Source organism: Malus sylvestris, chromosome 5 (genome assembly GCF_916048215.2).
Source record: "Malus sylvestris chromosome 5, drMalSylv7.2, whole genome shotgun sequence".
Lineage (NCBI taxonomy): Eukaryota > Viridiplantae > Streptophyta > Magnoliopsida > Rosales > Rosaceae > Malus > Malus sylvestris.
In genome coordinates this window covers 33747032-33808384 of record NC_062264.1, presented here as the reverse complement: position 1 = coordinate 33808384, position 61353 = coordinate 33747032, and the positions used below count along the sequence as shown (strand labels likewise).

Genomic DNA, 61353 nt, shown 5'->3' with positions numbered 1-61353 from the left:
TAGATATAGGAAACTGTGGAAACTTTTGGTTCCATTAATATGAATCAATGAAGAAACGATGGAAACTTCTGGTTCCATGAATATGATTCAATGAGCTTTTAAGCAAAGATGTTTTCTAATATCATATTCTTCCACATGAATTCTCGGGCATTATGAATTCATGAAATTATCTCTTGTATAAAATGTCCATGGTAACAACATCGAGTTTTGCTAAGTTCACCATATTCTTACTCCCGAAAGAAAGAAATTCAGTTATGACAAAACTTGCTTAATTCATACCATATAAACACGTCCACACAAAAGTGTTAGAACTTCAAGTTATTAACATTATTTATATTTTGAACTTCAGGCCAAAACATTATTCATATGTACTAGAAATTTATTCTCGATATCGACACCATTAGAACCTTTAGGTTCACATTTTGGAATTCATGCTCATACTTAATCTGTACATGGATTAAGGAGTTTATGGTTCTCATTTACATGAATCAAGGAACTTCTGGTTCTCATTTAATAGTCTGTGGATTGAGGTGCTTATGACCGTGATTTCAATTAAGTTGAGGAACTGTTGTTCTCTCAATTGATTCAAAACTTTAGGTTTTATTTTGATCAAGGAACTTCAGGTCCGATCTATGATGAGGATCAAGGAACTTCAGGTTCGATCTTTTTATATGGTGGAACTTCAGGTCCAATCTTTTTATATGATAAAGATCAAGGAACTTCAGGTCCTATATATACTCATCATAAAAATTAAGTACACATAAATTGCTTTAGATAAGTAATGATTGTGACACGGATTTTATTCAGCACTATTCACATAAATATCAAAACTTAAAGACAATAATTGTTAGAGAAATTTTATTTGAACCCATATAACCTCACTCTACACCTAACTTAAATTTAAAATGTGAATGGTCAGTTTTACCCTATTGTATAATTACCAAATACAAGATGAAACCAGAAATCAAACTAAAATTTATCAATAAACCCACTAATCAATATACCCACCTCCGGTTCCAATGACAACTGAGGGCCTAAGTTAATTATTATTACTAGTGTATGTGTATGTATAAAATGATTTTGAGTCCTATAATTCATGCAGATTTGAATTACTGTGGCTAAAACCCAAGTGATGCCTAAGAATATGGATTACAACTCCACCACCCAATACACCTAATCTTAAAACCAAGGTAAAAACTTGAGATTAAAGCATTTGAAAAACACTACTGCATTTGTTTATGAAGCGGCGATGGGATAAAAACAACGGGAATGCAATTCAGATAAAGCACACAAGGATTAAAACCAACTCGATTTCTGTTGTAAGAGAAATAAGCATATTGGTTTAACATTTCAATCTCAAATAAGCACAAAAACATCGTAACATATGAGTTAATTACTTCATCTAATCTTGTCTACTCACATAACTTCCCGATTCCAGATTGCTTGTTTGACCAATTCATCAAACACGACTCCATATATGTATGGACATTACACTCTCAATCAACGAGTTGTGGAAAACAAGTTGTAGAACACTGATTCTGGATTTTTATTTTAAAATGGGTGTAAAGATAAATTTGCATATTATATTAGGTTTGTGAGGGTAGTTTAGGTAGTAAAATTGGATTTAAAGAGATATTGATAATTTAATTAAAAACTATATGGGTGTAAAGAATAAGTTGGGTGTAGAAAGATGTTATATGGGTTCAAATAAAATTTCCCTAATTGTTATTGTAAGAAGGGTGATAGTGTCGCACCATTCACAAATATATATAACATAAGTAAGGGTGAGGGTGATCAATCCGTACCATTCATACTACAATATATATGGTGTATGATGGTCGATTATACCGCACCAGTCACATTAATAACAAGATTAATAATGATAAGGAAAAAGTAAATATTAACTTACTACACTTCCCTTTTTCTTTCTAATCATGGTCATGTATCAACAGTAGTGTTTGACAATTATAGGAAGATCAAATTGTTGGATCTGACTGAAATTTTAGTATGATGTGGATGAGAGGATAACGAATAACTTTTGTGAAAATATCATTTCTATATGAATGCTAAAATGGGGTTTTGGCACTCATAAGATGACTGTCCAGATTTTTGCAGAATTGAAAACTGGGTTGGTGTTTCAAACATCTGCTATTGATGATCGCATTGTTGAATTTTTCTGAAATTTGAACATGTTATAGGTACTGAGTGGACGAATGATAGGTGCATTATTTATCACATTTTCAGGTTAATTCTCCCTAAGTTTTGTTAAGGAATTGGTCTTAAAAGAACCTTATTACTTTCATTTTCTCTGTTTCAGCCAATCTGCGCATGCAAGACGTTTTTGATGATAATTCGACTTTCCGGTGGATTTTTGATGCAAGGCCAATTGTAGAAGGAAGCTAAGAGGTGGAAGATCATTGTGTCCAAATTTCGTAATTTTTCATGGAGTCAAACGTTCCAATTTTACAAATCAATCCCGCATAAGTAACTTTCCCGTCAGAGCTGCGCAGCTGTGGGATAATGAAGATTTGAAGGCTTTCCCGATTTTTCCTAGTGGCGTGAGACATATGCTTGAAAAGATAAGAGATCAAGCTACATTTCCCATATTTTTACAGAATTTTCCAGGAGATAAATCGACCCCAAATCTGGCGTGCAAGACAGATGCCGTGTTTCCCAAGTCAAGAAGGACTCTTTCCTAGTTTGTTTCATTAATTACTTTGGAGTTTGTTTTCCTTTAGGATAGTTTTTATCAGACTTTTTAGGATTTTATTGGAATAAATAGAGTACCAAAGGCTATCTTGAGAGGGGAACGAAATACACACAAGAAAATTCGTCCAAAGTGAAGGAGGGCCGTTTAGCGTGTTCTTACCATTTTTTCCGGGGTTTTATCTTTTTCCATGATTTCTTTTGTGATTTTTATTATGACTATGTGTAACTAAACTATTTTTCTAAGGTTTATGATGAAGCCATGACATGATTATTTCCGAAGTATCTTGTTGATTATTGTCTGATTACATGCCATTGTTATTGGTGGATTCATGACCTTAGGCTTTCATCACATTAATTTCTTTTAAACTTTCATTTGTTGCGTGTTTTCGTTATTCGTATTCTTAGTCTAATTTGAAGTTGAAGTTTTAATTATTTTTTCATAATCAATTAATCAATCATTCGTTTCCTAGTTAAGTTAAGTTTCACGTAATCAATTGGTTGAATTGGTATTAAAAGCAATCTATGTGGGATCGACCTCGTATTTGCGTTTATTTCTACAATTGATTCGTGCGCTTACGAGTTTAATTTGGTTTAGATTAATCTATTATTTAGGTTAGTTTAAATATACATCAAGTTTTTGGCGCTGTTGCCGGGGATTGCCCCTTAATCCCAACTCGGCTTGTTGATTACACTTTACTTAATTATTTTTTTTAAATTTTTTTCTTTTAGTTTATTTTTACCTCTGTTTCTGTTCGTTATCTTGTTTTTGTTTTCATATTCCGAAAAATAAAATAAAAAATAAAAATCTCTGATTGCATAAATTTTTAATTGTCATTAGATTTTTCCTTGTTTGACTATTAGTGTTTGGTTATCATTGTCCAGTAGATACTTTCTTCTTTTGGCTTTTAGTTTTCCTATACCCCCGAGTCTTTTAGTCTTCCAATTGGAATTCTGTTTCTACAATTACCCATCATCAGATTCTTTGAGACACCTCTGCAAGCATATTACTGAAATCAGTCCTTGGTACTTTGTAGGTGAATGATCGATACTCATTCCTCAGAAGGGTAGCTTGTAAGATTCGAACCAGAGATTGAATGAAAGCTTAGGCAAATTCGCAAGGAACAAAGAGAAGAGAAGGCAAAGGAGGAGCAAGAACAAGAAGAGATGGTTGCGAACGGCAATAACGATGGTGCACCTCGAACCATTCAAGATTTCTCTATTCCGCAATTTTCTTCACGACAATCATGCATAGTTTATCCTGAACTTGATGCTACTTCTTCTTATGAGATCAAAGATTATTTTATTAACATGTTGCCCAAGTTTTCTGGGGATGAGAATCAAGATGCTAGTGAACATGTAGATAATTTTCTGGATATCTGTGGGACACATAATATTAAAGGCGTCTCCGATGAGTTCATTCGCCTAAAGCTTTTCCCGTTTTCTCTCATGGGAGATGCTAGAACCTGGTTCAAAACTCTGCCAGCGAGATCAATTACCTCTTGGACTCAACTTTCTAGTAAGTTCATTCAAAAGTTTTACACTCAATTTAGGACTCAGAGGTTGAGGGATCACATATTTCACTTTAGGCAGAACAAGGGAGAACCACTTTTTCAAGCCTGGTAGAGATTTAAAGCTTTGATAATTAGTTGTCCACACCGTCAGTTTTTACCATGACAACTAATTTTATACTTCTACCAACACTTGAGTGATGAATGCCGACATAGATTGGATGCTGCAGTTGCTGGCAATATATTGGGAAAAGAACCAGAGCAAGCTACTACTATCATTGAGAATGTTGTTGCAAATTCATCTCAATGGGATAGTAGAGAGTTAACTCGAAATTCGGCATATGAAGTAAGTTCATCTAATGAGGTGGCTGCATTATCAAGGAAATTGGATGCTGTGGTGAATATGTTTTCAAGGAATGCAGAACCGTGTGGGATTTGCGCTACTCAGACCCATCCTACTCATCTTTGTCCTCAAAGTGGTACTTGTCCAGAAGTTGAAGCGGCTAATCAAGTCAATATGTTTAACCATCAACGAAATGACCCCTTCTCAAATACTTATAATCCTGGGAGGAGAGATCATCCTAATTTAGCTTGGAAGAATAATTTTCACCAAGGATCCAAGCCATGTCAACAAGGAGCAGCGCCTATAGAACCCAAGAAACCTTCTTGGGAAGAAGCTTTAACTTAGATACCTTTACAATCAAGGCATTTATCTCTTTCGAGTATTTGCGTCCATATAGTCTAGTACCAGTTATATTCTCACAAATATAATTACTGAGGCTAAACCCGACGCCGATGATTCGTGAACTTCAAAGAGACTAGCAACCTTGTCTTCAGGCTCTAGAACCCAAAAGGCTGAGACGAGTTCATTCCTCGGCCACAATTGCTAGACGCAAAAGTTAGTAGCGCCCCCAATGCCACACCAAAACATATTTTACTCTTCGGCTAAACTAGACCGACGAGTTGGCATGCTCCATATTCAATCAAATGACATAGTTAGCTTATTAATTACTTGGTCTACGCCCCACATAGGCTAGATAGTTTTTAAAGTCAACACATATGTTGGCACATGCAATTGCCACATGGCCCTACTAATTGGCACTTAATTTTTTTCTAGTAAAACTAAATCCAATATGTAAACGCCCAAAGAATCCTGGACCTACATGGCTACACCCCAGTGGTGCCATTTTGTTGGTCAGAGTTCTAGGTTGAAGGATACCTTAACCTTTTCACAAAAAACAAATACAAAAACACATAAAAGAAAGAAATTTATTTCGCTCTCGCTGATTTTCTCTTCTTATGCATGCTTGTTTAATTTTGAATTTTGAATTGAATAAATCAAATATGAATATAAGAAGATAAATAAAAAATGCACGTATAAGAAAAAAGCTTTTTAGTTAAAATGGTTCATGAGATTGACATAACTCTTTATTTTAGTTCATGGCATTTAAATTCAATAGAAGTGGTTCATGAGTTTGCCCACTATCAATCATTTGGTCCTTTCACACAAACTCTCTATCAAATAAGACAAAATGACAAAAATACCATCAAGTTTTATCAAATCATTTTGAATCATTGTTTATTAAATTGAGTGTATTTTTGTCCATTTGGTCCTTATTTAAAAGAGATTTTTCACGGAATGAACAAAATGATTGATGATAGGCAAACTCAAGGACCACTTTTTATCGATTTCCAATCCCAAGGACCAAAGTGTGGAGTTATGCCAATTTAAGAGACTATTTTGTCTTAAGATGCCTAAGAAAAATGATTTTACCAATACAAGAAAAATATATTTCTCAATGTAAATAACTAAGCTACCACTTAACCATTGATCCCCCATAAGCTACCACTTAACCATTGATCCCCCATTTTGTTGCGGAATTAACTTTTAATGATATTTATGGCAGAAAATGCTCTCTCTCCTGAAGCAATTGCAACTGGTAAAACCAAACCCAAATCGATAAGTAAATATACATATTGAAATACTAGATGGAATCCTTTTTCACCGTTTTTAAGCAAAATCATTAATCCTTTGCAACTGAGAAGAATTACTTTTCAAACACATAGAACGAATATAAATGTCAAGTTGATCTACAAGTGTTGATAGGTCTTGCTCTGTAAAATCTTGGGAATACAATTGAGCAAAACAAAATAACTTTTCTTTGTAAAATGAAACAAAAGAATAATTTAGATTTAAATTAGCTAAACAAATGAGCAATTCTGTAACCACTCATTTGATTTCGTAAAAGAATGAATATAAAATGTGTGGTTACAGAGAGCTTTCTCTCATTTTATCTTATTGTTTTCGTAAAAAAATAAATATAAAATATCAACGTGACTTCAAGTAAGAGAAGAGAAAATGAGAGAAAGCTTAAGAGGGAAGATAATCCTCCTCTCATCACGTGGGGCCACTTCCATTGCTTCCCATTGACCATATATATATGTTTTTTTTTTTTTTTTTTTCAGAGAAACCTTTATACATATGTTTGGTACGTACTTTGCCTATAAAAAAAGACATTAGTTAATCTATAGCAAGTGGACTGCGACTCTCTAATAAACAAAAAAATGTGTGAAGTCTTAGGTTCGATGCTTTGAACTGGTGAGTCTGCTTTGATTATGGCCACGGGTATGGTGAAATTCCCCATAACCTCTCCGGATTCGAAAAAAGTGAATAACCGTGACTTGCCACCAGTTGTTTCCTTTTAATCGTAAAAAAAGTATCAAGTGATTTGTTTGTACCATACTTGACCAATCCCGAAACTACTGAGCACCGGTCAATGTTATACCATCAAGGATCCACAAGAGTTTCCCTCCAACCAGGAGGCTAATCACAGCGCGACACATGTCGACATCAGAGGCCAATTATAGCGCGACACATGTCAACATCAGAGGTCAATCACAACACGACACGTGTCAATGTCAGAACAAAGCTAGAAACTCTCTTTTATTAAAGGAAATCATTTTCCCACAATATTTCCTAATGTCATTTGTACTAAATCATTCACTAGTACTCACTAAAGGAGAGATTGAACCTATGTACTTGTGTAAACTCTTCACAATTAATGAGAACTCCTCTACTCCGTAGACGTAGCCAATTTAGGTGAACCACGTACATCTTGTATTTGTTTTCCTGTCTCTATCCATTTACATATTTATCAACACTAGTGACCGGAGCAATATAGCGAAGGTCACAAACTTGACACTTTCTGTTATACCAAAGTTCTTATTGATTTTGTGTATCAACATGATTAATTAATTAATTTTAGATTAGCAGAGATGAGAAGGTTCCAGCATCCAGTTATATTATCGTTATTTTACTCACAAAGCCAAAAGTGGAGTATACACGTTGAAATTTAACTTTAATTCTAAAAATTTCACATGAGCAAACAAAACCAGCTCTTTATTTTTTTAATTTCAGAGCAAATTGCAGTGCAATGTTAAGATCCAAACTTCTGGGATATATCCACTTAAGTAGGTAACAACTAATTTCATACAATTTAGGAATTTTAAATTCGTGGCTTTTTCTATTAAAAAAATTAACTTAACTAATTCGTTATTATCACTAAAAATGAGATAACTTTTTATTTTTGTTATTATATTTAATTAGTCTCTCCTTCATCAAAAAATCATTAATACTTGTTTTAGAAAACTTCATTTATTTGTTAACATTTTGCGTATATTTATATAAAAAAAATGTATTTAAAACTTATGGTACATTAGAAAATAAACGTATCGACATTTGGTATGTTTAGATTATAAATGTGCAAAGACACAAAATGTACTAGCAATCCAAATGTACCTGTTTGGACCCCAAATGTTATTTTGGGCCGAGCTCATAAATATCCTCAGCCCAAAGGTGTTTGTTTAGAATCTTGTCATGGGCCGGCCTTATCAAGGTTGGCCGAATCCTGTTATGAAGAGGTTTGTTTCGGATAAAGGTGAAGTAGTCGAGACCTGGTATGATAAGGATTCCTAGAGACACTGGGACTCGGGAAGTGAATTTGGCTCGTTTAAAAGGTGGGTTCAAAGTCCCAGTTGAATTAGAATTGGCCAAGTCCTAGTTAGATTAGGTTGAGGAATCCTAATCTAAGAGTGGTTCTAGCTCGGCTATGAGAGATTGCTATAAATAGGAAATGGTGTGAATCATTCCAGCTTTTTCCAATTCAACACACAAACTACCCTGTGCAAACTTTCGCTCTACGCGAAACCGACGAGTTGGCACGCCCCACACACAACGAAGGATGTAATTAGCTTATTGATTACTCGGCATGCATGCCATGTAGGTTTGGTAGTTTTTAGGGTGAACATTTTGGCACTCTCGATGGGACCCAGTGCTAAAAGTACGAAGTTCATGACTATTGAGACACGATCGGCTAAAAGGACAACAGTCATGGGAAAGTCCATGACTAACATTCCACCGATGGTCCAAACCTAGATCATGATGGTTTGTCACAGACACATAATCCTCCTGTTGCCATCACACCTGAAGCCACAAGTGCGACACGCCGAGAAAAAGAAGTCAGTCTCAGCAGACAGGCTCATGATGCGGAGATCACCGCCAGAGTGACAAAAGGAATTTTTGTCGAATGAATAGTAAAGGATTGTGACGAGGACGGTGGTGAAGCATCTGATCCACCAACTAGGTCGTTTTTCTGAAGACATCTTAATGAGAAATCTCGGCAGTTTGAGCAAATGTTTAGCCAATAAATAAAAGGGATACTCGAAGAAGTTTGTGGTTATAGCGCCATGCACACTAGATTGCTCAAGGTCCTGGGTAGTAATACCCAGAATATTGGACATACTGATTAATCTAGACAAGCTATTCCAAAGAACAATCCAATACTGGCATTACCGGCCTAGACAGGATCTGCTCGGCTCAAAATGATTGATATGGAAAAAAGAAGTGGATCAAGCAGCAAGGAGGATGAATTTGACCGAGGAGCAGAAACGGCATCCGTCGATATGGTTGAGGTCCAAAGAATGATCGATTCGGCCCTGAAAAAGGGGTCGAAGTTCCCAAAATTCATCAATCCATACCCAGCTTATGTAGAAAAAATCGAATATCATAAAGGCTTTAAAATCCCAGACTTCAGCCTTTTTGCTGGAGAATCGTCCATGTCTTAATTAGAACATGTAGCTCGGTTCACTGCGCAATGCAAAGATGTTAATAGCGACTTCCATAAACTATGACTATTCAACTTCTCATTGACAGGCTCAGTATTCGCATGGTACATCAACCTTCTACCTAACTCCATCTAGAGTTGGGAGGAACTAGTCGAAAAATTCCATGAGCAATTCTATCGATCGGGAATAGAAATGTCAGTTTCTTCATTGGCCAAGATGGCTCAAGCATCTGATGAGTCACCAATGGATTATCTTACAAGGATTAAATCGGCCAGAAACCAGTGCCGAGTACTTATCCCTTAAGTCAAATTTGTCAAGCTCGCCTTGAATGGGCTAGACATGGAATACAAAAAGAAATTCCTGAGGGAAAACTTTCTAGATATGTATGAGTTGGCTCAACACGTTGAACAATATGATTATCTACTTCGAGAAGAAAAGATCTTGAAGCCCTCATCTCGATGGACGATCTATAAGAACCCTGCAGTCAGTTATGCATCAGTCGAAGTTGAAGAACCTCAATGTGTCAACATAGATGCGGCCAAGATAGTGTTTAATAAGCCTTATGTATGCAAGGCATTGGCACATGCCAACTCCAAAGATGTCAAGACCTGCTCAACTAGTGTAGAAGCAGTCGTTAAAACATCGAAGGTTTATACCTTCGACATAACGAAGGTCGATGCCATCTTTAACCAATTACTGAGTTCGAAAATTGACAAGCTTCCGCCGGGACATAATATTCCCAAGGTCGACAACTTAAAAGGGAAAATTTATTGCAAATACCACAACTCGACAATCATACAACGAACAACTGCGTCGTGTTTCGAGATGCCATCCAAAGCTGGATCGACAACGGTAAACTCAAGTTCCCTGAAAAGAAAATGGGCGTCGACACCGACCCATTCCCAACAGCAACAATAAACATGGTAGACGCTTGTCTGCTTGGGGATAAAGGAAGGGGAAAGGCCGAGTTCGTCCCAATACGGTTTGTCCTAAAACAGAACTCTCGGCCACGAGTGAAAATTGATTTATTCTCAAACGAGCCACCTAAGATTTAACTGGGCCAGCTGCTGTTGAATCAATGTCAAGTTCCAGTACCAAGGAAATTAAAGAACCGATGATCCTATGTAGTCGGTGTAAAGCGAATGTCGAGCTGAAAGAAAAACTATGTCATGTAGGAATACCACAACAAGTGCTCACAGCTGCAATGAAGCCTCAACATGTGCTTGGAATAGGCCAATGTCATAAGGTCTTTGATAGGCTTGGTCCTCAGGTCCAAGATACTAAGCTATCTTCTGCAAGATGACGCCTTGATTTCGACGCGTCATTTTATAACGAAGATTATTATACGCGCAGCTCTGGTAGTTCAAGTTCACCCGTAAACCAGCCCACCTTTAGACCTCCTGAGCCATATGATTAGTGTTGGTATACCTATAATTCCCCTAAAGGTGTATACAATGCACTAACCAAATCATAGAAACGTCGATGGCAAAGAATAGACTATATGGCTTGCCGATGAGTAGCCCAAGATACCTCAGCCCCCAAATGGCAGCTGAAGGAAATAGACAACAATGAAGAAGAACGATAGCCTCCGACGATTATGACCGAATTGCTCCAAGGAAAACAGGTAGTCGATTGTAACTTTGAAACCATGATTGAAGAGCCCGAAAAGTGGATCAAACTCCTTCTTCGGCTCGGAGAAATAAAAGTTATCCTCGAGTACTTTCGAAAGGAAGCCAAGAGCAAACTTCCTCTATTACCCACAAAGGAACCATTGATCAAAGTCAGACGAAATTTACATCCACCGTTCCTCAGGGACGCTTTAAAGTACAAGCAGGAGTTTCATAAAAAACATTCAGCTAATGACTTATACGGTTTTCTGAAAGCATGCCAAGATACTATTGACCTCATTCTAGCATGCCCAGATACTGAACGAATCATCCAAAAAACTTCAGACCCGGGTTTGAAAGCTAGGTTCCAGCATATACGTGAGGCTTGAGTCCTCAGCTTTGATGTAGATCCATACACTAATATTGACGTGGTTGAACTTCCATTCTTTCTCGAGGACCTCCAATATTTATGGTGCCATTTCTAAGTCTTTTTCGTCCTCTTCCTTTTTGACCTTTCGATCGATGAAACATAACGCGTTGTACAATTAGAAGCTTACCTCGACACCAAAAATGCCCGAATCACATATCAAGAGCAAGCTCGTACCACGACACAAGTCACAGACCCAATTCCACCTTTCAACGATCCCAAGGCCAATGAACAAATCGAGAAGGCTCCTGTAGACATATCGCAGGAACATACTCCAGCGCCAGCCAAGAAAGACCAAGCCAACATTATACACACGTCGCCAGAAGATTTGGAAGTAGATCACGACTCGATGGGTCATTCGGTCTTCAACAACATAGAAATCAGCATGGTTCATGTCTTACCCGTTGAGTTTCAGCCAACTGCATCCCAACCAATTTTCTTGGACAGGGACGTGGTGGCCGAAAAAGCCCCACAAGTCAATTTCATGGCCACTGAAGAGAATCAGCTGACCACAAAGGAAGACAAACTCAAAGCAGCTCTTGCGGAGTTGTTTCCCCGTTCTTCTTCAGCCAACCTTCATCATTTAAAGTCATTGTATGTTACAGCTTACATCGAAGGTATCCAGTTTCCAAAATCTTCGTCGACTGCGGAGTTACGGTCAATATCATACCCATCTCCATCCTGAAGGCACTACGTCGCTCTAACGACGAACTTATTCCATCAGGGATCACCATGAGTAGTTTTTTCGGTGACAAGTCCCAGACAAAGGGGGTGCTTCCGTTAGAAGTAAATATCTTAGGTCGTAATCACATGACAGCATTCTTCATAGTCGATTCAAAGACCAAATATAGCGCACTGCTCGGTCGGGACTGTATCTATCAAACAAGCTGTATTCCTTCATCTTTATATCAAGTCTTTATTTTCTAGGATGGCAAATCGGTCGTAGTTTATCTAGCCAACGATCATCTATTCAAAGCTAACATAATCTAAGCACGTTATTATGACAACCACGTCGGCTACATCACCTTGCACGGTTTTAACGATGAAGGACGGTCGACTTGGATTTTAGTTCAGAAAGCCATCGAGGTTGGCGTCGAGACTGTTCACCAGGATTCAACGAGACTCGGCTTGGCTAACCTCATTACTGATGCTGATGTCTAACACCAAATAGGTCGAACGACGGGTCGCGGTTTCATCTACCATGGAACGACTGCTGGTCCACTGGTATACTATTTCCAAACAACTGAATTCAGGCGTAAACCTCGTGGAGTTGCTCGCCGAATGAGATAATGGTCTCGTCATTTCCCTAACAAAGTCCAAGCTACCCCGACTGAGCTCGAAGACAGTCAGCCCTAAGTCAAAGACCCACTAGAGGAAATAACTGTTGGAACGGCCGATGACCCTTAGCCGTTATTTATTAATGCGTTGCTATCCCAATCTATGAAAACAGAACTTTGTAAATTACTCAACGAGTTTAAACATTATTTTTCTTGGAGTTACCATGAGATGCCTGGTTTAGATTGAACCCTTTTCGAGCATGAATTACGCATTAAAGTTGGTTGTAAGCCTTTTCGCCAACCCTCTCAGTGATTCTCGACTAAAGTACAACTCGACATAAAAGATGAACTAGTTCGACTTTTAAAAGCCGGGTTTATTCGAACCACTCGATACATCGAATGTTTGGCGAATATCATACCAGTATTTAAGAAAAGCAGTGTTCTATGCATTTACATCGATTTTCATAATTTGAATTTGGCAACGCCCAAAGATGAATATCTGATGCCAATCTCAAATTTGTTAATTGACATTGTCGCCAATCATGAAATATTGTCCTTCATGGACGGCCATGTTGGCTACAACCAGATCTTTATCGCCAAAGCCAATGTTCACAAAACTGCTTTTCGTTGCCTAGGGGCACTTAGGACCTACGAGTGGGTAGTCATGCCATTCGGCCTTAAAAATGCTGGTACCATATACCAACGCGCTATGAACACCATCTTTCATGACCTGATTGGTACGATCATATAAGTATATATTGATGATGTAGTAGTTAAATCGAAGAGCCGCTGAACGTATCTAGGTGATCTTCAGCAAGCTTTCCTTCGTATGCGCCAACATAATCTCAAAATGAACCCAGCCAAGTGCGCCCTCGGTGTATCAGCCGATAACTTCTTGGCTTGTCTTGTATACCATCGCAGTATCGAGGTGGACAGAAATAAGGCTCGCGTAATCATTGACGCTCCACCCCCAACAACCAAAAAGAAACTCCAATCTTTACTCGGCAAGATAAATTTTCTCCGCCGTTTCATAGCTAATTCAGCAGGAAAAATGAAGGCGTTCTCTACGCTTTTCAAACTCAAGGATTCGGACAAGTTCAAGTGGCGTGAAGAACATGAAGCGACTTTCACACAAATCAAGGTTTCCCTTACAACCCCACCCGTCCTTGTACCACCTCGGCGTGGTAAACCTCTTAAGTTATACATTTTGGCGGTCGAGGAGTTCATCGGTTGCCTCCTTGCACAAGACAACGATGTCGGACGTGAACAGGCCATCTTTTATTCAGTCGGAATCTTAACTCACCTGAAATCAATTATTCAGCCGTAGAAAAACTTTGCCTAGCTTTGTTTTTTGCTGCGTCTAAACTCCGGCATTACATGCTCCATTCCGTCACTCAGGTCATCACCCAGACCAATGTTATTCGGTATATGCTCACTCAACCAATGGTCAAAGGCCGAATTAGGAAATGGACAATGGCACTGTCCAAATTTAGTTTGCAATATGTGCTACAGAAAGCCGTCAAAGGGCAAGCACTAGCCGATTTCTTGGCTCAACATCCTTCTCCATATGGTTTCAGGGGCACTGACGTCGAACTCGGCATGGTGGAAACACGTGATAATTATTGGATGATGTATTTTGATGGCTCCAATACTTTAGCCTCGGTTGATATTGGGATCGTCATTCAATCCCCAGATCAACACTGCTGGTTTTTTTCTCTCAAGCTTGATTTTGATTGTACAAATAATCAGGCCGAATACGAAGCCCTTATTATCGGCCTCAACGTCCTTCACGACTTGAGGGCAGTGATAACACAATATTTATACATTTATATTGCCCATATTTCCTAAGTTTTATGCTATGTTTTCTTGTGAAATTGGTTGTTTGATGTGTTCAGTGCATATTTTGTAGATAATGGACTGTAGAGAAGACGTTGGAGTCTTTTGGTGATTTCAAGACTAAAAAGGATCAAAATTGAGAACAATTGAAGTCAAGAAGCATTCCAACAATCATGAAATGTTAAATTGTTCAATCCACAATTTAATGGCTGCTGTGTGAAAATTATAACTGGAGCTAGAAGGTGCTGCGCAGAACTGTCATTTTCGTTGGGACTTCAAAAATTCATCAGGATGAACTGGGTGTTGTGTCACATATGTATGGAAATCTCTGGATGTCTAGTTTTGGTAGAATTTTACAGATCATGATTTGGATGCTTCGAGAAGAAGTTATACCTGTTTTAGTACGAGATGGTCAGTTCAGGAATTCTACGCGGAAGTGGAGTCCAATGTGAATCAGGAAACATGTTGGGATTCTTGTTTGGGCTGGCATTCAACAATTGCGGCAAAGCAAAGCCTAACCTAAACCTAACTATATATTCCTTGGATGATTGTAAAAAGAAGAAGAAAAATGAGGAACGTGAAGAGAGGGCAGCAACGTGGAAAGGGGGAGGAATGCAGTTCATCATACGGTTTTAGCAAATTGACCTAAGGAAGACGCCAACGCCGAGGGGGTTCTCCTTTGTTTTCTTTTACATCTTTTCAGACTTGGTGATCATGATTGTGATAATTATGTCTTATTATAATTTGATGGTCGTGATGAACTAATTCTTTGTTAGGGATCCGATGTAGCCTTCATGATAATTCTATGTCTTAGTTAACTTTATTCTTTTATCAATTCAGGGTTTCTAGTTTCATTCATTGTGCTTAAATCATTATTTATGTTCATGTTATTGATTAGCTACCTTTAATATGAATTTTTAGATGTATGAGACAACATTATAGTAGACGCCATATGGTTAGCCTTGAGATAGCTCTCTTGGATGAATGAATTGTTGTTGATGCAGACCCCATGCTAAGACACTTTTTGGTTTTCTTTGTTCTTCTTGCACTTAATGGATTTTTTATTATTGACTTAGACTAGACGCCATGGTTAAGTTGATGATTAAGAATACTTGGTTACACCCAGACGCCTAATGGATAATCATAATAAAGAGAGAACGAACCCTAGAACCTGAATTCAATTGTTCTTGCTAAGTTATCTAATGACATAGAATTGGATTGATATGGTGAAGTAGGATACCTAGTGTTTCAACCATTGTTTTCAAAAATTATTTACATAAATTCTCTTTAATTTACTACACTTAAGATTACTTGATCAACTTCTCTTTGGTTAATTATTTGAATTTTGTAGTTTAGTTGTTTTCGTTATTTTAATTCTAGTGGGTACTACAAAATTGGATTTAGTTAGGTGACTTTACAAATCCCTGTGGGTACGACACTTGCTTGCTATACTATCATATCAATTCGTGCACTTGAGAGAAATATAATTTGTTCATCAGGCAGCCCGCCTACTCGTCCTCGGGGATTCGAAACTTGTGATTAACCTACTCAATGCAACTTGTCATTGCATGAGTTATACTCTGGCGCCTTATCACATGGTTTCCAGCTATTTGGCTGAGTCGTTCGACGGTATCATGTTCAAACACATATCCCGCGTTCGAAACATCGGCGCAGACGAACTGGCTCAAATAGCCTTCGGAGCACAACTCATGGGGGGCATGTTAGGCCGATTGATACCTGTAGTACGACAATCGCACCTGGCCTTGTTAATCAACAAGTTCTCTAACACGACCACGTGATCCGTACACGAGTGATGTCCTTACCTTCATTGTTAGAATGAGGAGATCCTGTAGATGTGTGTGTTGTCGAGACATTACCAAATGACTGGAGAATGTCAATCATGCGATATCTCGATAACCTCAGTGACAAACACGACCGTAGGACAAGGCTCCATGCCACAAATTATGTGTTGTATCAGAATGAGTTGTACTAGAAAGGTGAGGATGGTTTATTGTTATTATGCTTCAGCCTACAGGAGGCTGCCTAAGCAATCGCAGAAGTACACGAAGGAATTTGTGGGGCTCATCAATCTGGATGCAAGACGTGTTGGCTGCTTCGCCGACACGGCTATTTATGGCTGAGTATATTGAAGGATTGTATCGAGTACGCACAAGGATGTGTAGAATGTCAAATTCATGGGCCTATATAAAAAGTCCTGGCCGAATTACTTCTCGGTCACCAAACCTTGGCCGTTCAAAGGATGGGCCATGGATGTAATCAGTAAAGTTACGTCATTTTCTGAATCAGCAAAGCATGCATGGATACTCGTAGCAATTGATTATTTCACCAAATAGGTCGAGGCAAAGTCATAAACCAAGTTAACCTCGAGAGAGGTTTGTATTTTCATGGAGGAAAATATTGTAACAAGATTCGTTGTACCAGAATCGATCATAACTGACAACAGCACAATCTTCACAGCCGATAGGTTCAAAGAATATACGGCGAACTTGAGAATCTGACTCGAACAATCCACGTCGTATGACCCACAAGCAAATAGACAGGCCAAAGCAAGTAATAAAGTTTTGATCGGCATTCTCGAAAAAAATGATAAAAGAAAAGCCAGGCATGTGGCATTTGAAGTTAAACGAGGCTTTATGGGCATATCGAACTTCACTCCGATCAACAACGGGGACGACCTATATGCGTTGACCTACGGGCACGACGCGATGCTACTTGTCGAACTAAGTATAAACTCGTTACGAGTAGTCGAGCAAAGCAGTTTGAGTAGTGCCGAATATAATTAGGCCATGAGGCAAGATTTAGAGGATTTAGAGGAAGCTTGGCTTGATGCTTACAATTTATTGGTAGCATAGAAAAATATCGCCTAATGAGCTTATAAATGACAGGTCAAACAAAAAACATTCAGCGAAAGGGAGCTAATTTGGCAAACTATGCTACCAATAGGAATTAAGGACCTCAGATTCGAAAAATGGTCGTTGAATTGGGAAGGACCATTCATCGTCCACAAAGTTCTTGGCAAATGGGGCATACCATATGAAAAACCGAACAGATCTAATTCATAAACTACCAATCAATGGGAAATTTTTAAAGTATTATTATCCAGTCACTTGGGAGATGTGAGAATAAAAAGTTCATTTCATTAATTTTGCAAAAGGGTGTACAAGTGAAGTTACACATAATTCCAACAATTTATTACTAAAATCAAAATCTTAAGGGGTCGAGGGAAGGGAGGCTTCAAGAGTGGCCTTTAATTCCAACCACCTTACTTCACCCATTGTGATTTCGGCCTGTCTTGTTCTTTTATTAAGCTGAAGTTGATGTATCTGCTTTGCGCCAGCTGCGAAGTCTGTTAGTCGAGCCATATTCACTTCAAAATCCTTTTCGAGTTCTGAAGTAACAGTCGACCTTTGCAGTTGAAGTTTGGCAACTTCACATTGAAGTTCGGCAATTTGATGATCAAGGTCGGCTAGCCGCGTTTTCTTTTCTTTTACGACATCAACTTCCGGTCGACTGGCTTCATGAGCAACCTTTGCAACCTTTAGGTCATCCTCAGCCTAGAGAGCCCTTTCAAAAGCAGTAAAGTGTTGCCGGGTCCACTCTAGGATATCGGATAAGTGGACGACACTTTCGGTGCTTAGCAAGCCACAGGCTACAAGATCGTTTAGGCACTCTCCTACAAAGTCAAGGCCTTTACACTAAAGGACTTGAGAGGCCGAAAAGGATAGGAGTTCCTGCAACTTGGCGGAGACATTGGATTCGGTAGCAATCGCAGAAGGTTCGGTCGATGCGATAAAAGGCCCGGCTACTCTAGAAGTACTCGAGAGGAGAGCATCGAGCTCGACTTCCCATGAAGGCTGCACATGAAAAGATTTTAGAAAAAAGGAAAATCGTGAAGAAGATAGTAGAGAGAATTTGTTTTAGACCTGCTAATAGAAGACTTCGGCCATGTCCCCTGTTTCATTGCTCGAACCTAGAGAGCTTAATGGCCGAGCCCAGTGTTTAAGACTACTTTTTAATTCACGCTGCTGATTAAGGTTATCTATGTTCGACGGCTACTGAGGTGGCCATGAAATATAGATGACACCCTTCGGCGTATAGAATTTTCGATGAAACGAGTAATTGGGCACTTGACATTTAATATTTTTTTGGTTTAGAATTCTAAACCAGAAAGCTAATAAAAGGATAATGAAGGTTCTTACGAAGGCCGAAGTAACCTCCTGTAAAGAAATGCCGAGATTTTGATCTTAGGGATGAATCGGCGTTTCTACCGTCGCTTCCATTTCGACAGAAGAAACTGCTTCATGTCTTGCATTTACTTCGATAGCAAAAGGGTTGACTTGGCCAGCCATTTCGATTACCGGCTGAGGAATGGTGGGTGGCAGCTCGGCCAGTTGGGGGTTCTTCGCTCTCGTCCTCCTATACAGAAAAAGGTTGTTCATTAATTAGGACATCCAGTAAGGTAGAGGAGGAAAATTGCTAACAAACTGGTCGTACCTCTTCTTCAACAACAATTATTGGTTTCTTTTTTGGACTTGGGGAAGGGTTCTTCTCAGCCAAAGTTGCCACCTTCCTCACAATAGCAGCTACTGGGCCGACCACAAGAGTAACAACCGACCTTGGAATTGCAGGACCCTCGACCAATGGAACAACGACTGGTTCGACCACAACCGGAATAGTGGGGTGAACTTCAGTCGGTTGATCCATCGAATGATCTTGCGGTCCTTTCACCGAGACATCAACGACAGGAGGAGGGAGAAACACACTAAGAACAGTTGCCCCTGTTGTTTGACTTGAGATCACAAGAATCTCTCGCTCCCCCTTCTTTGCCTTCTTTTTATGCGTTTTTGGAGTGGGGAAAACTTACCAACCACCCCAATCTCTGGGCGAGGCCATTTATTCCGTGTTACTGACACAGTAGTGGCCGCCATTGGAGTACGAGAAGCTGCAGGAACTTGGAGAGTTGTAGCCTTCTTTGGGGGAGCAAGCTTCTTTTTTGCTACAACCGTCGAGGTCGTGTAGGCCCGCTTTAGTGGATAACCTACTAAAAATGAATTTAAGTTAGGTTGATAGTTTTGGGCAAGAAATAGAAATAAATAAAGACGTATGCCTTGGGTCATTTCTTTAGATTTTAGGGCAGGAGCTTTCCTTGGACGATTGTTGAAAAGAATTTTGACAACATCCTCGATCGGTGTGCTAAAGAATTCTTGGATGTATGTGTCCCACCAATCAGCAAAGGTGTTGGTGCTGTGAGTTTCCGGGACATTTGGCCAAAGGTGGAATTTCGTGCACCTCTCTTAAAATTCTTTCTCGGCTTCTTTACACTCTCTCTCAGACGAACTAGAGAGACGTTCTCGACTTAGAAGAGATTGGGAGGTAAGTAGAGGCACATGGTAGCCTTGGAGGAAGCCAAGTTGCCAAATGGTAAAGTGGGGGTGGTAGACTTCCCAATTCGCGCGTCGAGCGTCACAACCAAGAGGGAGGTCGCGAGTTAGCACGAACGCCCCCCAATTTTGTATAAGGATGGTGTCTTTGGTCTCATCCCATGCCGAGGATGGAAGCTTAATGGAAGATGGGTACTTTTGAAGACGACCGATCAAGAATTCATCGTTAGAAAGATCTTTTAGGCCGAAGAAGTACTTGAAGACTTCTTCGGCCGAGTGAGGAGGAACTAGTCTAAAGGCTAATTGAAGACCTAGTGCTTTAGATGACTTGAAGCTGGGGATTTCTGGCCTCAAGCTGGTGAAGTAGACCTGCAGCCAGAGCTGGAAAAACCCAGAGTTGGTCGTTTTGGTGTGGGTCAATTTTGGCGACTGTTGATTCGGCCAGGCAACGCATAAGGTTGGCAAGGATGGCCGAACTAAGAGCTAAGGTGTGACCACTGGCCAGGGCTTCAGCCACTGGCATATTTTCGATCAAACATTTATTTGACTTGGTACAAACAATAAATTTGTTATACCAGTAGAATATGAAGGCTTCATGTTCCCCTTTCTGTAGGTTTTCCTCCTTTCGGCCAGCAAAGTGGTAGATGAGAGTGTTATAGTTAAAGAAGTTCTTATGCAGCTCCTGGACTTCATCTTTTAGGGGTTCTTGGTCTGTCTTCTTTAGGGCCTCGGCGGCACGCTCGTTGAATAATGATTTAAGGTCTAAGTCGAATTGATACCCAGGAATGACGGTATCAACTGGAAGACCAGATGGAGAAGTGCCAAGGATGGCCGATATGTCGAGCATGGTGGAGCCAATAGGGTTGAGAGAGAGTATCATTGTGTTGGTGGTTAAGCACCAAAAGCTCAGGGCTACTATGAGAAGCTCCCGGTCCATGACAATTTCAACAGTTGAAAGATTGATGGCATCATAAATGCCAAGAGTTTTCCACTCCGTATTGAAGAACTTTTCCATTCGTTCGACCCAAGCCGCCTAAGATACAGGGGTCGAGGGCCAGGCTCCTTGAGGCCTGGCCAAATCCTACTTCGACCAATCATACCCTTGGAGCAAATGTTTCAAGCATTAGACCTTGAGCATGTCGATGATGGCCTTTGGGACGACATCTTTGAAAAGTGGTCCTAAGATTTGGTGGGTAGCATTTGAATCGCCTTCAAACCGTAGGGTCTTGATAGCATTTTGGTTGATGAAGTCCTTGCAGTTGGTGCACTCCTCAGAAAGGTTGGTAATAAAAGTGTTGGAAGCCATTGATGAAAACTTAAGGGATTTTCTAGTTTAAGTTTTTCTGGGTTTGAGATTTCTAGGTTGTGAGAGCAATTGGCAAGAGATTCAATAATTTTAAGAGTGTAAAATTCGAATGAAAGTGAGTTGAGTATTTATAGGCATTTTTGGAGGAAGATCAACAGTTTAGTTTTTTTTTTAAATGGGTGATAAAATCGACAGAGGATTTTGTAATCATGATGAATGTTCAAAAAATCCAAGTGAAGAGTCCGAAGAACTCGTGGAAAGGATGCACAATTGCATGTGGCGACGGGTTTAATGGTGAAAAGACGTATCGATGGTTGCACGATTCAAGAGTCATTATTAAATGCAGACGAGTAAGCTGAGGGATCATCACGTGGCAGAGCATCTGACACAATTAAGATCGTGCAATCGTGCTTCATAAATGCACCTGAGTGAACGGAATATCAAGACTTTTCGTTGTCTTTTAAAGATATACTAAGGGTTTGATTTCACTTTTTCAAGGTCGAGGCTCGACTAGGTGTTTAAGCCAAGGACCTCAGAAGCGAGGGGGCAATGTTTGGACCCAAAATGTTATTTTGGGTCAAGCTCAGAAATATCCTCGACCCAAAGGTGTTTGTTTAAAATCTTGTCATGGGTCGGCCTTATCAAGGTTGGCTGAATCCTGTTATGAGGAGTTTGTTTTGGATAAAGGTGAAGTTGTCGAGACCTGGTATGATAAGGAGTCCCAGAGATACTGTGGAACTCAGGAAGTGAATTTGGCTTGTTTAAAAGGTGGGTTCAAAGTCCTAGTTGAATTAGGATTGGCCGAGTCCTAGTTAGATTAGGTTGAGGAATCCTAATCTAGGAGTGGTTCTAGCTCAGCTATGAGAGATTGCTATAAATAGGAAAGGGTGTGAATCATTCCAGCTCTCTCCAATTCAACACACAAACTGCCCTGCGCAAAGTCTCACTCTACGCGAAACCTCTCAACAACTTTGAGATTTTTATTTTCTTTTTCTCGCCGACACATCTTCAGTTTGGATAAACAACACTGTGAAGGCAACTGGTGATATCTTCAGTTTGGATAAATAGCACTGGAGTCGTAGAATCAGCCGATCAAGGAGCACCTTCAGTTTGGATAAACAACACTACTTCTCGATCGACTGATTACCTATCCAAGTCTCGATTGACAAGGATTTTCGAATCCTTGTTGGTAGAGGTCATCTCATCAGCCTTCTCGGCGAAGTGAAGTGTTACAGATTACTGGGCTCGGCGCATTAAACACCGAGTTGTTTTATGATTAGATATTCACAAGTAAGTTTTAGAGTTCGACATTCTGACGGTCGAACTACATTCACCATCAAGACATGCATCTTTTTTTAGTACTTGTGTCCGTATAGTTTGGTGCCAGTTCGGCGTGCTTATACTCTTACGAATATAATCACCGTGACCGAACCCAGTGTCGACTATCTATGAACTTCGCAAGACTAGCAGCCTTGTTTTCAGGCTCTAGAACCCAAAGGTCAATACATGTTCCTTCCTCGACCGCAATCGCAAGATCAAGAAGTCAGCAGCGCGCCCAACGCGACATCAACAAATTTTACTCTCCGGCCGAGCTGGACCGACTAGTTGGTATGCCCCGCACACAACCGAATGACGTAGTTAGCTTATTGATTACTAGGCTAGCATGCCATGTATGTTTGGTAGTTTTTAGGGTCAACAGTACCATAAAACCATATGTACCCATATTATAGGTAATCAAACGTACCAATATAATCAAACGATCATACATTCGAACGTGCTGTAATAAAATTGTAAGAAAACTGTTTAATCAAATTCTTAAAAAAAAAACATATGTTTAATCAATGAAATTGAAAAACGAGGTGCCTATATTTAAACACCCCAAAAAAATATCAAAAAAGAAAAAAGTTGTCTTTTCTAAGAATTCTTCAATGTAACAATTCTGAAATCAAACCGATCGCGATTAGTATTAACGTGACGCATCACACGTAGGTCATTGTTAATGACGCGTTATTATTTGAAGTCTTGGTCGTTCTGTTTTCAATTTGTTTAAGCTGACTGAGTGCAGCTGCAAAGAAATGATGGAAGTTGGAGTAGTTGACGAAAAAAATGTCCGAGTTTGAATTAGCATCCCCCCATCCCCAATATAACTCGAGGCGACTTGGGAGCCTAATTAAGTATAATTTAGAGTTGATCCAGAAAAGGAACCAATTGGCAATAAATTAGCATTTCCGAATTGTTGGTATGAGGCAGCTGCAACTGGGGCAGGCAATTGGCAATAAATTAGCATTTCCGAATTGTTGGTCGCCTCCTATAAGTGAGAACCTACATGGTTCACAAATCCTCCATTGCAATTTGCATTTGTGCTCTTATTTCAGCTTTATACTTTATAGGAGATCTGAGAGAAAGGTGGAAGCATGGATCCTTCTCTGTATGAAGCAGCTGCAACTGGTGATGTTGGCTTCTTGGAATGACATCTAACAGCTGATCTCTTTCAGAAAACACCTAAAGAGAACAATATTCTTCACATTGCAGCTGAATTCAAGCAAATAAAGTTCTTCAAAAAAGTGAAAAAAAAATCCCGAATCACCCCGGTTTTGGGCCACCAACAAGAATGGCGAAACTCCTCTACATGTTGCTACGAGAGTAGGATGTGGTTGTCGGAGAACAATTCAGAAATAAATAAAAATAACAGAACTCTAAATTGTAGAATATTTATTAATCAAAATACTTGCAGTGCAGAATGAAATACAGAAATAAATACAAGAACATCAATGGTACTAACGTGATTACCGAAGGTAAAGGCTAACGTAATAGCTATGTCGTTCGAACAGTATTTACGTCCCACTCTTATGCTTGTGGTTCAACAACGTCTGTTCGATCAGGATTCAACTACCTAATTCTACAATCCACACTGGATTCTAGAATTCTAGCGAATTTGCTTTGTGTGTTTACTCTCTGGAAATTTCGTAAGAAAGAAAGGAGGAAGAAAAGATATCTGGAATGGAACTGAGGACTCCAGTTATATAGGCTCTTTCATACCTCTTCAAATACCTTTTGGATGTATCTGTCTATTAATCAAAACATTTTTAATTAATTTTAATTAAAAACTTAATTCAAAAATTAAAATTAATTGATCAGATTAATTTTAATTATTAGGCCCCAAGTGCCCAAGACCCTTGTCTTGATTTGTTGATGCACAAAATCAGTGAGGATTTTGGTACAACAGAAAGTGTTAAGTTTGTGATCTTTGCTAGATTGCTCTGATCACTAGTATGGATAAGTATGTAAATGGATAGAGACAGGGAAGCAAACACAAGATGTACGTGGTTCACCCAGATTGGCTACGTCCACAGAGTAGAGAAGTTCCCATTAATTGTGAAGGGTTTACACAAGTACATAGGTTCAAGTTCTCCTTTAGTAAGTACAAGTGAATGATTTAGTACAAATGACATTAGGAAATATTTTGAAAGAACGATCTCTATTTATAGAAGAGAGTTTCTAGTTTCATTCTGACATTGACACGTGTCGCGCTATGATTGGCTTCTGATGTCGACATGTGTCGCGCTGTGATTGGCCTCTTGGTTGGAGGGAAACTCTTCTGGGTCCTTGACGGTATAACGTTGACGGTGCTCAGTAGTTTCGAGATTGGTCAAGTATGGTACAAAAAGTGCTCCCCTAAGTTCCCGAGTGAGGGAAACTCCTCGGTTGGGGACTTGCAAGATCCAAGCCATTGAGTAATCACGAAACTTCTAAGTACCGAAGTGTGGTATCATTTTCACTTGCCTTATCTATCTCGTACGTAGATGTGGCATCTTCCCTGGAAGTACTTTTCCTTCATCTAGGGGTGGTATCTTTAACTAATGAAGATGCACAAGGTAATGTATCAATTTCACTTGAAGCTTACTTGTAGTTTCAGGCTTGGTCAAGTGTGATACAAAACCTTATAGTAGGAGTCCCTCAAGTCGCCGAGCTAGGAGATTTGCCGAAAGAGGTAACAGACAAGGTAAGCAATCAGACTTCCAAGCAAGCAACCTGGATCGGAGGTTCGACTTCAGCTTCTGGTTGATTGTTCTCCTTCCCCTTATGTCGCAAACAGCAACAAGGATAAGGAGAAGCAAATGGAGAAGAAATGATATGAGATACTTCTGCTTTTGAAGAAGTAACTTTCCACAGGCTTATTCTTGAACTGGGCTGGAGGGTTTTCTGGTTTCCTCCAGAGTATAAGGCCGACTCAAGAATTTGAGGATCAAAACAAGTCCATCAAATCAAGAGTGCGTTCGACCTTAATGATATGGGATACTTTTGCTGTTGACGAAGTAATAGATGAATCGGCACGTGTTCTTTTGCGCTTGTCTCCACATGCTTCCTTGTATCCTTCTCACTTGCCCTATCTGTTCCTTAGGAAGATATGGTATCTTTTCTGGAAGCATAAGATGTTGAAGATGAGTACTCGAGAGCATGCCATGTAAGTAATCAGGCAAGGCGTTCCAGGCAGTCAGTTCCTGATTGGAAGCTTGATTCCAAGTGCTGACTGATTACTCTCTTTCTTCTTGTCTTGCAGGTAAGAACAAGGGCAAAGGAAAAGACAGGGAAAAAGCATGATATGGGATACTCTTGCTTTTGACCCTGATGATATGAGATACTCTTGCTCTGGTGTGGCTGGTTTGCATAGGTATTATTGGGGGGGAAGAAAGCTGAGTATTTCAAAAGGCTTCGTTGGGAGTGCCCTCTCAGCTATGAGGAAGGGTTGAGCATTTTTACAAGTCTAACTGTCCGTGGAGGATGGATGACGACATATAGGAGTCTCCCTAACAACAAGTAGTAATGCTATTCCTTTACCCTTCTTAGTCGTAGCAATGTAGTGGGAGCTGCAAGCTTCACGTGTTTTAACTTTGTCAGAGCACTTTGAAAAAGTGGTATGTGGTATCTGGAAAGCTGATGTTGTGTGTGAAGATTGCAGACAAGCTTTATCCAAGGAAATCTGGCTCTCGAAGTTCAGATAGCGATGCCTTTTCAGTTTTCGAACAAGCAATCATGTCGGGGATCTGGCTCTCGAGATTCGAAGAACGGCGCCTTTTCAATTTTTGAGAAAGCAATCATGTTGGGAGTCTGACTCTTGAGATTCGGAGAGCGGTGCCTCTTCGATTTTTTATAAAGTAATCCTGTTTGGAGTCTGGCTCTCGAGATTCGGAGGGCGGTGCCTCTTCGATTTTTGAGCAAGTAATAATGCTATTCATTTACCCTTCTTGGTCATAGTAATGTAGTGGGAGCTGCAAGCTTTACATGTTTTAACTTTGTCAGAGCGCTTTGAAAAAGTGGTATGTGGTATCTGGAAAGCTGATGTTGCGTGTGAAGATTGCAGACAAGCTTTATCCAAGGAAATCTGGCTCTCGAAGTTCGGAGAGTGGTGCCTCTTCGATTTTCGAACAAGCAATCATGTTGGGGATCTGGCTCTCGAGATTCAGAGAACGGTGCCTCTTCGATTTTTAAGCAAGCAATCTTGTTGGGAGTGTTTTCTCGAATGTGAGTAAAGGTTAGGCATTTTTGCCAGTCTGCCTTGCCACGGAGCATGGAGGTTGACACACATTGGGACTTTCTAGTTATCAAACGGTGGTGTTGTTCCTTTACCCTTGTGGGTAATAGTAGGGTAGCTGGATCTTCAAAATTTATGTGTCTAAACTTTGTCAGAGATCTTTGGCAAAGTTATCTGTGGTACTCGATGAGCTGATGTTGCGTGTGGAAAGTGGTGCCTCTTTGAAATCCAGAGAGTGGTGACTCTTCGATTTTTGAACCAACAGCCTTGTTGCCCTTTCTTTTATAAGGGCACCAATTGTGTGCAAAAAGTACATTTAGAGAGTTATTGCTTGTAGGAATTTTACCCTTATTTTTTATCACCTGGTTGGTGGTAATAGCGACGGGTTGCCGGATAATTGTGGAGTACTAGCCTTACTTTTGATGACCTGGTTGGTGCTATTTCGGGCTTATGGGTCTTCGCCCTCCACAACATGCCAGCCCATTTGTTTTGGACTTTGCCTTTTTTTTTTTTTTTACCCTCTGATGGGGTTTATACAGATGTCTCCGAAAGATAAGAAGAATAAATTACATCATACAAAAACCAGACAAGTGAATCACATCATTCTAGTGGGGTGTTTATTCCTTGCTTTTGTTTTCTGCTTTTGTTGATGTCCCTACTCCTTCTCTGTCCACCCATGTTGCTTTGCAAGGTATCTTTTGCTTTTCTTGATTTCTTTCCACTGCATCTCTGTCTCTCTACCTTCACCCTCTCTGGTAGATTTGCTATTGCTTTTGCAAAATTGCTTTACTTTTGCTTTCGTTTTTTTTTTTTTTTTGACAAGTTGATGGATGGATGGCTCCACAACTGTTCTTTCTCAATTTTTTTTTCTTTTCCTGCACGTTCTAGCCTTCCCCGAGGTCTTTTTTCCAGCAGGTGGCAGACATCTTCTTTTCTCTTTTCTCTTTTTCTTTTGCTGCTGTCTGAAAACCAGTTGGTGTACGCTAGCCCCAAGAGTGCCTGGACCGGAGCAGGAAGATACTGAGTTCTTGACTCGAACACTGATCCGGGTTAATCAGATTAAACGACTCCGAATCAGCGCTCCCCACCACGTGATTGTAATTCACCTTCATGTACATCACCTCCAAATGTGACTCTGCCTTTGACCCAAGCGCGAACCTAGTAAGCGTTCGGATTCGTAGGCTGCAGCAACGGCGACAAGGAAGGTTTGTTGCTCGGTGAACCTGCTGATTTCGCCGGTCAAAGGGCTAAAGTCAGAGGTTTTGACGGCCTGCCTGTTCCTCTTCTTCGCACCAGACTTAGCAACCCTGAGGCTCCTGTGAACGATACTGAGTCTGGCGAGGGCAGCTTACTTCAGATCTGGTCTGTAGAAGTTACCCGCAACCTGATTGGTAACAGTGTTGGCGACGCGGGGAAACTCATTCCTGATGGTAGACTTATGAAGCAGACTGGCTGGATTACATGGTGGGCAGCGTTTTCAATGTAACCGTAGATGTCGTGAGCAATAGAAGCCCCAACCTTATCATCGTGATTCTCTCTCTGATCACCAAGTTTCTTGGACGTCAAAGCGAGGCGCTTCCGTCACACGAGCAAGTTGAGCAGCGGGGACTTGCCGACATTGGAACGAGTCATGACTAAGTCATGATCCAAGAGCTGACAATCGGGGAGGGCGTCGATGATGCAGATCCAAGAGCCGACAATCGGGGAGGCACACTCGACCTATTGGCGAGAGTCCTCGGTGAAGTCGAAAGTCGGGTCTTCCAATAGATGGTGAGATCTGGGTTAGAAAATACGGAGAGAGAAATAAGAGATTTGGATCTCTAAGCTTGCCATTTGTTGAAAACCTCTTGACTGCATCGAATGCTCTTGAGGTCGTTCCCGCCACGTGGCAGGGAGACGAATGTGATGAGAACTTCGGGCTCCTCCTGGGCCACCCATTCCTTGGGCTCGCGTTCTTCCAGATCCGGATACGAACGTGATGAGAACTCCGGGCTCCACCTGGGCCACCCATTCTTTGGGCTCGTGCTCTTCCAGATCCGGAGATGCTGTTGCTGCCAGGTTCGAAACCATCCTTGGCTCCATCTCCGAGCCTCGAAACTACTGCTAGGCACAGTGGATTGGTGCACCTGCAGAGACAGAGAGCTTGTTTTCTTCGGGAATTTGGATTTTGGTGATGGTTTAGGAATTTGGACGGGTTGGAGTCCGTGTGGGTCTTGAAGGCTCTACAAGACAGAGAGATGAGAGATTTGTTTCCTAGGTTTTCTTTGCAGATTCACGGTGGTGAGATGAAGAATTGAGAGAAAATCGACATAACTTTTTGTATCGTTTCCCATAGACGACGCCAAGTTGATGCACAAAACCGGAGGTCTTGGAACAACGTAAATCCGACCGTGAATCTGCAAAAAATGTAAATAACACAAGATTTATCGTGGTTCACTCCAAGGTTTGGGCTACGTCTACACTGATTGTATTTCTCTGAGAGTATTTGTGAGGGAGAGAGTGTGAAAGCTTTGCTCTAGACAGGAGAGGCTTAGGGTTTGTGAGGGTGAGGAGGCCCTTTTATAGGGCTCCTCCCCTAATTGCATATTTGCCCCTTCCTTTATTACATAATTACATTTAAGTCCCCCGAGTATTTATATGAGGTCTAAATACGAGGCCCTAAATATGGTATAAACATGATTAATTAATATTTATATTATGGTATAATCATCAAGCCTAATCCACACAATTGGTGGCCCAAGCCTTAATTCCCATTCCAAGTGGTCCAATACCTAACTAATATTGTAGAGGACAAAACATATATAAAGGTCATTGGTAATCTTGTTTTCTCGAATGTGGGACAAGAGTCTCAAAACTCTAACAATACCCCACATTTTGAGATGATTATTTGGTCCTAAAGAAACTGAGACACGAGAGTAAACAATAGATGTGACATACATCAGGAGGTGTCTTTTGGACTTGAACCTACCTTAGTATATACTTATCGGATTTACTAGATGACGCAGTGAATATAAAATCTTGAACTGTTCATCTCCGCAGTAAACCAAGACAATAAGCAAAACATATGTCACACCAACACATCGCAAATTCATACGTTTGTGTTCATTTTGGTCCTGAACAAATCCTGAATTCATGAGAGCTTTAGAGAATGTAGTCATGTAATTCTCATAAATGCGACCCCACATTTACTCTCATATAGGTGATATTGATTATGAATAGGCTGCTACTATTCCACTTGATTGACAAGTACCAATATCATTAAACTAATATATCCTACACCATCAATAGTCACCACACTTCTTCCATAATAGGAATGGGTATGTAAGTGTGTTTCTTCTTTGAAACTAACCAAACCAGTTTGCCTATTGAACCTAGACCATGGGATCTCTAATCAGCTAGGTTAGGCTTCTGTTTGGCAGTTTCATTTTACTCTATTGGCTTTAAACCCATTCCCCTCGATGAATGCTTAACTTGCTCTCTAGATAAGCCCTTAGTAAGCGAATCCGCAATATTATCTTTTGACTTGACATGGTCAATAGAAATTACACCACTAGAGAGCCATTGCTTTATTGTATTATGCCTTCGTCTAATTTGTCTAGACTTCCCATTGTATACACTATTTTTAGCTCGATATTGTGCAGCTAAACTATCACAGTGTATACATATTGCCGCTACAGGTTTAGGCCATATGGGAACATTTTCCAAAAAATCTCTTAGCCACTCAGCTTCTCCTCCAACCATATCAAGAGCTATAAATTCTGATTCCATAGTTGATCGGGCTATGCATGTTTGTTTGGAAGATTTCCAAGATTTTGCTACTCCTCCCAAAGTAAATACATATCCACTTGTGGATTTCGTATCAGTACTATCTGATATCCAATTCATATCAGTAAATCCTTCGAGCACAGGAGAATACCTCATATAATGCAATCCATAATTCATTGTATGCTTTAAGTATCTCAAAACTCGAATTAAAGCTTCCCAATGATCATGCCCAGGATTGCATGTATATCTACTCAGTCTACTCACAGAGTATGCTATATCAGGCTTTGTACATTTCATAATGTACATAAGGCTTCCAATAACTTGTGAGTATTCACATTGAGATATAGCATCACCTCTATTTTTCTTAAGTTTGCTATTGGCATTAAAAGGAGTAATTGCATCTTTACTTTCCAAATGACCATATTTCCTAAGTGTAGCTTCTATATAATGGGACTATGTAAGAATATATCCTTCTTGGTTTCTTTTTATTTTTACACCAAGAATCACATCAGGTAGTCTAAGATCTTTCCTATCGAAACTTGATTTCAATATCTTCTTGGTCCAATTTATTATCTCTTTGTTAGTTCCCATTATAAGCATATCATCTACATATAAACACAACATAACGCAAGCATTATTTTGAGTTTTTGTGTAGACACACTTATCACACTCATTTATCTTAAAATCGTGTGTGATCATAACATGGTCAAATTTTTCATGCCATTGCTTTGTAGCTTGTTTAAGCCCATATAGCGATTTCACAAGCTTACACACTTTGTGTTCTTTACCTTTAACTACAAACCCCTCGGGTTGTTCCATATATATTTCCTCATCTAAGTCTCCATTTAAGAACGTAGTCTTTACATCCATTTGATGTATTTCCATGTTAGGGAGTGCAGCTATAGCAATCAATAGTCTTATTGAAGTAATTCTCATTACATGTGAGTATGTATCAAAGAAATCCAAACCATGTTTTTTACGGTATCCTTTAGCTACCAAACGAGCCTTATATTTGTCAATTGTACCATCTGGTTTTAATTTCTTCTTAAAGATCCATTTGTACCCAATTGGCTTATTGCCAAGGGGCAAATCGACTAATTCCCATGTATGATTTTGCATAATGGAATCTATCTCATTGTTAACTGCATCCTTCCAAAATGGAGCTTCAGGAGTGGACATGGCCTCCTTGAATGATTGAGGTTCTGTCTTGGTTAAAAAGGTCACAAAATCAGGCCCAAAGTCCGTTCAAATTGTTGTCCTTTTACTCCTTCTAGGTTCAAGTTCTTCTTCTGCTTGAACTCTAGACGAGGATGAACCATCATCATGTTCTCTAGGTTCGTCAATAACCTCATATACATCATCATGTAATCTCCTTTTCAATAAATTAGACTTGCCTATTTTGTATGGAAAAATATCCTCAAAAAATATTGCATTTATAGATTCTATAATAGTATTGACATGTATATCACTTACTTCTAAATGAAAAACTAAGAATCTATAAGCTAAACTATTAGATGCAAAACCAATAAAAACACAATCTATAGTTTTAGGCCCTAATTTTGTTCTCTTTGGCAATGGAACTTGTACTTTTGCAAGGCAACCCCACACTTTAAGCAATTTAAACGTTGGAGTTCTTCCTTACCATAATTCATATGGTGACTCCTTTCTCGTTTTAGGTGGAATTCGATTCAAAATTTTATTTGCAGTAAGTAAAGCTTCACCCCACAAATTGTGTGGAAGCCCAGAACTATTCAACATAGAATTGATCATGTCTTTGAAAGTCCTATTTTTCCGTTTGGCAACACCATTTTGTTGTGGCGTATAGGGGGTTGTTGTTTGATGAATTATGCCATGTGTGGCACAAAATTCAGCAAAAGCATGAGACTCATATTCCCCTCCCCTATCAGACCTTAAGACTTTAATCTTCTTGTTAAGTTGATTTTCAACTTCTGCTTTATATGTCTTAAACATATCCAAGGTCTCATCTTTGCTATGAAGTAAATAAACATAACAATACTTACTGAAATCATCTATAAATGTTACATAATAGTTCTTTCCACCACGAGTTGGATATGATCTAAAATCACACAAGTCACTATGAATTAAATCTAACAAATCATTGGATTTTTCATGCACTGATTTAAAACTTTGACTTGCAAATTTCGATTCTATACAAGTTTCACATTTAACATTATCAAGATAATCAATTTTGGGTAGCAAACCTAAATTATGCATTCAAAAAAGAGAATGGAAATTTACATGTCCTAATTTAGAATGCCATAAATTAGAAGAATCAACAATATAAGCAGAAGCATTATTTATTTCATTCATAGCATTATCAAGTACATTGAGTTTGAATAATCCATCAGCAAGGTAACCCGTTCCCATAACATTCCCCCGTTAGTTAATACAACTTATTGGACTCAAAAACTAGTTTGAATCCTTTATTACTAAGGATAGGACCATAAACAAGATTCTTCCTTATATCGGGGACATGCAACACGTCAAGAAAGGTTAATTCCTTTCCAGAAGTGAATTTCAGAACACACTTCCCTATTCCAGCCACAACAGATGCAGATGCATTTCCCATAAACAGCTGCTGGTTTCCCTTGATTTTCTGGTACGAAGAGAACATATTTTTGTCACCACAAACATGGCGAGTCGCACCAGTATCTATCCACCAATCAGCGTGGTCAGATACAAGGTTGATTTCAGAAATCATTGCAGCTAGGGCATCCACATTGTTTTCAATCAGGTTTGCATGGTTGTTGTTGCCTTGATTTCCAGGACCTTAATCCCTTCAATGGCGACATTCTTGAGCCATATGGCCTTGCTTTCCACAAACCCAGCAACTTCCCTTGATTTTCTTAAAGTCTTTGCCTTTCGCACCAGGGATAAAGTGGTTTTCCTTCTTCTTAGTTTTCTGGAATTTCGGCCTTTGCTTTGATGAACTTCCTTCAACAACGTTCGCCTTGGCTTGCATACTCGAAACCAAGCCATTCTCATTCTTTCTGTTATCTTCCTCAATTCTCAACCTTACAATGAGATCCTCAAGGGTCATCTCCTTACGTTTGTGCTTGAGATAACTCTTGAACTCTTTCCAAGAAGGTGGCAGTTTTTCTATAATGGACGCCACTTGGAAAGACTCATTGATTACCATTTCTTCAACATGAATGTCATGGATGCTTTTCTGGAGATCTTCAGTTTGAGAGACAACAGACTTAGAATCCACCATTTTGTAGTCCAAAAATTTGCCCACGAAAAATTTCTTTGAACCAGCATCCTCGGTTTTATATTTTTTCTCAAGTGATTCCCAAAGTTCCTTGGCTATTTTGAATACCACATAGACATCATACAACGAATCATCTAATGCATTAAGAATATAGTTTCTGCAGAGGAAATCATTATGTTTCCAGGCATCAATAGTCGTTAAAGTTTCTGCAGAAAAAATATTTTCTCCATCTGCAGTAGGCTCAGTCTCGCGCAGTACATTAGCCAAGTTTAGTGTTGTCAAATAAAACAGCATCTTCTGCTGCCATCTTTTGAAATCTCTGCCTTTAAATTTCTCAGGCTTCTCAGAATGAGGTTTAGTTCCTGATTGTTCCATACTGTTCGAAGATTGTTGGAGAACAATTCAGAAATAAATAAAATTAATAGAACTCTAAATTGTAGAATATTTATTAATCAAAATGCTTGCAGTGCAGAATGAAATATAGAAATAAATACAAAAATATCAATGGTACTAACGTGATTACAAAAGGTAGAGGCTAGCGTAATAGCTATGTCCTTCGAACAGTATTTATGTCCCACTCTTGTGCTTGTGGTTCAACAACGTCTGCTCGATCAGGATTCAACTACCTAATTCTATAATCCGCATTGGATTCTAGAATTTTAGCGAATTTGCTTTGTGTGTTTATTCTCTGGAAATTTCGTACAGAAGAAAGGAGGAAGAAAAGATATATGGATTGGAACTGAGGATTCCAGTTATATAGGCTCTTTCATACCTCTTCAAATACCTTTTGGATGTATCTAAAAACATTTTTAATTAATTTTAATTAAAAACTTAATTCAAAAATTAAAACTAATTGATCAGATTAATTTTAATTATTAGGCCCCAAGTGCCCAAGGCCCTTGTCTTGATTAATTAATATTAATATTATGGTATAATCATCAAGCCTAATCCACACAATTGGTGGCTTAAGCCTCAATTCCCATTCCAAGTGGTCCAACACCTAACTAATACTATAGATGACAAAACATATATAAAGATCATTGAGAATCTTGTTTTCTCTAATGTGGGACAATAGTCTTAAAACAATTCTGAAATCAAACCGATCGCGATTAGTATTAACGTGACGCATCACACATAGGTCATTGTTAATGACGTGTTATTATTTGAAGTCTTGGTCGTTCTGTTTTCAATTTGTTTAAGCTGACTGAGTGCAGGTGCAAAGAAATTATGGAAGTTGGAGTAGTAGACGAAAAAAATGTCCGAGTTTGAATTAACATCCCTCATCCCCAATATAACTCGAGGCGACTTGGGAGCCTAATTAAGTATAATTTAGAGTTGATCCAGAAAAGGAATCAATTGGCAATAAATTAGCATTTCCGAATTGTTGGTATGAGGCAGCTGCAACTGGGGCAGGCAATTGGCAATAAATTAGCATTTCCGAATTGTTAGTCGCCTCCTATAAGTGAGAACCTACATGGTTCACATCCATTGCAATTTGCATTTGTGCTCTTATTTCAGCTTTATACTTTATAGGAAATCTGAGAGAAAGGTGGAAGCATGGATCCTTCTCTGTATGAAGCAGCTGCAACTGGTGATGTTGGCTTCTTCGAAGGACATCCAACAGCTGATCTCTTTCAGAAAACACCTAAAGAGAACAATATTCTTCACATTGCAGCTGAATTCAAGCAAATAAAGTTTTTCAAAAAAGTGAAAAAAAATCTCGAATCACCCCGGTTTTGGGCCACCAACAAGAATGGCGAAACTCCTCTACATGTTGCTGCGAGAGTAGGATGTGGTGAAGTAGTAACGTTCCTCATTGAACACACAAAATCGGAACCTATGGAAGTAGCTGATCTTGATCCAGAAAAGGAACCAACTGAAGATGAAGCTTACAAAAAGCTACTCCGAATGCCTAATTTGGAAATGGATACAGCACTGCATGTTGCTGTCCGATACAATCATGCTGGAGTAGCGAAGATTTTGCTGAATGCTGATCCTGAATTGTGTTGTTCATTTTACAGCACCAAGGAGTCACCCCTGTTCCTAGCTGTTAGAGCCGGGTCTACCAGCATTGCTGATTATATTTTAAAAAAGACTCCGGATCATAAATCTCTTTCTTTTCAGGGAACAAATGGTGTGACCGCTTTGCACGCAGCAGCCACTCGTATATTCTTTGCCAAGAAAGGTAATTAACTTCATGACATTACTTGGTACTACCGTACTAGACCCTTCTTATGCACGGAATCCCATCAACATATAGCTGGAGCATGATCCATATCGACAACTGTATAATCAACTTAGTTATTGAGTATGACATATTGACAGTCGATAATATACCCTTAATTATTGAGATATGCATCTCAGTCCAGCTACCGTTGAGCAAGATCCTTCTTAAGGGACTTGTTATTTGGTATGCCTTATTTTCATATATATAGTTGATTCCCACAACACAATTTCTAATTTTTCTATATCAACATTTTAGGAATTTTGCAATCTATGGTTACCAAAAATCCTGGGATGATCGAAGTTCGTGATGAAATAGGGTGGACTCCATTACACTATGCATCACTGAGAGGGAACCTTAAAGCAGCTCAACTACTGATTCAAAATTCGAAAACTTCCGAATTTGCTTGTTACATCGAAGATGAACTTGGCATGTCAGCTCTCCACGTCGCGGCATATGCAGGGCACACCCAAATAATTGAAGAGTTGATTCGACGTTGTCCTGATATTTGCGATTCGGTCAATCACAAGGGCCAAACAGCTCTACATGCAGCAGTTTTAGGCGAAAAAATAAATGTAGTGAAGTACGTTTTGAAGACGCCTAAGCTTGCGAGACTTATAAACGAAGCAGATAATGATGGAAACACTCCTTGGCATCTAGCTGCTATTTGCAAAAATAGTAAAATTGTTGCTATTTTAAGGAGAGACAGTAGGTTGAACAGAACTGCTATCAATAAAAAAAAATTGCAAGTTAGCGACATTTTGCTCGCCGAGAACACGGGAAGAAAGGTACGCAAATCTTTTATTTATTTCCCTTGGATTTCAACTTTGAACTCTCTATTTTCTTTTCTTATATTGGAGAGAATCAAACGCAGAACATATCTTAATCCAAATTCGTTACCTTTTTGTTTTTAAGTCCTGTATATGTTTACTAAAAGTGTAGTACTTTATTTATGTTTTAGGAAATCATAAAAAGTCGCAATGTTTTGAACTACCTGGGAAGAGACATTGTCGTTCCCGTGCCATATTTTCAACAAAAAATCAAGCAGGAGTTCGAGAAATTTGGATCCCAAGGGGAGAGCAGTACTTCTGAGACACCAGTCAATACTACAAATACGAGAGAAAACTTGCAGGCTTATTCGGATCAGACCTTCAAAAGAAATGATTCGAAACTTCTGGTAGCGACGGTCATTGCAACCGTTACATTTACGGCCGTTATGAACCCGCCTGGAGGGTATAAAGACGATGGAACACCAGTTTTAGAAAAAATAGCAGCTTACAAAGTATTTTGGTTTTTTAACACGGTATCCTTCGCTCTCTCAGTGTTGGCGATATTTAATGAAACCACTCCGATACCTGTCCTATCTACCCATCTACCCACACCTGCGAGTCTTATTAGTTATTCCATTGCTGGAATGGTGATTGCATTTAATGCAGCCCAGACGGCAGTGGAGCACAAGCGGCCCGGGCAAAGTATGGTTAAATATTATTTGTTCGGCGACGACACCGGTGTTACTACTATCCTCAATCTTATTGGTAGCGTAATTGTAGGCGCTCTAGCTGGCATCGCTTTTACGAAGTCTCTATTTCAAATAATCATGGGGAAAGGAAGGATCCACGACCTCCAGAACCACATAATTTAATGGCTCCTGGAAGTTATAAGTAATTTGTATTTATGGAAATGTTAGGGGTTGTTTGGTTTCAATTTATACTTTTCAACAATGATGAATGTAACTATTATTACTTTCCAGTTTTCTATTACATTGAATCATTGGTCATCGTTACCATTCCAAAATCAGTGGAATCAAGAATTATAATCCTAAAGAAAGTAACTAGACGACGGTGTAAAACCGTCTTCACAAAGTTGTTGTGCTCAAATGTGTCGTAGTTTAAAGTGTTGGTGTGAGTCAACCATTTAGTTTAAGAATATAATTATGTGATTGATTCCTTGTATAATTGGGATACTTATTTCCTATTATAGGACCTCTTGTACAAATATATATTTACCTCTATGGAGAAGAATAATACACAACAATCAAACCCTAAAACATCTAGGCTTTTATCTAGGGATGGGCAACGGTTATGGCGGGTGGATAACCGCGGTTATTTACCCATAACCGTTTAACCTTTTACCCGCATAACCATTTACCCGTTGGGTATTTACATAAACAGGTATTCCCATACCCATAACCGTTTATAAACGGTTAACATACTCATAACCGCATACTCATTTACCCATAACTACATACCCATTTAACCATAACCGCGTAACCGTTTACCCGTTTTTAACCCGTTTACTTTTTTTTTACTCGTCTACCTATTTTTTTAACAACTTGAAAATTAAAAAGAAATTTGTCATAATTTTCTTTTTCTAACAATTAAATACCGTTATAAGTACATTTAACATGTATTTTTGTATTAACGGCAATATTATTTATGAATATATGCGATGTCTCCCAATTATTTGACGGTCAATCTATTACAAGAATCATGCATGGTATTAGGTTATTTAATATTCTTGTGTGTGTGTGTGTGTGTGTATGTGTGTGTATGTATATATATATATGTGTGTGTGCGTGTGTGTGTGTGTGTGTGTATGTATATGTGTGTGTTATATATATGTGTGTGTGTGTGTGTGTGTGTGTGTATGTATATGTGTGTGTATGTATGTGTATATATATATATGTATGTATGTATGTATGTGTGTGTGTGTATTTGTAAGTACGCATCAGTCTGCTAATAAGCTAATTTGATAATATTTGAATTTTTATTTAGAAACATATGTTCATCGATTCAAGCCATTTAATCGATTTCTAATTTTTGGGTCAAATATTTATTGAAAACTCGAGGCTAATTAAATTAATATATATAGAGAGAGGTACGCATCAGCCGACAATAACATGTTTCTAAAAGCTCAAGGTAATTATTATCTTGAATTGGCCAAATCTCCAAAAGACTTCAAAACAAAATTGTCGAATACTCTAATGTTTTAGCACATTCAATCACATATATTAAACATTGACCCGTTCTATCAACTATATTTTTCTCTCAAGTGACGCATATATATATATATATATATATATTAATATATATTATGGCCCTTTATAACCAAATATATCTTGGGATTCTAAACTTTGTTAGAAACTAATTTTTTTTTTAGTTTTACATATATTAAAATAAACGGTTAAATGGGTACCCATTTATAACCGCAGGTAATACCTATAACCGCTCATTTAAATTTCACGAATAAATGGTTATACTCATAATCGTTTATTTATCTAAACGGTTAATCATAACTGTAACCGTCAAATTTAAAGGAGCGGATAACCGCAGTTACCCATAATCAATAGGTATTTGCCCATCCCTACTTTTATCTTAAAGTTAATCCACAATGATTTTTCACCGTCATATATATTTGCATTCGACAACCGGCTGTACCAACAACCTTTGTGTATTGCTGTCGTGTATTACATATATCCATCACTTTATAACGTTTAGTATGTTGTTATACGACGGTATTTAGCTTAAAGGTGTCATGTAAGGACTAAATTAATTAGTGTGTATAGCACATGTCGTCTATTTACATTATTCTAGTGGTAACATTACGCATTGGAGTAAAATTCAGGATTCCTTCATGAACTTGCATCTGAGTTTAGGATTCGATTTTGAACAAAAATTTCGTTAATTTACATCCTTAAATTTAACATAGCGTTTACCATTGGTCCGTTTGGTCGACGCCATCAAACTTTCGGTCTTAAAAGACAATATGCCACCCATGTGAACTATTTTCTTGGGGTATATCGGGCAACAAGAGGGAAATCACCCAACGGTGCGATCTTCTCCATCAGAAAACACCTAATAAAGACCTTCATATTAAGCTATATGACTGTAGTTAAGGAGGACATACCGTGTGACTTATGAAAGATTTTAAGCAGTAAGTTTTTTTATCTTATTTTTCCTAACGTCAATGCATGAAATTGAAGTTGAAGGTCACAAACCGTGTGAGATTTTTAATATAACCGCGGGTTTCTTGGCTACTTCTTAATTTGATTAGTTGACTTAACTGCAAGACAAGACAAGCTGAGATAGAGAGATTAAACCACCGGTCCATACTTAATATTTTGTGGTTCTTCATTTTTGTCCATTAACCGGTGTCTAATTTGATTATTAAAAGTTGAGAGAGAGAAGCGTTCATGCCATGGATCCTTCCCTCTACAAGACGGCAACATCCGGAGATGTTCGTTTCTTGAGATCAGATCCTTCCCTCTACTAATTCCAATCGTGAAAAAAGACTTTGAAAAATATGAAAGTTGTAAAATCACTAAAATGCTTCATAAAAATTTTGAAAGAAATTATGAATTTTCAGAATTAATTCATACTGTTATTTGTGAGTTTGAAGGAATTTTAACTCATGGATGAGATAGATATTTTCACTTTTATTGAAGAATTTTTTTTTCAAATATACTTAAGTTTATTTGGTAAAAAAATAAAAGTGATTCATTTAGTGAATTTGTAGAGTCCCTCTTAGAAGTTGAAATCAGCTAGGAAGAAAATTTTAAAAACTTCAAAGTAACAGGGAGAGAATATGAGTCTTCTGAGTTTAATTCCTTTGTACAATTTTTAGGAATAATACATGAAACTACACCACCATATTCTCCTGCACCTGATGGCATAGCGGAAAGGAAAAATAGAACTTTGATTGATATGACAAATGCTATGCTAATTGATTTAGGTGCTCCTTCTAATTTTTGAGGTGAAGCTCTTTGAACTGGTTATTATGCGTTGAACAGGGGGCTACACAAGAAAATAAAAAATTACACCTTTTGATGTATGGGCAAGCCGTAAACCAAATTGTATATATAGAAGTGTGAGGTTGTTTAACCTTTGTAAGTTTAATTGATCCAAAAAGGCATAAATTGGGTGATAAAGCTACTACTTGTGCTTTTCATTTGCTTTAAACAGTACAACTTGTAGATTTTTTGCTATTGAAAATAATGTGATTATGGAATCAAGTGATGCTATCTTTCATGAATAAAAATTTTCTTTTAATCTAAAAATAGTGGAGGTCAATAAAATAACCTATATGAACTTTCTTCTTCTACTCCTAATTTTTAGGATGAAAAAATATTGAGATTGAACCAAGAAGAAGTAAAAGAGCTAGAATTCAAGAAAGTTTTGGCCCAAATGATTTTATTTATAATGTTGAGGAAAATCCACTACTTTGAAAGATGTTTTTTCATCTGATGCTATTTTCAGGAAAAAAAAAACTATTAATGATGAAAGCGAATCACAAATTTCAAATAATACTTGGAAATTGGTAGAATTCACCACCAGGTTGTAAAACAATAGGTTGCAAATGTGTCCCTAGGAAGAAACTCTAACTAGATGGAATTATGGAAAAATTTAAAGCCAGACTTGTTAAAAAGGGCTTTAAACAAAAAACTGATTGATACTTTTTCTCCAGTTACTAGAGCAACATCCATTAGATTGCTTATTGCTATTACTTCTATTCATGATTTGATTATTCATCAAATGGAGCGAAACCAATTTTTTTTAAAGGAGATTTAGGTGAAGAAATCTATATGGACCAACCCGAAGGTTTTGTTGAAGTTGGCCTAGAGAATAAAGTATTTAAGTTGACTAAATCTCTCTATGATTTAAAACAAGCACCTAATTAAGCAGTGACATGAAAATTTTGATGCTTGCATGATCAATGATGTAATTGGTACAGCGGCGAGAACAGCTACTAAAAGCTGATGACGATGTATGTACTTCAGCTATGGGATGAGCATAGAGGTCATATTCCTGTAAGCTGCAGGCATGGAGAGGGAGGGAGAGAACTCATTATTTGTTTATTTACTAGTGTACAGAACTTTCGATTATGTTTGAGAATGTCAACGATACGTGTTTTGTGGTGACACCTGATTAAGGGGTGATTTGGGAGTGAGGTGCTTAAAAAAAAAAACACCCATGAAAAAAAGCTGTGAGGGTTTTAAGTGTTTGGTAAACTGAAAAAAATGGCTTATTTTGGATGCTACTGTGAGAATAAGCTAAAATCAAAGGAAAAAGCTGAAGCTGCTATTTGTAGCTTTGGAAAACTGGCTTTTTTTTCAAAGCACACGGAGCTACAGTGCTCCTTTAATGAAAAGACCCACTATCAGACTGCTTTTTTTTTCAAAGCACTTTTACAAAAAAGTTTACCAAACACTCTGCTGATTTTTTTCACAGCCGCTTATTCTCACAGCAGTTTTTTTTCAAAGCACAGCAATACCAAACCAGCCATATACGTCAAAAAGGAGAATAGTCGTTGCGTCTAAGAATTCTTCAATGTAACAATACTGAAATCAAACCAATCGCCATTAATATTAACGTGACACATAAGTCATTGTTAATGACGCATTATTATTTGAAAACTTGGTCGTTCTGTTTTCAATTTTGTGTAAGTTGACTTGAGTGCAGCTGCAAAGAAATGATGGAAGTGATCGTTGCAGTTGAAGTCGTTGACAATAAGCAAGTTGACAATAAGCAAAGTTTCTATATACACGTCGGCAACGATGGATATTTGTGTTCTCTAGCTTAGAAAGTTCATGGCACATCCCCTATAGTTGACAAAGACAAAATATATCAGGTTAGAATATACCAGATATTACACCGGCACGTTGTTGTGCAAACCAACTGTTTCAGACGTAATCGGATGGATAAAACACATTTAAGTTGAATAAACTTAAAACAATTACAAACAAACAGAGGGATACATGAGTGACTGAGGCCAGTACGATAAGCTGTTTTGCTTTTATACACATTTAAGTGAGTTGGCATATAAACATATTGCACAATGAGTGGGAAGAAGCTGTATGTGTTTGATTTGAAAGAGATGGTTTCCAAAAAAAATTTGTTACCTTAAGAAACAGAAGAAACATATAGTTCACACATATAATATGTGTCCTGCAGTGTAGGTAGCTAGTTCAACAGGTAATTTAAAACACAAAGTGTTAAGGACTTGTTCAAGTAGCTAATTTTGGAAACACAACTGTTGAAAGGCAAAAAAACAGGTGGTCTGTTTCCATACGAAACTGAAGAAATAGAACCAAGCTGCAGTTTACACATATTAAACCATGAGGGTCAAGTCTGATTGAAATACATAAGAATATTATGTTTGTATAAGGATCCCTGAACCAAACATTATATGGAAAAGTGTCCAACTTGACTAAAGGATGTTTATTATAATTTTGGCACTTGATTCCATTGGAACAACATACATAGAAATAAAACAGAATGTCAGATACCTATAACTAAAGGAAATAACAGAGTAATTAAAAAGATTGCAAGAGCACATTATAAGATTGCAGGAGCCCATTAGAAGATACTCCAACCAGTTTATTTTGCTTTACAAACAGGGAGAGCATATCGCATAATAGTGTTCAACCAAACGAAGACACCGTTAACAGCATTAAGACACTGTTTTTGCAAATTAATGTCAGTACAATATCCAGTTTGGCCAACATTTCAATTACCGAAATCACGGGACATGTTCGACAAAATCCCTGACTGACAAAGAGTATGAGCAGGCCCTTTCCATATATGCATGGAGAAGGAAATCAGCTACAGGCGTGAACCCTAATTATGTTGAGAACCTATCTTCGAATAATTTGGTTATTGCTCTCTTTCAAGCTGACTTGGCAATCACATAAAAAAAAAAAAAAAAAATCCCAAATCAGTCAAAAATATAAAAAATATCCAAATTAACCCAACCCATTCCTGTGTCATAATCTTTTGATTAGGTTTCCTATCTCTAATCCTAAATTTGTCTTCCATGCTCTCTTTCCCATTTTTCCCTCACCCTAATATCCCACCTGCAAAATGTGAACACTGTGACCTTTCCCTAGCTAGCTACAAATTTTTATCACCCTCCAATCCCATTTCATTCCAAGTCCATCACAAAAATGGGACAACAAACTCATAACAAAAATACAATGTAAAAACCATCCCAAATCAGCAGGAATAAAACGAAAAGAAAAAAAACACATCATATACCTTTAACACAGCAGCTTGAAAAAAACCCAACAAAAAATTACAAACTCTGAAAGGCACCGTTTCCTAACTGAAAGAAAAAAAAACACAACACCCATCCAAAACAACAAATCGACCAAACACAGAAAACTCAATAAAAACAGCATTTAGAAGCACTATAAACCCAAATTACAAAAAACATCATTGTGATCAATTGTTTGTTTGTGATAACTATCTATTTTTGAAGCTCTCACTAATCAGTCCTTGGTTGTAGACCAAGAAAGACACGATGGGCACACAAAATTAGAAGCTCTAGGCAAACTTGAATTCAGGAGATGGTTTCTGATATTAAATTACGCCGGAGGGTGTGCGAAAGTTGGACTGTGGCTTATTTGGTTCTACTTCCGAATTGCTTCTTGATTAAACTGTTTACTTAACTGCTTTTAGGTGTCTTTACTTATGAATCAATTTTTTTAGAATGAAGTTAGAAGATGTTCTAGCACCAAAGACCATTAGAAGTTGGAAAGATATGTCGATGCAGCGGTTTGAGAACACAGTTTGGGAAACTTTGGGTAGGAAATATACAATGCCAAGCTTTTGGATTTCGAACTTGCGAAAGATGGTCTTGAGGGTGATAAAACTCTTGTTTCGACACGAGTTATGGGAACCTATGGTTATGCAGCCCCAAAGTATGTGATGACTGGTGAGTGTGTGCGGGTGTGTTATGTAACCATCAGTTCATCATTTATAAATATAGCACACTCCAATTCAACCTATCCAATTCAAAGTAGCACATCTCTAATTCAACATATCCAATTCAAATTAGCACATATCCAAATTCCAATTCAAATTAGCACATATCCAAATTCCAATTCAATAAACCACATATCCAAATCAATTCAAACTAAATACCTAATATTCAATCACATATCCAATTCAAACTACATGGCTAATATTCAATAACATGTCCAATCTTTTAGCACATTTACAAAACAGAATTAGAACACTATAAAGTCTACTGAGCAGCAGAACCTAAACATCAAAATCCAACACAAAAACAAAGCAGCATACCAGTTCTCTATCTTGTATGCTCTTTCAGCTGGATCTTCTTAACTCGTTTGAAAACTTGCTCTATGTTCTCTGTTGCATCCTACAAATTTGTTAACTCAACTTAATAAGTAACACTAATTCTTTTTTAGCCAAAACAAAACCGAAAATTGTCAATCCCATAAAAAAGTTGCATCTTTTTCACTGTATTTTCCCGGACTTTAATCACAGAGAATCAGTCAAAGCGAGGGAAATTATGTTGATGTTTCATCTAATCGCCAAATACTGAATAAGGTTCTCAAGATTTTTCATTGAAAAATTGACACAGTTTAAAGGGATTACTCTATAGATGCTTTGCAAGTAATGAAAACCTGACCAAGTTGATATCAATCACAAATCCAAATGAATGTTAAATAATGAAGCAAACACTTAAAACGAACAGGGTTTAAGAGGTTTAAACACTGCGTGCTAAACCTAATCATGAAAGAGAGAATGATGCGAAAAAAAAATGAAATAGGTAAAAACTAAGGAGAAGCAGGAAAAAAAAACAGGTAAATACGTTTGTTTTCCAAGTAAGGTTTATGGGTCGATGGAATTTTTGTGTACAGAACAATGGGATCATTTAAATTCTGGTTCCTGTGTTTTAAGACCAATCCCACCTCAAAAAATAAGAGTAAATTTGTATTGATACCACAATGATAAAAATGGATAAGTTCTATACGTGGATGGTTACAGAGTTATGGGCTGACCTGGTTCATGAAGAAAAATAAGAAAAACTTAAATATTGACAAAAAAGATGAAGTTTTTTTATGCTATAAGTGACCGTATCAGTATATATTGAATAAAGGTTTGTTTTTTAGAAATGCAAAAGGAAAAAATGTTGAAAAAGAAATTAAAACTTGAGAGTGATCAATGTTATAGCTTGAAGACCGCGAATAGACGCATTTCTTTCAGATTGATTCCAATTTGGCTATAGGAAGCTGAAACAGATTCAAATTGAAAACATTTTGCACCAAGGATTTGGATACGGAGAGACACAAATACTGTTTCCAATGAATAAAAGTGAGTGCAAATATAATCGTTTCACATACGATAAGGTAGGGAAAACGACGGTCGACATATTGGGATCTGATGATCATATGTTATAAACAATCGATAACGGTGATTAATACAAAATTGTAGCTGCTAGTGGTTGAGATTGAAACAGAGAGGTCAAACATACTGATGCTAAATTTGATTTTAAAGGTTGGTAAGAATCATCATGGAACGATGCTGGATATGATTATAGCCCATGACAAAGTTACTTTTATAATTATTTATTGGCTAACATTGCATTCATGGTATAGTTAAAGGCTCTATACATTTTTAGCACCAACTAAGTTTGGTTCCAATAGAGGTCGCACTTGGTGCGATGGCAAGTGCCTTCGCCCATGAGCGGTAGGTTTCGGGTTCGAGACTTGGGAGCAGCCTCTCCATAAAATGGGGGTAAGGCTAGCCGACATTCACCTCTTCCAGACCCTGCGTAAAGCGGGAGCCTTGTGCACTGCGTAAAGAGGGAGTGGCTCTGATACCAAATTGTCACACCCCGCCTTGAGCTCCCACCACATCTCGTGCTCGACTAGCACGATATTGTCCACTTTGGGCCCCGACCATGCCCTTACGGTTTTGTTTCTGGGAACTCAAGAGAGCAGAACTTCCCAGTGGGTCACCCATCCTGGGAATGCTTTGTCCCATTTCTCGCTTAACTTCAGAGTTCCTACGGAATCCGAAGCCAATGAGCTCCCAAAAAGCCTCATGCTAGGTAGAGATGGGAATGTACATATAAGGCTTACATGATCTTCATCCCTAGACGATGTGGGATCTTACATCTCACTCCCATCTAAGCTTACTTGATAATGCTCCTTTGATCTTTAGATTAATGTGATATGAAAAATAGGGTAAGTATAACATTACTCAATTAATAAAAATGAATAAGTATCATAACATGTCAACTTGCTATTATTAAAAAAATGGTAATAACATATTTTTCTTTGCAAAAATACCCTCATTTTTTGTCAAATAATTTTTGGCCCATGGTTTATTATTGAGCGTATTTTTGTCATTTTAGTATACTTACTTGATACGGCTGCTTTGATCCTTAACTTAATTTATACGCAAAATATGGCTTCTAACTCCCATCTGGGCTTACTTGATACTGCTCATTTGATCGTTAGATTAATTTGTAGGCAAAGTTTGGCTTCTAAATTTCCAGGTCCCAGCTATGATTACTTGATACTGCTCATTTGATCCTTAGATTAATTTGTAGGCAACGCTGGCTTCTAAATTCCCATCTCAGCTAAGCTTACTTGATACTGTTGCTTTGATTTTTAGATTAATGTGATATGAAAAATAAAGTAAGCGTAACATTCCTCAATTAATAAAAATGAATAAGTATCATTAACATGTCAACTTGCTATTATAAAAAAAATGGTAATAACATATTTTTCTTTGCAAAAGACAGGTTTTTTTTTCTACTTTGATTAATATTGTCAAGTATTTCTAAATTTAGATTTGTTACCATGTCGATCAATAAGCGTACATCAATAAAATAAGAGAACTGTTATTAGTACTCAAAATTATCATCTTCTCACAAATGTATTTTTTTTTTTCTAATTATAGAAAGTTATCTTTTTTCCTTTGAAAAGCCACTTAATACCGTGGTATAATGATATTTCTCTTCACTTGTAAGTGAGAGGTCTTAGGTTTGATTCTCACTAAAGGCGAGTTTGACAACATTATTGCCAGCCCATTGTGAGGCTAACCCCACCCCCTTAGTGAGATAATATCGTTTGTTAAAAAAAAATTTATAGAAAGTTTGGAATGCAAAATGAGATTTTTTTTTAGTGCCAATAACAACGCCCTAAAATAAAGGACAACTTCATTAAAAATATTCTAAAAATTCTCGCTTAGCGCCTTGCCGAGCAAGGACTAAGCGGTCCTTTCACTGTACAAAGCAGGCAATACGAAAAGAATCCAAAGCTGATGACGACACTAGGATTGAAAGGATACATTCGTCATTTTGTTGTACAAACAAGAAATAAAATAACAAAACACAAAGGAATTGGAGGGTAGAACAGTCCGCACATTGTTAATGAACAATACTTTTTTGCTTGGATTTTAGTATAGGTATGATATAACAATATCCTCGGAGGAGATGAATCCCTTGTTTCAATGTTTTTGGAAGGGGTAGTGCCACTTGAGCAATTATAAAAAAAAGTTCTTTTTTGCCAAAATGGTTCCTCATGTTAGCATAACTAACTTTGATCCATAAGATTTGAAATTAATAAAAGTGGTCCTAAGTTTGTCTACCATTAATCATTTTAATCATTCCGTGAAAAATCTCCACTAAATAAGGATAAAATGACAAAAATACCCGCATTTTTTGTCAAATAATTTTTGGCCCATTGTTGATTATTGAGCGTATTTTTGTCATTTTAGTAGACTTACTTGATAATGCTGCTTTGATCCTTAAATTAATTTATACGCAAAATATGGCTTCTAACTCCTATCTGGACTTACTTGATATTGCTCATTTGATCCTTAGATTAATTTGCAGGCAAAGTCTGGCTTCTAAATTTCCAGGTCCCAACTATGATTACTTGATATTGCTCATTTGATCCTTAGATTAATTTGTAGGCAACGTCTGGCTTCTAAATTCCCATCCCAACTAAGCTTACTTGATACTACTGCTTTGATCTTTAGATTAATATGATAAGAAAAATAAGGTAAGCGTAACATTACTCAATGAATAAAAAATGAATAAGTATCATAACATGTCAACTTGCTATTATTAAAAAAATGGTAATAAAATATTTTTCTTTGCAAAAGATAGGTTTTCCTTTTTACTACTTTGATTAATATTGTCAACTATTTCTAAACTTAGATTTGTTACCATGTCAATCAATAAGTGTACATCAATAAAATAAGAGAACTGTTATTAGCACTCTAAACTATCATCTTCTCACAAATGTATATTTTTTCTTCTAATTATAGAAAGTTTTATTTTTGCTTTGAAAGCCACTTAGTACTGTAGTCTAGTAGTATTCTTCTTCACTTATAAGTGAGAGGTTTTAGGTTCGATTCTCACTAAAGGCGAGTTTGACAACATTATTGCTAGCTCATTGTGAGGCTAAGCCCACCCCCTTAGTGAGATAATATCGTTTGTTCAAAATTTTTTTTATAGAAAATATGGAATGCAAAATGAGATTTTTGGAATGCTAATGACAACGCCCTAAAATAAAAGAGAACTTCGTATTAAAAACATTCTAAAAATCCCCGCCTAATGCCTTGCCGAGCTAGGACCAAGCAGTCCTTTCGCTGTACAAAGCAGGCAATACGAAAAGAATCCAAAGTTGATGATAGACGCTAGGACTGAAAGGATAAATTTATCTTTTTGTTGTACAAACAGGAAATAAAATAACAAAACACAAAGGAATTGGAGGGCAGAACAATCCGTACACTGTTAATGAACAATGCTTTCTTGCTTGGATTTTAGTATAGGTATAATATAACAAGATCATCGGAGGAAATGAATCCCTTGTTTCGATGTTTTTGGAAGGGTAGTGCCACTTGAGCAATTATAAAAAAGTTTTTTTCCCCCAAAATGGTCCCTCAAGTTAGCATATCTAACTTTGATCCATTAGATTTGAAATTAATAAAAGTGGTCTTGAGTTTGTCTACCATCAATCATTTTGGTCATTTCGAAAAAAATCTTCACTAAATAAGGATAAAATGACAAAAATACCCTCATTTTTTGTCAAATAATTTTGGTTCATTGTATATTATTGATTGTATTTTTTGTCATTTTAGTAGACTTACTTGATACCGCTGCTTTGATCCTTAAATTAATTTGTACGCAAAGTATGGCTTCTAACTCCCTGCTAGGCTTACTTGATACTGCTCATTTGATCTTTAGATTAATTTGTAGGCAAAGTTTGGCTTGTAAATTCCCAGGTCCCAGCTAGGCTTAGTTGATACTGCTCATTTGATCCTTAGATTAATTTGTACAAAGTATGGCTTCTAAATTGCCAGGTCCCAGCTAAGCTTACTTGATACTGTTGATTTGATCCTTAAATTAATTTGTACGCCAAGTATGGGGTCTAACTCCCAACTAGGCTTACTTGATACTACTCCTTTCATCTTTAGATTAATGTGATATGAAAAATATGATAAGTGTAACATTACTCAATTAATAAAAATGAATAAGTATCATAACATGTCAACTTGCTATGATTAAAAAAAAATGATAATAACATATTTTTCTTTGCAAAAGACAAGGTTTATTTTATATTTTTTGATTAATATTATCAAGTATTTCTAAATTTAGATTTGTTACCATGTCGATCAATAAGCGTACATTAATAAAATAATAGAACTGTTATTAGCACTCCAAATTATCATCTTCTCACAAATGTATTTTTTTTTCTTCTAATTATAGAAAGTTTTTTTTTTCCTTTGAAAGCCACTTAGTATTGTGGTCTAGTGGTATTCCTCTTCACTTGTAAGTGAGAGGTCTTAGGTTCGATTCTCACTAAAAGCAAGTTTGAACAACATTATTGCTAACTCATTGTGAGGCTAAGCCCACCCTCTTATTGAGATAATATCGTTTGTTCAAAAAAAAAAATTACAAAAATTTTGGAATGCAAAATGAGATTTTTGAAGTACTAATAACAACGTCCTAAAATAAAGGACAACTTCGTATAAAAACATTCTAAAAATCCCCGCCTAGCGCCGCGGCTAGTCATTGCCTCAATTAATGCCTAGGTGTATGAAATTAAGAAAGGACGCTTAGACCGCCTAGGCACCCGTCTAGGTGTCGACTCACTTAGAGAGAAAATATATAACTTTCATTTTGCATTTTTTTCTTCAATAAATTGTAAGAGACTTGTTGAATACATAAATGAAATGAACACACATTATACACTTGTTCCCCAGGTTTTTATTATGTTCCCATACTTCATAATGTATATGTCATTCTATTTTGTTGTTTATGATAAAATTATATATATTTTAAGCATAAACACATTTGTTTACACGAAATGTAATAGATTTATTTAATTCCACCTAGCTGTCTAGGTGCTACGCCCCATCCTACCCCCCCAACTAGCACCTAGCGTCTTTTAGAATCTTAATTAAAAATCAGCAAATTATCAGTTTATCAGCATTATATGATATCTTATTGTTGACTATTAGTATATCTATATATATGCCTGCTTGTCATCCAATTGGATTTAGGAATTGCTGGTCGCCTCCTATAAGTGATCACACATTGTTCACAAATCCTCCATTGCAATTTGCGTTGTGCTTTTATTTCAACTTCGTACTTTATAGGAAATCTGAGAGAGAGAGAGAGAGAGGAGGAAGGCATGAATCCCTCTCTTTATGAAGCAGCTGCAACTGGCGATGTTAGCTTCTTGGAAAAAATTAGAGACGGTCGTCTAACAGCTGATCTCTTTCATAAAACACCTGAAGAGAACAATATTCTTCACATTGCAGCTGAATTCAAGCAAATAAACTTCATCAAAGAAGTGAAAATACATCACGAATCTCCCCGGTTTTGGGCCACCAACAAGAATGGCGAAACTCCTCTACATGTTGCTGCAAGAGTAGGATGTGATGAAGTAGTAAAGTTCCTCATTGACCACACAATATCGCTACCTATTGAAGGAGTTGATTCAGAAGAGGTACCAATTGACGGTGAGGCTTACAAAAAGCTACTCCGGATGACTAATTTGGAAATGGATACAGCTTTGCATGTTGCTGTTCGATACAATCATGCTGGAGTAGTGAAGCTTTTGATGAGAGCTGATCCTGAATTGTGCTGTTCATGTTACAGCATCAAGGAATCACCCTTGTTCCTCGCTGTTAGAGCCGGGTCTACCAGCATTGCCGATTATATTTTAAACGAGATTCCCGCTCTTTTGTCTCCTTCTTTTCAGGGAACAAATGGTGTGACAGCTTTGCACGCAGCAGCCACCCGAGAATCCTTTGCCAACAAAGGTAATTAACTTCATGACACTACTTAGTCCTAGACCCTTCTTATGCATGGAATCCCATCGACATATAACTGGAACATGATCCATAAAACTGAGATATGAATCTCAGTCCAGCTACCGCTAAGCAAGGTCCTTCTTAGGAGACTTTTTAGTTGGTATGCCTTATTTCATGTTTATACTTGATTCCACAGAAAAATTTCTAATTTTTTCTATATCAACATTTTAGGAATTGTGCAATCTATGGTTTCCAGAAATCCTGGGATAATCAAAGAAGTTGATGAAATAGGGTGGACTCCATTACACTACGCATCACTGAAAGGGAACCATAAAGCAGCTGAACTACTGATTCAAAATTCTAACTCTGCTTGTTACATCCCAGACAAAATTGGAATGTCAGCTCTCCACGTCGCGGCATATGCAGGGCATACCAAAATTATTGACGAGTTGATTCGACGTTGTCCTGATATTTGCGATTGTGTCACTCAGAAAGGCCAAACAGCTCTACATGCAGCAGTTTTAGGTGAAAAAATAGATGTTGTGAAGTACGTTTTGAAGACGCCTAAGCTTGCGAGACTTATAAACAAAGCAGATAACGATGGAAACACTCCTTGGCATCTAGCTGCTATTCACAAAAATAGTAAAATTGTTGCTATTTTAAGGAGAGACAGTAGGTTGAACAGAACTGCTATCAATAAAGAATTTTTGCAAGTTAGCGACATTTTGCTCGCCAAGAACACGGGAAGAAAGGTATGCAAATCTTTTATTTATTTCCCTTGGATTTCAACTTTGAACTCTCTATCAAAGGCAGAACATATCTTAATCCAAATTCGTTACCTTTTTGTTTTTAAGTCCTGTATATGTTTATTAAAAGTGTAGTACTTTATTTATGTTTTAGGAAATCATAGAAAGTCGCAATTTTTTCAAATACCATGGAGACATTGTCGTTCCCGTGCCACATTTTCAACAAGAAATCAAGCAGGAGTTCAAGAAATTTGAATCCCAAGAGGAGAGCAGTACGTCTGAGACGCTAGTCAATACTACAAATACGAGAGAAAACTTGCAGGCTTATTCGGGTCCGACCTTCAATAGAAATGATGCGAAACTTATGGTAGCGACCTTCATTGCAACCGTTACATTTACAGCCCTTATCAACCCGCCTGGAGGGTTTAAAGAAGATGGAACATCAGTTTTAAGATAAAAAGCAGCTTACAAAGTATTTTCGGGTTTTAACGGGCTATCCTTCGCACTCTCAGTGTCTGCGATATATATTGAATCCAATCCGATATCTGTCCTACCAACTCCCGCGTCTCTTATTAATTTTTCCATTGCTGGAATGGTGATAGCATTTATTGCAGCCCTGATGGCAGTGGAGCCCAAGCGGCCCGCGCAAAGTACGGTCAAATATGTTTTGTACGGCGACGGAACCGTTGTTTCTATTACGCTCCAGCTTATTGGTGGAATTGTAGGCGCACTAGTTGGCATCTCGGTTGCGAAGCCTCTATTTCAAATAATCATGCGGAAAAGAAGGATCCACGACTTCCGGAACCACGTAATTTAATGGCTCCTGGAAGTTACAAGTAATTGGTATTTATGGAAATGTTGGGGAGTTGTTTGGTTTCAATTTAAAAATAATTTATACTTTTCAACAATAATGAATGTAACTATATTACTTTCCAATTTTCTATTACATTGACCGTCGTTACCATTCCAAAATTAGTGGAATCAAGAATTATAATCCTAAAAAAAATAGCTAGACGAATGTGAAAAATGATCGTTCACAATATTGTTGTGCTTAAGTGTGTCATAATTTAAAGTTAATCCACAACGGTTTTTCACCATCATACATACTTGTATCCGACAACGGCTATTACCAAACAACCTTTGTGTATTATTATCGTGTATTACATATATTCATCACTTTATAACGTTTGGTATGGTGTTAGACGACGGCATTTAGCTTAAAGGTGTCCTATAAGTACTAAATTAATTAGTGCGTAGCACATTATTACTTTAGTCTAAATAAAGCATTGGAATTGGCACGGTAGAAATGAACAGTGTTTTGGGGTGAATTTCAACTTATTTACAAATTTGCCACATGCTCTCTCTGCCGCTGATTTGCACACACGTTGATGATCGCGGGAACGGAATAACAATGGTAAAGCAGGTCTTTTCCGTTTCCTTCTCAAGCCCTCCTTGGCTTCTCCGTGTCGCGCACCTCGCCTTCTCTTCGTCACACTCCTTACCAGAACTCGAATCAATGGTGAGGTGCATGTCGTTGTGTAACCCATCTTCAGCTCTGTCTCTTTCACTCTTGAGATACCTGCTGTTGGATTCCATGTGCTGTTGCCGATCTACAGGTAAAGCTTCAATTTCCATATTGGGGTTCCATCTTTCTTCATTTCTGGAATTTGGGTTTTTATTTCAGTAATTTAATTGTGACTGTCAGTTTGTGCGTGCGACTGTGAGAGAGAGAGAGCAAGGGAACCAGCGATGGAGCGAGAGAAAGAGAGAGTGAGCTTGGAGGGAGGGAGAGTGATTCTGGTGCCGTACATGAACGAACACGTTCCAAAATACCATGAGTGGATGAAAGACCCAGCTCTCCTCCAAGCCACCGGCTCCGAGCCCCTCACCCTCGACCAGGAATACTAGATGCAGCTTACCTGGACCCAAGACCCCAACAGTACTCTCTTTCTCTCTCTTACATGTGTTTGTGTGGGTTTTGGTAGATTCCTTTGCTTTTTCATAACAAAAACTGAATTGGGTTTTCTGGGTTTGACAAAAAAGTGGTAATTGTGGAATCTGATATTGAAGGTTTGATCTATCAGGAAAATTATAAAAAGGGTTCAATTTAGTTTTGACAAATGATTGAGGATTTTTTGTGTGATTGTATTAGTGGTTTGGTGAATGATTGAAGATTTGAAAATGGTTTTTGCAGAGCAGACTTTCATTGTATTGGATAAGCAATTGGTTGTGGGAGAGTTCAACCATGGAGAGCCTCATGTGGAAGGTTAGCCAAATTTACAGTCAAATTTACAGTCTTTCTTCACAAAATTACCTTATGATTGGTTGCTGAGAAAAATTATGGAGACATTCAAATGATTACTTAAGAACAGTTGGTTGGATGGTTTTGGATGAAATCATGAGAAGTGTTTAGTAAATTTTGTTCTTAATTTTACTAAGATTTTGAGTTTTTTTTTTCCTCTGCAAATTTCGATTAAATTGCTTGCAATTGAACTATTTTGTAATTTTCTATAAAACTCCCTGTATATTTATTATTTGTTTCCAATAGCAGGTAATTAGGTATTGTATTTTTTGAAAACTCCGATTAATTTTTTCATGTTCTTCTTTTCTGGTAGGAAGATTAGGGATAAGCTCTGTACCCAAACTCGAGAGAGAGAAAGGGCAATCTGTTGGCGCCAAATCCCAACACGATCTCTTGGAAAGGTTGGTTTTCTTGCATTGATCCCTTTAACCTTTACGTGGTTTTTTGTCATTTTTGCATTTTGTAATTGGAATTCGACTTGGTTTCTTTAAATTTCGTTAATTACTATGATCTTTGAGTTGGGTTTTTGTTATTTTTGGACATTGTAATTGTAATTGTAATTGTAATTGGAATGGGGTTTTTTGTTCATTAATTCTTGAAAGTTGAGGTAGGATTTTGTCAATTTTGTATATGGTGGTTGTAATTGTGATTGGGATTATTTAAATTGGATCCTGATTTGCTTTTTGTTATGCAGAAAAGTGGAACACATAGCGGAAGAGGCTCAGTCTTTGAAGGAGAGTTTGGATAGGTATGATGCGAGGAATCAGAAGAGGGTGACGAAGTGAGAGAGAGGGCAGAGTTGCTTGGAAGAGCCGTATTAAACCAGAAATCGCTTTGAACTTTCTGTTTACTGCTTCAGTATCATGTATGCCTTTTGTTTTATATATGCCTATATTATTGTGATGTAGAATGGAGATGGTGCTCATGTTATGAGAATCTTCGACAAGGAGGCGCAAGCAGGGGACTCAGTTCGTAACTCTGCTCACATGCTTGAAGAAACCAATGCTATTGGGGAAACTATTCTCAGGAAATATGCAGAACAGAGGGAATTTCTAAAGGTATCACCCTATTTGTGCTCACCGCTATGCACCTCAACTTTCATGATTATTGAAAAAAAAAAAACCAATGGTGAAACCGTGGCTCTGTCTATATCATTTTTGTTGAATATAAAACGTTCATTGGAGTACTTACTCAGGTTTTATAGCAAATTTTAACTACTAAAGGACAGTTGTATACTTAAGAAAATTGGTAGCTCTTCTTTGATATTAGTAGTTACTATAAATGAATAGGTTGAGTTAACGTTTGAGATGAGCATATGTGCCGCAAGATAAGAGAGAATCCGAGAGGAAATAGAGAGAATAGGAAAAGGAATTTGTATACAGTGTTTGTTAATTTGATTTTGCTAAATATTAATTTAACTGTAATTGTTTGCTTTGTCTTTTAGGTTTTTGGAATTCTAATGTTTGGTGGTTATTTTATGTTTCGATTGAAGTATTTGCTAATGCCCAGTTTGTTAACGTGGTCACAATGTTAATTCCTTTCTTTGCTTCACAGTAGATATGAGCATCCTCCCTTCACTTCCTAGATCATTGGTTGGTTCTTCTTGCTTGGTTTAATTGGGTAAATTATTAATTTCATGTATTGATACAATCTCATGTGAGAAATTAATAAAGCTTGCATTTTTAATTTGTTGGTGTGTTATTATTGATTAGTTGGTTTGATTGAGTAGTTATATATTAATTTTTTAGCAATAACGTACTAATGGCATTCCAGAGCTGGTTATCTAACAAATTTGGTAGCAAAATAATTTCAATGTTGGCGCTTTGTGGATTTTGCATATTGTTACGGCTTCTTGAGACCTCATCATCTGTATTCTATGTGTTTCCGTTTTGTGCAGACGATAGTTCAAATGTGTCAATGGTTCTCGAAATGTGATTACAAGTTTACGTACATTCAGTCTACCAACAACATTTCTTTGCACACAACTCAGACACATGGATATGTTCCAATCTCTGCGACAAGCGAGGCCACTACCATAGGCGAATATCTTCATACATGTCAGTTCCCTTTTCTCACCCTCTTCATGTTTTGTCCAATATTATGTTTTTTATCTGATTTCATGTGTTTTCTTGATGCTTTTCCATTCTTTGATATAGGTAATTTGTTATGTTTTCATGATCTGGGTCTTTTTTCAATTTGCATTTTGGTTGTCCAAGATTTCTAAGTTTTTGTATAAAAATATAAGAACAAAACTGCACATCGAGGAGTTTATGATGAACTTTTTGGAGTGACACGGTAACACTTCGCTTTAGGAATATGTAAAACTACAAATCATTCTTAGATGTTGCAAGTTTGAGGTGGGCAACGGAGAGAGGGTGAGGTTTTGGGAGGATGGGTGGTTAGCAGGGGGACCACTGAAGGAGCAATTCCCCAGATTATTCCTACTATCGAGGAAGCACAGTCATAACATCTCGAGCTTCGTAGAAGTTTCGTCAAATTCCTTGAGTTGGAACTTTGACTTTAGGAGAAATCTGAATGAGATGGAGATAGAAGAGGCGGCCACATTATTACAAAAAGTGGAAGAGGTTCGCTTGTCTCCATCAAAAATGGATAACAGAAGGTGGAATCTGGAAGCTTTAGGTTTGTTCACATGCAAATCTTATCGTTCATTACTGAGCAACAATGGGATTGTGCACTATTATCCACCCTACTCTTAGATTTGGAAATCAAAAGCTCCTCCAAAGGTCAAAATACTTGTATGGCTTGTGGCCAAAGGGAATCTCAACACTCGCGACAAAATTCAAAGGAGAAACCCTCTTATGTGTTTATCCCCACATTGTTGTAGTTTGTGCAAAGCTAAGGAAGAGAGTGTAAATCACATCTTTCTTCATTGCTCCTACTCGATCCAATTGTGGTGGAAACTGTTTCAGGAGGTTAAAGTAAGTTGGGTCATTCCTAAAGGGTGTTTCGAGCTACTAGGTACAAATTTTAAGGCACTTGGAAAAGGGAAAAAATCCAAAGCTTTGTGGGGTTGCCTGGTATCGGCAATTTTTTGGAATATATGGCTGGAACGCAACAAAAGGATTTTTGAAGACTATACTGGAGTGGGGGCAGAAGTACTTTTGGGGAGAGTAAAATATTGGGCAGCTTTTTGGGCTTCGGTCACTAAAGAGTTTAATAATTGCTCTCTATCTCAAATATTGTGGGATTTGTTAGCAGCAGTTAAGTGAGCTAGGTCTAGAAATGGCTGCTGTAGCCAAATCCTATTGGGATTTTCCTTTCTAATATAGTTGGACTTCTTATTCACTTCTGTGTATTACTATATTCTTTAATAAAATTGTTTCTTCTAAAAAAAATAATAATTCCTTACCTGTGTATAATAAACGACTTGGACTTTACCATAAATTAATTTAATTTCTATTGCAGCAAATCTGGTCATTTTCTGTGTAAGTTTCCCCTCATGGTTCAGTTCTGGCATTCCCCTCAAAACATCGTTTGTGTCATTTCCTCTCTTTCCGTGTTCAGCTTACATACCTTACGTATATATTGGAGACTACGACAATAAAAGATGTTAGTTGAATGTATATAAAAGCCAAGCTGCTTATCTTATTGACCTCATTCACTCATGTGTCCCTCTGTTAGTCCTCAACACTTTCTGTTTTTAATTACCTGTTGAAATGGCTACCTACACTGCAAGACACATATTATGTGTGTGAACTACATGTTTCTTCTGTTTCTTAAGGAAACAGGCCCAAATGTGTTGGTTTTGGCTGGGAAGCCCGGCTCTCAGTGAGGCCCAAATTATTTAACTACATTTTTTCCCATCTAAGATTACAATCCGATGGTGGGGATGGTCTATTAAGAAGGGCAATTTTGTCCTCTCTGTTTTGGGTGAGATAGAGGGTCAACGGGCAGCTATCATTTGATGCCGTTCAATTAGGGTTTCGGGGAGGGTTTGCGAGAGAGAGAGAAGGGGGGCGGGAGAGAGAGGGAGATAGAGGCAGAGAGAGAGAGAGAGATGGCGATGGAAGGAGAGCGAGGGGGAAGGGTAGGGGTCTCGGCACTGTTGATGCAGATGGGAGGGTCAGTATGGTCAGAGAAGACCATATGGGTTGTCGGGATTTCAGGGAGACGGGGTAGGGGTCATCAATAAACCCTACTAAGAGTGGGGTGTGCAGGATCTTGCGCTGCATGTCTCAAATCCAAAGATAAGTTTCTTTTTTCTAATTGTATTCTTTAATGTTGCCTTGGATTTTCTGATTTTTTTAGTATGTTAGGTCTGGTTTTGGGAGATTTGTCATTTTCTAGAGAGAGATGGATAGGGAGATAGAGATAGACAGAGAGAGGAGAAAGCATGGCTGTGTGCATTTGTTGGGATTAATTAATGGGTTAGTGCGCAGGGTCGGTGAGAAGAGAGTCAGAGATGGGTGTATGGCAGGTTATGGCCTTTCGGTTTTTCCTTCTGATTCAATAGGTTATGCACTGTTTGACAATAATGATTTGTTGTTTTGTTTTCCTTTTGCTTTGTTAGAACCATCATTCGATTTTTGGGTTTCACTGTCCTTATTTCTGTGCTTCTTCAAAATTTTCTGGTGTTTGCTTCTCATTCTTCTGTTGGTTGATTTTTTTTTCCCATTTCTTGGTTCCTTATGTATTTGTTGGTTTTGTCTAATTTTTGGTTGTGGGATGATGCTTGCAGGTGAACTAGGTGCACGGTTTTTTGGGACGAGTTAGGAAGATCCACATGAAAACAGCATAGAAGATAGAGAACTGGTATGCTGCTTTATCTTTCTGTGGGATTTTTATGTTTATGTTCTGCTGCTAAGAGGATTTTAAAATGTTCTAAATCTGTTTTGTAAATGTGCTTAAAGATTGCACATGTTCTTGAATATTAGCCATGTTGTTTGGATTGAATATGTGATTGAATATTCGAGAAGATACCATCTTGCTTGATTTCAATTAAAGACTACTAATTTGATCAGCTTATATAAAGTCTGTTTATGTTTGAGATGTATTTTGTTCGAATCTCTAAACTGAACAGTGCATCAATAACCTCTAGGTCTGTATCATGCCTGGTGAGTTATTTGTGAACATCACTCTAATATATATATATATGGACTCATATAAGGAGTAGTAAGGTAATTAAGCTTCACACAGTAATTAGTGATGTTAACAATGAATAAAACCTGATCAGTCTCCTTCCTCTCAAACAAGTTTCTCAGTAGAAACCTTCCTCTTTGACAGACATACAAATGGAAGCAGCATCAATGGGTAGTTGTTGTGTTGCCCTAAGATAAAATTAGGTGTGTGTTTTGGAAATAAAGGGAATTCATTCCACAGATCTGTACGTTCATATACGAACTATGCAAACAGAGCCTTTTCCTGTGAGATTTTAAGAACTGTGAAAGATACCGCATTCACAGCGGATGAATTTTCTGTTTTATTATTTTTTGTAGCTAAATAGTAAATTAGGCAAAGTTGATTTAAACTAATTTATAATGTTCATAGATTGGATTAGATCTGTATATGTTTATTTTAAGGAGAATATGTTCTTTAGTGAAGAAAAAGAAAAGGTTGATTGTTCTGTTACATTTCTATAATAATCTATATGATCAAAGTGGTGAAAGTTGTTTATGCGCACTTTTTACCGGATCCAAAGAGAATATATACTCGAATGCTTTAAGGCAACTAAAACTGATCTAATTTGCATCACAATGATTTGTTTTCATAATTTGGTTGTATCTGAAAAGAAAAGAAAAGAAAAGAAATGCTTGAATCAATCACATAGTTATAAGACATTGTAAGGTTGAGGGTTTGATTGATAGGAGTGGAGACTCGGTTTGTGCCTCAAAATATACTCTCTTCTCTGTTGTGTGCTTGAATGCCTCGGATCTGTGACTCTGGATTGCTGAAAATTAGGTTTTTACACCCCAACTTTGAATTTTAGCATATTTTTTTCTACGGATTAATGTAATCACAAGATTATTTTGTTGATTTTTATACATACGTTTGTGGATGAAGGGTTTAGGTGCTCTTGAAGATGCCCACCCTAATTTTTTTACACCAAGTGGTGATGGCAACCCAGGCATTCCAACTTGCCCAGGTGCTTCAATCTTTTCAGTTTTTGGTAATTTTCGATTGCTGTTTGGTTGTTGAGAAAGAGAGGGAAAATAAGAGAAATTTACATCCCCGTAATTAAATGAAATATCAGAAAATTACTTTCCCTTTGCTTTGTTTGTCAAATATTATGCTTATATCTGTTTAATTTCA

The 61353-nt window shown here is 37.8% G+C and overlaps 2 protein-coding genes, 1 long non-coding RNA gene and 2 pseudogenes across 4 annotated transcripts; 3 read left to right on the top strand and 2 right to left on the bottom strand.

The window, feature by feature from the left end:
* Positions 1-4266: 4266 nt before the first annotated feature.
* On the bottom strand, positions 4267-4373 carry LOC126624870 (small nucleolar RNA R71; annotated as a pseudogene).
* Positions 4374-35281: 30908 nt separating this feature from the next.
* On the top strand, positions 35282-53717 carry LOC126623141 (ankyrin repeat-containing protein ITN1-like). Of its 2 annotated transcripts, XM_050291928.1 has the most exons (4): positions 35282-35911; positions 36209-36738; positions 36912-37571; positions 53578-53717. In XM_050291928.1, the coding sequence occupies exons 1-4, from the start codon at positions 35284-35286 to the stop codon at positions 53596-53598; spliced, it is 1839 nt and encodes a 612-aa protein (XP_050147885.1). In that variant the 5' UTR covers positions 35282-35283; the 3' UTR covers positions 53599-53717. The 2 variants fall into 2 exon arrangements, with proteins under 2 accessions (XP_050147885.1, XP_050147884.1); XM_050291927.1 differs by lacking the exon at positions 53578-53717 and having other exon boundaries at positions 36912-37744.
* LOC126623159 (uncharacterized) lies at positions 42335-45115 on the bottom strand. Its single transcript, XR_007623655.1, has 2 exons — positions 45031-45115; positions 42335-42548 (listed from the first exon to the last, which is right to left on the bottom strand). It is a non-coding gene; the product is annotated as an uncharacterized LOC126623159 (long non-coding RNA).
* Positions 51291-53717, top strand: LOC126623144 (uncharacterized). The gene is made up of 4 exons (XM_050291930.1): positions 51291-51345; positions 51390-52044; positions 52267-52787; positions 52936-53717. Exons 2-4 carry the CDS (start codon positions 51411-51413, stop codon positions 53236-53238), a joined length of 1458 nt encoding a protein of 485 aa, XP_050147887.1. The 5' UTR covers positions 51291-51345; positions 51390-51410; the 3' UTR covers positions 53239-53717.
* A 456-nt stretch (positions 53718-54173) lies between these two features.
* Positions 54174-60075, top strand: LOC126623145 (uncharacterized; annotated as a pseudogene).
* Positions 60076-61353: the final 1278 nt, after the last annotated feature.

What these genes read in the sequence shown, in the direction of transcription:
- LOC126623141 (XM_050291928.1), top strand. Translation starts at nt 35,284, where the DNA reads ATGGATCCTTCTCTGTATGAAGCAGCTGCAACTGGTGATGTTGGCTTC. An exon ending in TATATTCTTTGCCAAGAAAG is followed by an intron (nt 35,912 to 36,208) that starts GTAATTAACTTC and finishes TCAACATTTTAG; the next exon opens with GAATTTTGCAATCTATGGTT. An exon ending in CCGAGAACACGGGAAGAAAG is followed by an intron (nt 36,739 to 36,911) that starts GTACGCAAATCT and finishes TTTATGTTTTAG; the next exon opens with GAAATCATAAAAAGTCGCAA.
- LOC126623144 (XM_050291930.1), top strand. Translation starts at nt 51,411, where the DNA reads ATGAATCCCTCTCTTTATGAAGCAGCTGCAACTGGCGATGTTAGCTTC. An exon ending in AGAATCCTTTGCCAACAAAG is followed by an intron (nt 52,045 to 52,266) that starts GTAATTAACTTC and finishes TCAACATTTTAG; the next exon opens with GAATTGTGCAATCTATGGTT. An exon ending in CCAAGAACACGGGAAGAAAG is followed by an intron (nt 52,788 to 52,935) that starts GTATGCAAATCT and finishes TTTATGTTTTAG; the next exon opens with GAAATCATAGAAAGTCGCAA.